The sequence below is a fragment of the Herpailurus yagouaroundi genome, unplaced genomic scaffold (genome assembly GCF_014898765.1).
Source record: "Herpailurus yagouaroundi ecotype Mexico unplaced genomic scaffold, PumYag 202, whole genome shotgun sequence".
NCBI lineage: Eukaryota > Metazoa > Chordata > Mammalia > Carnivora > Felidae > Herpailurus > Herpailurus yagouaroundi.
In genome coordinates, this window is record NW_024412433.1 from 13,507,248 (window position 1) to 13,575,365 (window position 68,118).

The 68,118-nt window shown below is 40.9% G+C and overlaps 1 long non-coding RNA gene across 1 annotated transcript; it reads right to left on the minus strand.

Moving 5' to 3' along the window:
• Positions 1-56,982: 56,982 nt before the first annotated feature.
• LOC121014292 (uncharacterized) lies at positions 56,983-60,173 on the minus strand. Its single transcript, XR_005783147.1, has 2 exons — positions 60,088-60,173; positions 56,983-57,269 (listed from the first exon to the last, which is right to left on the minus strand). It is a non-coding gene; the product is annotated as an uncharacterized LOC121014292 (long non-coding RNA).
• Between the last annotated feature and the right edge of the window lie 7,945 nt (positions 60,174-68,118).

Here is a 68,118-nt window from a genome sequence, read left to right on the forward strand (position 1 = left end):
ATAGGTCCAGGTCTCAAACAAGTCTGTATACTTATCAACGAACACTGATCTGAAATATCCTTCTTCAGTGTGAAGAAACACAGCAAGAGCCAAAAAACACTTAGCGACCATGTTTTTAACTCATGAAGAGTGGGTTCCATCCCAATCCTTCCCCAATACTAAGGACTATATAAGAGATGTATCTGGAAATCTTTTTCAGTAGCTAAATTGGGTCACCTGACATAGAAAATGTTCTTCTCTGGGTCTTTCTATTCAACCTGAAACTAGCAGACTTCGAGGAGAAGGAGAATGAAAGAATGGTATTTTACTAAATGCAATCGTTACTACGGTCGCTGAGGCTGCAATAAATTGCTCTCTGACCCTTTTTTGTTCTCTTTTGCATGTTACTCTGCGTGGTACGCCAGCCTATGGGAGTAACTCCTCTCACATGGCTGGTACAAACACCTCATAGTTACAGGCTTCCCCTGTAATGGAGAAAGTGAGTGATTGATTCGGGTTGTTTCCTTGACCTTGAGGGAAATATGAAATCACTGGTGTAAGGAAAAAACACAAAACCTCCACCCCCAGGAGGTCTGCTGATTCCACCAATTGTGATTAGCTACAAATTGACAGAAAGGCAACAGATATGCAGAAAAGGCCAAGAAAGCGTCAAACCCCATTCTGCAGCTTGTTCAATCATGAAGGGGGAAATAACCATTTGTCCCAGCCTCCTATATCATGTTCTTTTGCTACAAGGCAGAATCACAAGCTAACGCCAACACAGATATCTCTGTCCCTTTCCTATCACGGTCAGTGTGAATTATAGCAACATTGTGTAAGGAATTGGCTTGTATCGAGGCAGTCCTGGAACCTCATAAAGGACTTCCTGAGTACAGAATAGATTTTACAATGTCTGAGAAGCAAATTATGCACCACGGTACCCTGATAGGTCCTATTCATCTTCAGCCCTTGACGATAAGATGTTGGCTGGGAATGCTAAGGTCTGAGGTCTTCTCCTACTGGCACCTGTGCCTTCTGCATAATCTCAGACAAGACCGGGACAGGAGCTTCTCTGGAATGTGTATATCCATACACAGCATGCGTATATTTTCCAGCCCTATGTGGTCTGAGTTGAATTGTGTCCCCCCCAAAAGACACACTGAAGCGCCTGTGAATGAGACCTTGAAGTCTTTGTAGACGTAATCAAGTTAAGATAAGCTCGTACTGGATTAAGGTGGACCCTAAATCCAATTGTCGTCATTCTTGTAAGGCCACACAGAGACACGCAAAGCGAGAAGAAGGCGTGCTAAGGCAAAGGCAAGGAGCATCAAGTGTGGCCGGCAAGCTAGAAAAGCCAAGGAAGGCTCCATCTCCAGAGCCTTCAGGGAGGTTGGCCCTGCAACCCCTTGATCTCAGACCTTTGGCTTCCGGGGATTTGAGAGAATACATTTCTGTTGTTTAAAGCCACCCAGTCCGGGTGATTGCCTACAGCAGCCCCAGGGAGTGAATGCACTATGCACACGCACGTATAAAATGTATGAGGAAGATACGATTGGGGGATGATGGGGGGTGGGGGGAAGTCATAAGAAAAAATCTGTCTCTTGTCTTCTAGACCTAGAATCTAATTGAGAGAATCGGTCAAAATAGCAAAGTTTCCAGCAAGCAACTGCAAGGCCAAGCCCCGTCACGTGTCAGATTTTAGAGGACGAATTAGAACCATAAAGGACAAAATAAATTTTCAAAAGGAATGATTAGGTCAACGTATTGCGAGACCTGAAACTTCAAGAGCTTCTTTGACAGCGTGAACGTTACAGGGCCCCAAAGACCTAACCAAGAACTCCCTGGCTCTTACCAGATGTGCCCATCACCCAACAGGAAGACTCCCCACCCAGCTGGTACCCCTATCTCGTCCTCAACCTGAGGGGTCTGACTTCCTCACCAGCCCACACAGTTACTCAAACAAGCCAACCACGTCCTCCCACAGAGACCAGGTACCCCATCCACGTGGCACAATAAAGCCTGCCTCTCATGGCCTGCGCACTTTCGCTCTGCCCCCAGTGCAATCCCCAGGTGGCCCCGTATGGTGCACGGTGTCCTTCTCCCTGGGACTGTCAGTACATGTGATTGATAAACTGCTGTCCATCCCACCATCCAGGATCACGTGTCCTGCCCCCCTGCAATCTCCAGAACCCTAAGGCAGGAAGGAATACATCTCTCACCAACAAGATGAAGAAGAGGCAAATAAAACAGCGAGGGAAGATCATTCATTAGGGAAATCAAACTTCTGGGAGAGAGACTTTTGAACTGGATCTTGAAAAAGAGTAACAAGACCACGACCAGTAAACGGCAATTCGTGAAGAAAATATGGAAAATAACAACACAAACATGTTAACAAAGGAAGAAATTAACAAACTGAAAATGGAGGCACTCGCTCCATCATTGGAGTGGCAAGGACCACCTTGCCAGCCAGGAGTGGTTGGACTAGAACCACGGCACAGAGCCCGGTCTCACCAACCCGAGAGAGGATATGGCAGAGACCCAGGTCCGGTGGAATTACTTTCAAATAAAATTTCCAGACCATATCCAGGGATTAAATATGTCTGGAACTAAGAAGTGTAGGAGAAAATTAATCTAGCTTTTCAGTTGGGACACATGAGTTTCCTGTGATTTTTTTTCTATACTTCCCAGAATTCTACAAACATTTGTGTGGGATAAAATCAAGCCAGTTGTGAAACTCTATAGATGGCAGGCACCTAAGCCCTTGAAAAATTTGTCAGCAGGCTGTATAATTTTTGTCCAGTACATATTCTTACCAGACAAACAAACACATAACAAGAACAACAACACAACCCTAACCTTAAACTTCCTGGTTTCTCTGTAAGAGAAATTGGACAGCATTCTACTAATATTTTCCTCTCCCATGTAACACAGAAAGTTTCTAATGTTTTAATGAATTCGATTTACTGGTACTTTATCCAAACGATTGGGTTCAGTGCTTATGTATTACCTTTGTTTTTTTCTGTATTCAAGGACAACAAAGACCGTGTACTATAGTCTCCTGATGTCAACTTTTGAGAACCACAGGCAAGATTTCTTAAAACATCCTTTTAGGCCAATGAATGATCATCTCTCCTAAAAAGTAGAAAAATGGACTTATTTGAGTATTCTTTGCATTTTTGTCTGCCTTTTTCAAATGTGTTTTATGGGAATTAGTGACATAGCTACCATATGAGCAGCTGTAAGAGAAGGGAGAGAGTTCATGGAGCTGAATTACTCTCTATAATTAGTTCCTGGCTATGTTCTTGAAAGCCAATCTTATTGAGGTATAATTTACCTAAAATAAAATGGACCTATTTCAAGCTTAAAAAATAAATAAAATAAGGGGTGCTGGATGGCTCAGTCAGTTGAGCGTCCGACTTCAGCTCAGGTCATGATCTCATGGTTTGTGCGTTTGAACCCCACGTCTGGCTCTGTGCTGACAGCTCAGAGCCTGGAGCCTGCTTCGGATTCTGTGTCTCCCTCTCTCTCTGCCCCTCCCCTGTTCACACTCTGTCTCTCTCTCTCTCTCTCAAAAATAAACACTAAAAAATTTTTTATTTTTATTTTTGTTTTTTTTTTTAATTTTTTTTTCAACGTTTATTTATTTTTGGGACAGAGAGAGACAGAGCATGAATGGGGAAGGGGCAGAGAGAGAGGGAGACACAGAATCGGAAACAGGCTCCAGGCTCTGAGCCATCAGCCCAGAGTCTGACGCGGGGCTCGAACTCCCGGACCGCGAGATCGTGACCTGGCTGAAGTCGGACGCTTAACCGACTGCGCCACCCAGGCGCCCCTAAAAAATTTTTTAAAGAATAAATAAATACAACTTCCCACATCTGCCACCCAGAATGTGTATTATATATATTTAAGTAATATACTACAGTATTATGTGACATGTGTATGCTACATGTGCTGTGTATATATTAACATAATAGACTGTATGTGTATATATCATATATGTATTTACAACCTCATGGGTCTCGCTTCCTTGCCAGTGCACATAATTACTCAAATAAGCATATACATACCAAATGTATATATTATACTACATGTGTGTATATATATATATATACATATATATATAATTTATAATGATACAATATATAATATATTATACATCTTCTTTGTTTTCAAAAATTTGGCAAACATACTTTATTTTTAAATTACTAATGTACAGTTAAATAGAATATAAGATATAACATTATCAGTTATGTACACAATACAATATTTTAAAATACAACACATAATGAGATGTTTACGTATGCATATACGCATGGGTGTATGACAGAGGAAGAGGTAAAGACGTGTGTATATAATGCAACCCTGAGTACACTTTTGGGGATTTTGATGATCAATGACCAATGAGACAAACAAAGGCTGTGAAGAGGACGATGCTCTAAAATATCTAACATCACACAGGTTATTCCATTCATTTTCACATTATAAAGACTTTAACAAATCCTTTGGAGAAGTTACATCTCTAGAATTTTAAGGAAAGAGGGTCCGTCCACAGATAAAATGATATTTACTTTTATCTATTTATCTATTCAGCAAAGCAGGGTTGTTTTTATTTTTTATGTATTTTTAAAAATTTTTTTAATGTTTTATTTATTTTTGAGAGACAGAGAGAGACAGAGTGTGAGCAGGGAAGGGGCAGAGAGAGAGAGACACACACACAGAATCCGAAGCAGGCTCCAGGCTCCAAGCTGTCAGCACAGAGCCCGATGCGGGGCTCGAACCCACAAACTGGGAGATCATGACCTGAGTCAAAGTCTGACGCTCAACCGACTGAGCCACCCAGGTGCCCCAAGCAGGGTTGTTTTTAAAGCACAATGGACATTTTACGACTAGTTTCTGCTCTCAACCTGATCAGCTGTAGCCATGTTGTCATAGAGAATATGGCCTAAATCTCATATGGTCTAACCTTTTTTTATGCCCAATTACATATCATATTTTTTCCAATTGTTCTTACCTTTCAGAGGTTATAATATTAATGGCATACGAGGAGAAGCTTGATATTAATTATAAATTGGTTTGGAAACTCCAGATTTGCTGACATTTGCATAATGGCTTTCTTTTGTTCCTTTTATTCCCAGATAATTGAGTTAGAGTATCTCTCTTGAACAAATAACCTTTCGGGAAGACAATTGGACCTCATTATAACCCAGGATAAAATAAGAGTAGGTGAGACAAAGTAAAGGAATGTTTCTTTTCTCCAATCTGGAACAGAGATTCTAGAATTTAGAGTTTCCAAGCTTGGCCCTCGAACTAAAACAAAAGCAGAAACAAAAACACTGTATTGCAATCTATTTGGAAATTAAACAGACAAGGGACACTAGTGACAGTTGTCAACCTGTGTCTGCTAATCAGGTTTCTGCAGTTCCCCTGCCCCAAAGTGGATGTGGGTAAGAGAGTCTTGGGGTGGGATGTGGTCAGATTTCATTGGTCAACCTTGTCTTACCTTTCTACCATTCGAATGAATCATGCACAGACCCCGAAGTGTTAGAAAGCTCAACTCCCCCAAAACACTCTCACCCCTGACCCGTCCATGACACTCCAATTATTTTTATTATTTAATCAAATAATAAGAACTTCTTTCTTAAAATTCCAAAAGAGTGTTTATGTATCTTGGAATAATTCTGCACCATCAGTTCATGGCTCACAGGTATCACTTCACTTCCCCCCTTCCGTTTTGATCACATTTGTTTTTGTATTTCTGTTATGCTGATTTTCTCAAAGGACAATACTTTTTACCTTCAGCCTTTGTATTCTTTCTGCACCTTTGATTATTTTGTGTTCGAGGGTCATTCCCGTGTCGTGTTGATTCATTTGTTTTGTTCATGCTTAGATGGCCCTGTTATTCTCATCCTGTTTCTAGACTTCTCAACGTATCCTCCACAAAAGGTTATGAAGTGTCTTCTCCTCTACTTTGGTGTACCCGGATTGCTCTTTTAATCAGATTTTCATCTCTTTTTCTGCCTTCAGCATTTCTGTTTGGGACTATGAGTCTGGTTGATTTTAAAATCCATCAGACTCCTTCAGCAGAGTGACCCGTACTTTCATATTCTGTTGAACTATCTCATGTATTTTTACATTCATTTTATGTGCACGCTACCCTAATCCACTAATCTCTGGTAATGTTAGGCTATCCCTTTTCTCTTTTTTCTATTGACAGCTACATTTAAACCACATATTGCTACGCAGCCTAGTAATTATCATTTCTTCATGGGTTTTCAGTGAGCATCGATGCAGCTTGGTGTATTAATCCACTCTACCTCTGAAGGAAGAGCATGTACATACACTTCCCATTGAAAAATAGCACCGCAAAACCTAAAACCGATATCAAATATGGGTTTTAAAACACTGGGGAAAAAAGAAGACTCTAAGGGTTGGGAAAAGGATACAAAATAAATGGATTCTATTGAAATCTGCCATTTGATACCAAAACATGATTTTGCTGTATGCCTTTCAAATCCACATGTTTCAACAAGATTTAAAAAGACAAAACCTCCAGATAAATCGCCATTTAGTTTAAGATATTCGGCTCCTATTTTTTGCAAGTTGTAATGGCCACACTTGCATGAGTTTGCCATGCAAAAGCTAAACCTTTTTTTCATAGAATTCGAGATGTTACCATACAAATAAAGACGTTCTACCCAGTATTAACACCTACCCCAATGATTGTTCCATACAATAAATTAATGTGCTGTATTACTTAAGCTTTTGTTCCATGCTTAATTATAGGTTCCCACACTTAATTACAAATCAAAGACAATAATCAAGCCTCACTCGAAACCACTGAGACTAATGAATTTCCTATCTGTCACAGCAGGAAGCTTCCTTAATATATTTTCTCACCTCCAGACCAGGTTTGGTGCCTTACTTATATGTTCTCATAACACAATGTTTTTTCTCTTTCATAGCACTGAACACAATCATAATTATCTTAAAGATCGATGCAATTGTCAGCCGAAGTCTGTCTTCCCTCCTGCCCCCTTCTGAGACCCACGTGGGCACAGACCCAGACCTGCCTTGCTTAATGCGTGCCACTAATAACAGCTCAATAAATATCTGTAGACTGAATGTGGAATGAAAGCCAGTGTTACATATGAAAATTAACGGCTACAAAACTCCTACTACAGAACACTTTTGACCAGCTGAAGACCAGCACTTTTGTGAATGAAACCGTAAGTCCAAAATGCTCCCACTTCATAGCAAATACTCAGCTGCAACTACCATAGCAAAAAGTCATCTCCTAGAATATTTTACGCATAAGCAGTGTTATTTAGGAGCCTTTGGGTAAATGCCTTTAAGTAGATGGGGTAAATGAACGAACCGAAAAGAAAGTAAGTCCTGACCTGGAGTTTAGTTCATCACGTTGGCCAACAGTATACAATTAAACATATTAAGGCCTCTCAGGGAGAGTCGTGTTATACCTTGAAATGAACAAGTTTTGAATGGTGATCCCATTATGAGAAACAAGTCAAGTCTTACAGCTGGTCATTCTACAAAAAATGTTCTGAGAGAGAGTCATTAGTTCTTTTGTACAGTTTTGCAGTGGGCCAAGCACTATTTGCAATGCTTTTCTCTTCCTTTTATGTTATGTGTGTACGAAATCTCAATATAGATGCTTATATAGTTCACTCTATAAAGCACAGCTGTGAGATTATTGCTTACTATTACATTAAAGAAAGAAACACAATCGAGAGGCCTGGATACAGTGAATAACTGATGAGAGCTATGATTGAAATGTCTTTTTCCACATTTCCAAATGTAGCAGCAAAAAGGAGGTCATTTGCATATGCTATGGGAGTGGAATACAATCTTAATAATTTGTGCATTTTAAACCAAATCTGGTTTTTGCTGCTATTATCTGCGTTAATCAAACTATAACTTCATAATTTCCTGTTATTATTACTCCAGTCGCCATCCTATCACTTAAAAAAATTAGAGTGTGGGTATTGTGGACATTATTTACAATCAAATGTTGACATACACATTTCATTACTGAGCCAGTTCCTCTACTTAACAAAATAGAACCGGTTTTAAGAAGAAAAAGAAAGGAGAAGGGAGGGAGGACAAAGACAAAGAATTGGGGGAAGAAGGAAATTGAGGGATGGGGGAGAGAGAGAAGTAGAGTAAAGGAAGAAAGGAAGGAGGAGGGAAAAGGAGGAGGGGAGAAAAAGAATGGCTCTTAACATCCTGAAATTGCTGCTTGAAAGCTCTAGCTAGCCCTCTGCTGCAACCTGCTGGCTGACTGGAGAACTACAGGTAAGAAAACTACTAGCGGTAACAAATTTATTATACGTTGTTCATTTTAAATCCAGCAGTCTCAGTCATTTATTACACATAATTCAATGAAAGATGCAAGAAACAAAGCATCCATGTTGTCTCTCAATTAGGAAATAGATTAACTCTTTGCAAACCGTAATATATTTCCTTAGGTAGGATATGTAGGACTGATATTCCAAATTAGAAAGTGATAACCTGGCTCCCAGCCAATCTCCATTAGTTGAAGGCTTACTTCAGAGAAGCTCATTTTTACACAGATAAAATGAGCTCATGATGGGGACAGAGCACACATGAAAATCACTGTATAAGGGGAGACTGTGCTCAACATCATGTTGAGGATATGTATTTGCCCACCAGCTCTGAGACTACATCTGAATATTTTAAGTACCTGAAAGTTTTGCAAAAAAAAAAAAAAAAAAAAAAAAAAAAAAAAGACAAAGCTTCTATTATAAAATGTCCAGAAAGTTGTTTGGTGGAATTCTAGGTGGAAGTAGACATGATGTTTAGGGGTAAACTTTTTCTCTGGGCAGGCAAGGTTCACTGGTGAATTCTTGTAGTCAAAACTCAAGAATTCACTCACTCATCAGAAGGAAGGAAGCCATGGGAGGCTAAAAATGTGTTTAATAATATAAAGGATTTTTAACTGGAGGAGGAGGGTTTTCTGTCAGGAATACACATACACACAGGATTATGTTATGAGAATTTATGTTTTTCCTAGTAGGCTACAGGATGGGACTTGCGAGCCTCTGGAGCAAAGGGAAAACATTGAAATCGAGAGGCTAATGTTGGCCGGAAAGGCCCCCGCACAGATTATGGTGTCCAGGACCCCAGAGAAGAAAGGCACCATGGGATCAGTGACTTGACTCTCAGGTAAGCTTTCTTCCCATATTGCAAACATCTTATAATCTCTTCAAATGTTCAGTCCAGCTTGTTGAGGTCTTGGTTTCCAAAATTAAAAATTAAATCCCTTCAAATACAAATTTCGAAGAAAATCTTTAATGTAATGGGTTTTCACAGCTTCTGAATTTTTACATACATTGTAAGTATTTTTACATACATTGTAAAGTATGCAGGCAATTTTGAAATGAAGGAGGGTGTCATAGATTAGCAGCTGGGTCCAGAATGACTTCATTGCAAGAGAATAAACTTTGGGGTGTGGATAGAGAAAAAGCTCTCCTTAGTGACACAGGAGGCTTTCTTGGTGACTGTGGAGAATGAAAATTTGAAAGAGATTGAAAAATGTTCTTGTTCCAAAGAACTATGACAAACTAACACCAATAATAATAACATCATTTAATAACTAAGTAGTATGTCCATTCTAGAACTAAATTCCTAACAACCCTCATGAAAATTTTATCACGTGCCTTTGTTATATTTATACAGGCAAGAAAATTGAACCTTGGAAGAGCACCACTCATGTCTTACCCTTAGTATTTCCTCAGCAATATTTTCTGCAGCAATGCATGAGCCATACTGGTTGGTTCTCAAAAGAACATAGAGTCACTCTGGATTTTCCATAAGACACTATCATCTCAAGCCTCTTTTTAAAAAGGAGGGAGAGGGGCGCCTGGGTGGCTCAGTCGGTTAAGTGTCTGACTTCAGCTCAGGTCATGATCTCGTGGTCCGTGAGTTCGAGCCCTGCGTCGGGCTCTGTGCTGACCGCTCAGAGCCTGGAGTCTGTTTCGGATTCTGTGTCTCCCTCTCTCTCTGACCCTCTCCCGTTCATGCTCTGTCTCAAAAATAAATAAACGTTAAAAAAAATTTTTTTTTTTTAAAAAAGGAGGGAGAGGAGGGGACCTGGGTGGCTCAGTCAGTTAAGCATCAGACTCTGGGTTTCAGCTCAGGTCATGGTTTCATGATTTTGTGGGTTCAAGCCCCGAACTGGGCTCTGCGCTGACAGCATGGAGCCTTCTTGGGATTCTCTCTCTCTCTCTCTCTCTCTCTCTGCCCTTCCCCCACTCGTACTGTCTCTGTCTCTCTCAAAATAAATATATAAACATAAAAAAAATTTTTAAAGGAAGGAGAGGAATACATGTATCTGTTATATATTATATACTTTATATTATATAATATATCATGATATATTGTACACTATATATTATATACATTATATTACATATTTATACTTTATACTATATATAATGTATCATATGATATACTATATACATTATATTATATATTATAGACATATAATACACACATTATATATGTAATATATAGTCTATTCATTTCTTCCAGCGCTGTTTGGAATAAGGAGGTGATATGTAAATGACCATAAATCTATAAATGGTTTATGACATACCTATTGAAACATTATAACATGCCTACAATTAAAAAGAACTATATAACCAGTAGCAACATAAATCAGAATAAAATGGTAAGAAACAATTCAAAACTATTTTTAAACAACAATTCATCAATGGTGAAATATTGTCATTATACAAACATGAGAAACCTGTGTAAAGGAATGGGCTGATAGTCTTCTAGTTCCTCTTTCTCAAAATGCTGCTTTATGCTATCATGTTTGTGTAATAAATAAGTACATGCACAGGGCATCAGTTCGGCTCCTCTGGGAAGCAAATGCCAAGGTGAGATTCCGCACACGAGATTTGCTGGAAGAAGGCCCAAGAAGGCTGAGGACGAGGACCCGGGAGGGCAGGTGGAGTCCCCAGACAGCGGTGCAATCCTGACACCCGGGAAGGGGAGGGACAGGAAGGAGGAGAGGTCGTGTGTCTCAGGCTGCCGTGTCACCGCAAGAAAGTTTGGACATGCTAATGGGGAGCTCTTGAGCTGACGTCATCCCTTAGAGGAGGCCCATGTTTGGCAGGAAGAGGCCTGCACTTCCACCAGTGGCCCTCGGCCGGGGAACAGCCCAGGGGACGACGGGCTTCAGCATGAACACAGTGGTGGTTCCCAGAGGGCACCTGGGGCTCTCACTATGCCCTGGAGCAGGTCCGGGCTGAGCCCCCACAGCGGCTACACGGCGCGTATACATCATCGAGTGTGTGCTCCTACTTCCAGTGGCAAGTTTTTTCTTTACATCTTGGATCCATTTCCACCCTGATTACTCTCTGCCCCAGTGTCCTGGGTTTAGGCTTATTTCGCTCACAATTTAATTATACGTGTGGTTCATACAACATACCATGTCCCGGGGGTTTTTTATTCTCTTCAGTTTTTGTCCTGTGACCTGGTATATCAGTTGAAATGGCATGTCACTCAATAACAATGACAAGTTTCTAACTCTATCCAAAAGGCCTTTGGGGGGGGGGGGAACCACAGACAAACATGCTAAGTCAACTTGAAAAGAAAAAACAAGTAAAAATAAAAATCAAGAAACAAAATGGAAATAACCCACATCGAGGGCTTAGAAACCCCACAATGTACAGAAAAAAAAACGTCAGTTCTTATAGTCTATCTCTGATATTTTCAGTTTACAGAAAGTTTTTCTTTTACTTTTTATAAGTGAGGGAGACCTTCTGCGCTCTTTGGATTCTGTAATACTCTCCTGCTAACGTTGCCAGCTTCTAGAACATGACCTAGAAAGTATAACATTTCACAAATTAGCGTTTCCTTAAATCAGCTAAGGCAGCTCATTCTGATGCATACGATTTCTCTTCTCTCTGAATAAGGAATCATCCATGGTGGGTGCAAGCTTTTCAATAGAATACTCACCTTCAATACCTGCCATGTACTTTACGTACTAAGTGGAAAAAACAAAATTAACAATTTTGTCCTCCTTTAATTATTAGTCACTTGAGAGAATGCTTCCTACTTAAAATAATCTTACCAGGAGGCCGGATTATGAGCCTTCTTCATTAGTTGAATCGTAGCAAAGAGAGAACAAATAGGACTCTAGAGGAGCTCTTGATAGAGGAACTGGAACGACCCAGAGACTCCTCTGTAAGAAGAACCTGCTGAAGAGTAATTGTGAATCTTGGGTACCTCGTGCATGAAGGAAAAAACGATGGCTCCGAACAGGGACTTTAACTTATTTCCTAACAGATGTGCCAGTTAGACGACATTTGGCCACTTGAATAAAATGGATTGAACGACAGGAGCAGGTTAATAATTCCCACATAAGGACAAAGTCGGGGTCCGTTGAAAAATTAGTGGTGGGGGCGCCTGGGTGGCTCAGTCGGTTGAGCGTCCGACTTCAGCCAGGTCACGATCTCGTGGTCCGTGAGTTCGAGCCCCGCGTCGGGCTCTGGGCTGATGGCTCAGAGCCTGGAGCCTGCTTCTGGTTCTGTGCCTCCCTCTCTCTCTGCCCCTCCCCCATTCATTCTCTGTCTCTCTCTGTCTCAAAAATAAAAATAATAAAATAAATAAATAAATAAATAAATAAGAAAAGTTAGTGGTGTCATAGCTCTGAGTTCCTTCTTACTCACCTTCACCGCATGTTAGCTGAGACACATCATCTTCATGTGATATACCCAACGCTGGGAGGTGGGGACAAAGCCCTCTCTCCTAACAATTCTCTCTTTGCACTGGGGCAGAAAATCTCTCACAGAAGAATCCCAGAAGGCATCTGTCCCTTTTGTATCTCCTTGACAATACCTGGGTCACTTGGCTACACCAGCCCCAATTACTTGCAAAGTAGGATGGAAGTACCCCAATTCATTTGGTCCAATAATGATTCATCTCTTTTGTCTGTGGACACTGCCCAGCGATGCCAGTGCTAGCCTGAAGTTCTGGAAGCAAAGAGTAATGGAGTTTGGCAAACAGCTTTCAATGTGGGCAGTGAACTGTGTCTCCCACGGCAGAGAGCAAGTTTCCAAATATTTTGTAGATGCCCCCAATACAAAAATGCAATATTTGAGACAGATAAAAGCAGAGTAGCATCGGTTGAAGGGTGTGGGTAGAGTGAGTAGAGTTTTGCTCCTCTGTGCGCTTCTTTTCCCCCTGCCGAAACTCCTGGGGCACCTCTGCCCAATGTTCAGTACAGTTTGGAAACCACTGTCTTAGAATTGAAATAAGTATGCAGAGAATTAAATGGAAACTACACCATGACCAAATGGGGTTCATCCCCAGAATGAAAAGATGGTTAACTCAGAAAGTGAATTGGTGTGTCTTGCCACATGTATAAGTAAACAAAAGAAGGATAAGAACCAATTCCTAATTAGCATTCCTTATCAGAATAGGTTAGAACTGGATCTTTGTGATGATTTTTGTCCCTTTCTATGTCATATATAGATGTGGCAAATGGCAGTTTCGGACCTAAAGAGTAGGTCTTTGAAAGAGTAGAAGCATCTTTGTCACATTCAGGAACAAGAGAAGAATATTTGAAATTAATTAATTTGGAAGACTGATCTCTACATTTAAAAAAAATGTATAAGTACTCTCTCTTGAGAGGCTTGATTAGTGTCTTTAATTTGTAATTAAATGAGGGAACCTATAATGAAGCATGAAATAAAACCTGAAGTAATATATCACATTAATTCATCGTATGGCGTAATCATTGGGGTAAGTGATAATACTAGATAGAACAACAATATATAAACTGGTGAGGAAGACGCAAATTCCATTATCTGTAGATGATATGATTGACTAGCTAGAATATTCAGATTAATACTCTAAGAATAAATTTGACCCAAGCCATGCATGACCCACATGGAAGAATCCCCTTCCTTACTCCGCAAGCTCTCTGTTTTCATCATTTTGTGAGGTACTCATAGGTAGGCACTTCTTTTTTTTTTACAAATTATGAATTAATTGAATGTGTGGATACCTTTATCGCAAGACCTACTCAACCAGCTGTTACTAGGACGACTTTCAGATAAGCAATGGCATTTGAGCTGATATTCATTTGGAGGTTCTGGCTACCATCAGGGCAGTGCTAGAGTGACAGCAAAAGAGGTGAACGGGCAACATGAATTTGGGATCTATTTTGAATGTAGTGTTCATAGTTTGTCCCCCAAACTACAGTCTAAGACAAAGATTCAAGTAGAAGTATCTTACTTAGGAGGTTCAGGGCACACAAGTCAGTGTGGGTAAGTAAAACAGGAAAGGAAGGCCATGGGTAGTGGGATGTTATTAAGTCAGACCAGAGCTTACCCTCATGAGGAAATTTTGGAAAGCAGTTCAAGAGTCATTCCACGTGAGGCATCAGGGTTCAGGAGTATTGACGCACCAATCCCCGAGAGTCATTGAGTGAGGACTGCTGCGTGGGTGGTAGAGAAGAGGGATAGAGGGCAGTGACGATCCCCCAGGACCTCCAACTACGTCACGTGTGGCCAGAGTGGCTTTCTGGGCTCAGGGAAAGCCCCCAGATTTACAGAGGCGGGCCCTCTGGCTGCTGGGATTTACCTGAAGCATACAGAAATGGCTGAGATGTCCCAGTTCCGGTAGGGGTGTGCAAGAGGAAATAGGGATCTGTGACAGATTGGACTGGAGAGTGAGGGACCAAGACAATTCAAGGGTCACTCATTGGTTGCTGTGTGACCACTGGGTGGGTGATGCTGAGATGGGGAAGAACTGGTAGATGATCAACATGGATCAAGGAAATGTGACAAAGGGACAGTCATGTGGGGCTGCAGACACATGAGGCAGACCCCAGGAAACTCGCAGGAATCCTCGTTCACACCGGAGAAGGCCTACGGCTTATTGAGGTCCTGTGCGGCCTCCATTCTCGTGATCGGAAAATTATTGGAAATATGACCTTGTTTGTACCCACTGGGACACAATACCTCGACTATGATTTACATAATGAAGATATTGCCGCAGTTTATACTCTGCAGAATTCAAAACCTGTGGAGAGAAAGGAACACGGAAATTAAATACGAGCATCTATAAAATCAACAGTTCTCGCTGAACTGTTGTCAAACTGCATGACAATGACCCTCAGATCCTCTTGGATTCTCAGCGATCAAGTACTAGACTTGGCTTACCTAATGGTCATGATATAAAATTAGATTAAATCATTAAATTTAACAATTCCAGTTGACATTTTGCCGGGTTCACCATTGTAAAAGACGGTAATCTTAAGGGTTGTGAGACTGCTGTTTTACAACTTTTCAAATGAGGCAATAAAGCCCATTGGGTTGTCAACCACATCTAAAACATAAACCATACAGAGGCGGGAGAAATGAAAACAAAGCTTCTTCCATCTTATAAAAAGAAAAATCTTTTCCCTGGCTCCCCGGTCATAAAACAATCCAATTTACATGGAAAATAAACTTAAACGGAAATATGATAGAATCTTCTAGCAATATCTCCATCATAACCTTGAAACCCCGTCTCCAGTTATTTTCTCCTTTCCCCCTTTTCAATGTATCAGCTGACAGCTAAAATTGCCCTACAACCCCCTCTCACTTGACTCCTCTCTGACCCAATTCAGGCTTCCAAGTGGGGGAAACACAAAAGCTAAGCCAGCACTGGGCATTTGTTTACTTCTTTGTGTCTCAGCACAAATGATGATCCGACTGGAAAGAGTCTGGGGAATAATGTTTCTTTGTTATGGTGCAGCCTGCGCACCTGTGGGGTCAGTGCATGCATTGTTTTGTGGGTTTCTCATATGCCAGACCAGATGAGAAAGCAATTCTTGTTATTGCTTTGTGATTCAATACACCAACCTATTTTTATTTCCACAAAATGGGGGGAGAAATGTGTGTGCAACTGAGTGCATACTTCAGAAATCTAGGCAGTTATTAATTTTGTTGTCTGTTTTACATTTTCTAGCAGCTGTTGATTAGGAAGGTTCTGGACTGAAACGTTAATCAAGATTCTGTGAGATCCCATCAGTAAGTGCTGGTTTCACCATGGCACTATGAAAAATCGCTTCTATGAGAAAATTATTCAGAGAACGTTAATGAATTCTCCACCATTCTACAAAACAATTTTTCCCCAGTATCCTCTCTTTGTGGTTGACCAAATAGAAAAATGTTTAAGCGGTAACAGAATTATCTGGAAAACAACTATTAAATAATTAGATTGAAAAAGTTGTTAGTCTATTCTTCTAATGACGCATTATATATTTTAGACAGCGCACTGAAATATGTGAGTACAAAATTTATTACCCAAAATAATGCAATTTCTATTGAGACTCACTGGACATGAACCAATTATAGTTAATATGCTAAAGACATTAGTGGTAAATAACAATCCAGAATTACTCTAGTTCTGTGGATGACGGCATAGTGTTCCATGACACCGTCATGATGGTGACAGGGTGGAGAGTAGGGTTCCAGGGGAAACACACAACCAGAATCCTCCTGATACCACCTGCAGTCAAAAATTAAATTTGGCTCACCTACCAGGCTTGAGATACAGTCTTAACCACACCCAGATTCTGCACATTCCCTTTATGGGTTTGATTTCTGTGCCATAAATTGCTTGCCTCTCAGGGGCGCTGAGAATGAACCGCTGTCATATTTTTGGCAGTTTGGGAGAGGCAAGAGGAAATACATTCTCCCCATCCTCCTATCATCTGGCATTGACTGCCAACATTTACACTGAGCAATTTCATAAACAATGAAACATCTATTTCATTTGCACCACTGTTAGATAATCTTCGGCCTTGGGGATTTCTGGATTGCAGATGTGACAGAAATCAGATTTAAACAGCTTTTGAAACTGAAATGTTCCTTTGCATGGATACGAAATCCCAACCTTGTATTTCCACGATTCCTTCCGAACATTTTAAGAGAGGAGCAGCAATTATTTGAAGGCAGGTATTTGATTTTGTTAAGGATATTTGCTACCTATGACAACCTGCTTTATGGGGAACTGCTCTGTCTTTAGGCCATTGTGACAAAACAAATCCATGAGACACAGAGAGGGAAGGGGCTTGGCATCAGACAGAGCAAAGTTTAATTCTAGGGTCTCCTATTTAGGAGTGTTTATCCCTGAGCAAGATCCTTAAACTTTCAAAATGTTAAAAAAAAAAAAACCTTTCAGTTTTTTAATCTGTTTTTTAATACATAACAGATTTAAAAAGTTGGTTAAGTAACAATACGTGGAAGTACCTAGTGTACTGAAGGCACGTTGTCCAACGTGAAGAGTGACAGACTCCGAATGCAGTGTGCCTGTGCGAGAGTGTGCGGGTCCTGACAGCTAGCGATTCTGTGTCTGGGGATGACCACAGGAACAGGTGTTGTAGGTAGGGAAGTTGGGCCCTGCTGCTTAATCTAGAATGCAGAAGTGAGAACAGAGTGGTCTAAACTGCACCACACAATTAAGTTTAAGCAAAGGGGAAAGAGTGTCTTTTTGAACTCAAGATGTTAATTTCGTGTAGAAAAAAAGATTTGGGGAAGGGGGGCGGGGCTGGAGAGACAGGAGTTGCCCTTGGGGAACTGATGAGACAAAAAAGGAAGGGGGCTCTGCATGAACCCCTTAGTAACGGCAGTAGATGGAGGCAGCTGAAATTTATGATCTCTCTCTATTGCACTTCAATTTCCGCACTTTAGAAACAATATGTTACAGCTAATGATTTTTCTGTTGTATAATGTAATGCCTTGCCAATTTCCACCCTCTGGTATTCAGTAAAGGCTTATCAACAGCTAACTTCATGCTGATCCTACATTAACATAATCCTTAAGGATTAAAGAAAGGGGGTTAGGACCCGTGGGGCCAGGGAGAGGGGTCCAGAGAAAACTGAATCACCAGGAAGGTACAGTGATGAGATGGCCAGGTCCTGCCAAGGAGACCAGGGACACCTGGAATCAAAAGTTCACTGTCACAGACCACAAACGTGATGTGAAAGCAACCTCGGAAAATTTCTAGCAATAGAAAATTGCTCTTTTTTTAAAAAAAAAATTTTTTTCAACGTTTATTTATTTTTGGGACAGAGAGAGACAGAGCATGAACGGGGGGAGGGGCAGAGAGAGAGGGAGACACAGAATCGGAAACAGGCTCCAGGTTCTGAGCCATCAGCCCAGAGCCTGACCCGGGGCTCGAACTCACGGACCGCGAGATCGTGACCTGGCTGAAGTCGGACGCTTAACCGACTGCGCCACCCAGGCGCCCCAGAAAATTGCTCTTAAAAGAGTGAATTGTTTACATTTATATCAGGGTGAGACTCACCATTTTGTACATTAAAAGTAAAACCTGGGCACCCGGGGTGGCTCAATTGGTTAAGCATCCAACTCTTGATCTCAGCTCAGGTTTTGATCTCAGGGTCGTGAGTTCAAGCCCTGTGCTGGACTCCATGCTGGGCGTGAAGCCTACTTCAATTAAATGCATAAATAAGATAAATAAAAATAAAACCCCCAGCTTCGGAAGTTGAGGCCATTTCAGTAATCTAAAGCATTAGTAAGATGAAACGTATACAAAGAGCTTGAGTTAGTTCTGAAGTAAGAAACTTTTAAAATTCTACAATTAAATTGATTTAATAGGCTTCATTTGGTGGTATCCAGATATTATTTTTCAAGCGTTAATGATCCACCTATAAGGCAGCTACACCGAGGGAGGAAAGAAGAAGGAAACCAAATGAGATAGAGCCCCCGCTCTGTGCCAGGCACCTTAGCTATCTCACTTCGTTCTTGAATCATTTCTACAAGCAGAATATTGTTCAGAAATGAGACAACTGATACAGTGAGTGGCTGGGTAACTTGCCCCAATGATTCATTCAGTGGTGGCAGAGCAGGGATGAAGACCTGGGTCCTTTGACTCACACTGCCCCTGCTTGTTCCCGATCTCTCCAGCAGACTAGCAACTTCCCATACCCGCAAAGCAAGGCTGTTGCCTCGTCATTGCAAGCGCACACAAATACTTTTAATCTATTATAATTGCTCCCAGAGAAGAATGTGCATCTGACTTCATTTATGCAGCTTTAATTCTCTTGGAGCTACTTAATATCACTGCTATATGAAATGTAATAAGTTTTCCAGCTTAGACACGGTGCTTCATCATTACCAAATGCGTTAGAAAGCATTTACCAATATCCGAATCATATAATAATGAGAATATTTATTGAATACTTACAAAATGCCAGACACCGTACTAAGTGCTTTACCTAGATTACATCACTTAATGCTCACAAAATCCACAAGGTCAGTATTACTATTCCCCACATTTTACATTCAGGGATATTGAGACTTAAAGGGGTTAATTTTCCAAAGACCATGCAACATGCTAAAACTCCTCCCACACAAAACTTTACCGGGGGGCTGGCAACTGGGTGGCTCAGTCCTTTGAGCTTCCGACTTCCGCCCAGGTCACGATCTCACGGTTTGCGGGCTCTTTGCTGTCGGCGTGGAACCCACTTCAGATCCTCTGTCTCCCTCTCTCTCTGCCCCTCCCCCCTGGCGCTGTCTCTCTCAAAAATAAATAAACATTAAAAAAAACTTTACTGGGTGCCGAGCACAAAGTCAGGCTACGTCCCGCAAAAATCCAAATAGTAGGCTATGTTTTCAGAGTTGTCTTCTTTTGAGAGTAAGTTTGTTTCCAAGAAAGTTCCAGCAACCTCTTTTTAGAAAGACTTCTCAATGAAATTGTTGATGGGGTCATGGTTTTCCTACATACCTTAATATGGTCCTTCACATCTTAGGTCTTGCTTATGAAAATGAATAAGCTGTTTCTGTCCCCAAGAGGTGTCATTTTATGAATCCAGACTCTATTATCAACCCAAGGTTCTAAATGGTATTATTGGCTTGAAAAAGAGAAAATTTCATGGAGTCACATGTTTATTTCTAACTGGGGTGACACTTTGATACAAGGTTTGATTAAAATCTCCCTGTGGTGTATAATAGTCGGGGCTGAGCCTTTGCTACATATTTTAACACTCGTGTCCCAGAACGCTTCATCTGGGATATGTGAATCATGGAGTCTCTTTCCATTACTGGCTTGTCAGAGAGTTCAAGCCGATCCTGATGGCAGAGTTTCTGCACATGCAATGATAACTCTTGGATATCATGATCACTAACTAACCTTCCAAATTTGCTAATGCTTATGTTTTATTTCTTTGCATCTCCTGCATTTCTTAGCAATTACTATCCAATCCACAGGGTAGCTGAAATATTCAGAAAGTGAAAAAATGAAAGATCTACCTCAATTTACTGAAGGTATTTGGTGACTCTTTGGAGAGAAATCAAGATGCGGGGTGGGGGGGGGAGTAGACCAAGTACCCTGTAATGTCAACATGTTAAAGACTGCTAATTGTCCTCTCAAATTCATTCTCTCCTTCATCCAGAGTAATCAAGTTTCAGGCTGCCAGTTTAGAGATAACACTTCTCAACCTTCCTCCAAGATAGATGTGGTTACATGATTGTGTTAAAGCCAGTGGGACTCAATATAAGTAATGTTTGCAATGTCTGGGTGTTCTCCAATTTAAAACACAAGCCACTTAGGTCACCTGGGTGGCTCAGTTGGTTGAGTTCTTGGGTCATGATCTCACGGTTTGTGAGTTCCAGCCCCGCATTGGGCTCTGTACTGACAGTGTGGAGCCTGCTAGGGATTCTCCTACTCCCTCTCCCTTTGCCCCTCCCCTGCTCCCTCACTCTTTCTCTCTCTCTCAAAATAAATAAATAAACTTAAAATATATTTTTTATAAAGCACAAGCCACTTGCCTTAGAGTTCTTCTCTTCCTCCTTTGTTCAGTGAAATAAGACACAATTTTGACCCAGCCTCACCTATGCAGATGAAGAGAATGCCTTAGGGGATAACTAAACAACAAAATGGCAGACGTTGGTCTTGGTCTTAGGGCAGAACCACCTTCTGAATGCAGACCGTTCAAGGGGCGCCTGGGTGGCGCAGTCGGTTAAGCGTCCTACTTCAGCCAGGTCACGATCTCGCGGTCCGTGAGTTCGAGCCCTGCGTCGGGCTCTGGGCTGATGGCTCGGAGCCTGGAGCCTGTTTCCGATTCTGTGCCTCCCTCTCTCTCTGCCCCTCCCCCGTTCATGCTCTGTCTCTCTCTGTCCCCAAAATAAATAAACGTTGAAAAAAAAAAAAAAAAAAGAATGAATGCAGACCGTTCACCTCAAGACTCTTAGATGAGAGAAACATACTTACTCTGGGTTTGAGGTCCATTTGTTAATGTGAACCTAGCTTCCCCTTAACTTTAATGACTGCCCCCATCAATAAAGGGCTAACTCCCGACTTCCTGTGCCCAAGGAGACATGTGCAAGACTCACCCTTTTTATTATTAAAAACTAATTATAATCATCTTGTGTAAAGTTTTATTTTCATTGGCATTGTTAAGTAACTGCATTCCCTACCATATGTGAGGGATTAAAATGAGAGCAGAATGAACTATATAAAGTTTATGCTGTCGTAAATTCACTTTTTCAAACCACACCAAGGCTTTCACTGTCAACTGATGTTTTTACTCTATGTTAGCAAAATAGGATGTTTTTTTCTTTTTTTAAAGAAAAGAACAATGGTATTCAGTAAATGAATTTAATGTTTCATATTGCAGTCAAGTTATTATTTGGACCAAAAAAAAAAAAAAAAAAAAGAGGAAAAGGAGAATTGCGATTGTTTCTAAGTATGAATGCTTGTTTTTTGTTTTAATTTTTTTTAACGTTTTTATTTATTTTTGAGACAGAGAGAGACAGAGCATGAACAGGAGAGGGGCAGAGAGACAGGGAGACACAGAATCTGAAATGGGCTCCAGGCTCTGAGCTGTCAGCACAGAGCCTGACACGGGGCTCAAACTCACGGACGGTGAGATCATGACCTGAGCTGAAGTCGGACACTTAACCGACCGAGCCACCCAGGCGCCCCTGAATGCTTGTTTTTAAAAAGTAAGTTCAAAATGACAGATTTTGTTGGAGTAAAATCACTTGAAAATCATCAGTCAGGTAGAATCATGTGAAGCTTTGAAAACTACACATGTGAATCCATAAATACACCTAATGGGGTAAGGAAACTGAAGCAGGACAAAAAAAATGTGCTACCATTCTACAGTGCTAATTTTGTTAGGGGCAAAATTAACCACTTTCCTACCTACTAGCCTAAGACATTACTGTTGTGATTTTATACAATTTAAGAAAGCAGATGGGTGTTAACAATCCCCAATATTGACATCATTCAGAGGTAAACATTCTCCAATAAAGCAAAAAGGTCTTGATAGCATGATACCACAGAGGTCGTATCAAGGTGAAAGGCGGCTTCTTGCATGTGTGAATTTCAAAGGAAAACTAAGCTGTGCTCCACTCACAAAGCATATAGGCAACAAAGTACTAATATTTCCTCCAGGGAGTTGTTTGATTTTTTTTTTTTTTTTTTTTTTTTTTTACCTCAACACAGGAATCAGTTTACACGACTTTAAAATAATTGCTTGGGGCACCTGGGTGGCTCAGTTGGTTAAGCGTCCCTTGATTTCAACGTTTATTTATTTTTGGGACAGAGAGAGACAGAGCATGAACGGGGGAGGGGCAGAGAGAGAGGGAGACACAGAATCGGAAACAGGCTCCAGGCTCTGAGCCATCAGCCCAGAGCCCGACGCGGGGCTCGAACTCACGGACCGCGAGATCGTGACCTGGCTGAAGTCGGACGCTTAACCGACTGCGCCACCCAGGCGCCCCAAGCGTCCCTTGATTTCAGCTCAGGTCATGATCTCATGGCTCATGAGTTCGAGCCCCATGTCAGGTTCTGTGCTGACAGTGTGGAGTCTGCTTGGGATTCCCTCTCCCTCTGCCCCCCTCAAAAAGAAATAAGTAAGGATGCCTGGGTGGCTCAGTCGGTTAAGCTCAGGTTAACTGAGCTTGGGATTCCCCCTGTTTCCCTCTCTCTGTGCCCCTCTCCCACTCACACTTTCTCTCTCTCCAATATAAATAAACTTAAAAAATGAATGAATGAATGAATGAATGCACATTTAAAAATACGTACATAAAATAAAATAATGGCTTGGCAGACAAACCAAAAACAATTTTGATTCATAAACTCTCCGAAAGTGTCTCAGGAACCGCTCAAGTTCTTATACTTTGAGAATCACTGCTTTAGGCTAAATGATATTTCTGAAATAAATAACAAAATGATGGAGGCAGGGTGAGTGCAGGTTGAATTAATTTGTTGGCTCCTTGACATAATCAAGAACTCAGATTCTTTCCATTTTTACCACTGAGGGTGTGCCTCTCCCCTTTGGCTGGCTTCCTCGTGGTCCTAAAGCCAACACAGTTCCAGACATCAACAATAAAGACCAGAGAAAGAAGGAAAGTTTTACTTCATGAACAGTTTTAATAGTTAAGAAACAACTTTAAGACTTCTATTATGTTCATTGATCCAAAATGAATAACATGCCATTCTTCGACCAATTAACTGGATGGAATCACCATGCTTAGGCTACACACACACACACACACACACACACACACAGATATGGATATCTTTCAATATGTATATTCCCTTCAAACTTACAATTTTACTTCCAGATATTTTTCCTAATGCAATTATCAAATGCTTAAAAAGATGAATGCATTTTGATATTTTACACAGAATTTTTATATTAACGTAAATTTCTTTAAATTCAATGGTCCAATCATAAGAAATGAATTGAATAAATTTGTTGTGCTTCTTTAATGAAATACTTTGACATCATTAAGTGATGGTGCAGAATTAACTTATTAGCATAGAATCTGCTCACAGCATATCATTAAAATAAAAAAGGGAAATTTACAGAATACGGTACCTAGTATGATTCCACTTTTATGAAATATTTCCAATGATGTGTGTAAAACACGGCAGAAAGACCATATATGAATGTAGTTATACTGAACATCTCTGGGTCATCATATTACAGATCATTTTCATTTCCGTTTTCATACTTTTCTGAATTACCTGATTTGTTTATGAATGCATGTTATTTTTATTATGAACACATTATTTTATAATAGTAATTTAGCAAACATTTTTATCTTGAAATAAGTGGATATAATGCAAAAAATCTTCTAATTCACTAACAACATTTAAATAAATTTCAGAGGCATTTTAAGAACTAATTATTTTCACTAACTTCTCCTTTTCAACACAGAAAAGATGTTACAAGTTTTAAAAACTTATTATGCATGCACAATTGTTAAGTAATTTAATGTGACCAATTTTTATTCTGCGTGATTTAACAGTAACATCAACGTAAATAGAAGTCATCAATCACATTTGAAAGTCTCTCTGGCCCACATTTCCCGAAATCGAAGTAGAGGTTCATCTTAGTCCTATAAAAACTAAAAACTATGCCTTCAATCTCACTGCAACTGGTTCGAAAGCATAAAAATCAGATATTCGCTAGAGGTCAGGATACGTGTGAACAGACAGCTGTTTGTGGAATGATGACCTCAATGTCAAGTATAATCTTTAAATTTTTTTTTGAGTGTCGTTGACATATAATGTTTCATTAGTTTCAGGTGTTACAACAAAACGATTAGACAAGTTTCTACATCATGCTGTGCTCACCGCAAGTGTCACTACCATCTGTCACCATACAATGTCATTGACTCCTTCCTTATGCTGTGCCTTGTATTCCCCTAATCTTTTCGCTTGATTTAAGGACTTGCAGCACCCTTTCCGAGAGCTGCTGCTTTAATTTACCTGTTTAGAGGTCAAGAATGATTTCTATCTGCAATTTTACTATTGATTTTTCATGTCTAGTGGTTTCTAACACTGTCTAGTATTATTTACTTCATTCCCGGGGCACCTGGGTGGCTCAGTCGGTTGAGCCAAGTGACTTTCGGTCCAGATCATGATGACATAGTTCTCGAGTTCAGGGTTTATGAGTTTGAGCCCCACGTCGGGCTTGCTGCTGTCAACGTGGAGCCTGCTTGGGATTCTCTCTCTCCCTCTCTCTCTGCCCATCCCCACCCTCCTTGCACTCTTGCTCTCTCTCTCTCTCTCTCTCTCTCTCTCAAAAATAAAATAAACATTTAAATAAAACGAAACAAAACAAAAAGCTTCTTTATTCCCTGAAATGACAGACCACCTACCACATTCTGAGGACAGTGATAGTCCCCAGGTTACAAAAATAAATGCTAGAAGTCCTCCTCAGATGAATGTAAGAGATGGAGTTGGTGATGTGGGTTTTTGTTGTTTTTGTTGTTGTTTATCTGGAATCAGAAAGGAGCAATGATGCGATAGGAGCCAGCTTGTGGAAGGAGAGGCTGATACTCAAGGAAACACATGTCTGGGAGGGTCTACCCTCTCTGTGGAGTGAGAGGCAATGCCCCCAGCTGAGTCTCAGCAAGTTCGGATGAGAGACGAGGCAGGCCAGAGCCTGGACATGTGAAGAGAGGGATGAAAGCGTGGGATATTCTCATGGAGAAAAGTCAAGGAAATGAACCAGAAACACTAAAATGGATAAGTGAACTTAAATTCACCGTAATTTCAAAACAACTATGGGGATAGTGGGATTACGCCAGAAGAGGAAGCATGGGAGTCTAGATAAAGGAATACTTCTCTATAACAGAATTGGAGAAACTTGCTTCTCACAGAGAGAGGCTAAGGAACTTTCCTGTGGTTAAAGAAAGATGAGCACATTGCGTAACAGGGGTTCACCAACAAGTATACATTTAAGTAGTAAATGGAAGGAAGGGAGGGAAGGAAGGAAAAAGGAAGGAAGGGCAAGAGAGGAAAGAGGACAGGAAGGAATGGAGAAAGGAAAGAAGGTAGGAAAGGAGGAAGGGAGAGAGGGAGGGAAGACCTTTATGCATAGAGTTAGTGGGCCAGTTACCAATGGCCCTGTACTAAACCGCTCTGCTAAGATAGGAGGCTGATCCTATGTTTTGAGAAGAAAGTGGAGGTGCATTTTAACCCAGATTTGAGAATCACACTACCTTCTCAAGGAAAATAGGAAGAAAAGGACAGACTAGGAAGGACAGGAGTTTTCAGAGACTTGTGATGCTAATACCATTTCTGAGACCTCAGCACAAAAGGAGCGTTAACAATCATTAACAGGTCATTGTACGACTTTCTGTCTCTTTTCTCCTCGGTTTTTGTCCTTCATCTTCACAGATGTGTCAATAATTTATGTTCACGTGTAAGAGGAAAGCTTAATTTAAGAACAAACCATGATTATGTGATGTGTCATTAAGTAAATTAGAAAGTGGTAGTTAGACTAAAATAAGCAGTGAAGACAGTAGCAAAAACACCTGTAACATTAGTCATATAATAGAATGATGTTTTGCCTTTAATGTATTCTGGCAATTATGGGTAAGAATTAAAAATAGTACCATGTTCCTACAGAAAAACAACAACAACAACTAGATGTTAGTATTAAAGTTTTAGAAAGTCATTAAAGGGGCGCCTGGGTGGCTCAGTCGGTTAAGCGTCCGGCTTCAGCTCAGGTCACGATCTCACGGTCCGTGAGTTCGAGCCCCGGGTTGGGCTCTGTGCTGACAGCTCAGAGCCTGGAGCCTATTTCAGATTCTGTGTCTCCCTCTCTCTCTGCCCCTCCCCCGTTCATGCTCTGTCTCTGTCTGTCTCAAAAATAAATAAAACGTCAAAAAAAATTAAAAAAAAAAGAAAGTCATTAAAGATAAGACTTTTGAATCAAAATGCAAAATTTCTGTCTTCTAAAGCAGTTGTTTATTGGAATGCAACAAATTTATGAAAGGAGAATGGGGATGAAGTTTTATTTTGGAAAATAAAAGTAGGAAACTAAGAGGAGCTTCACTCATATCAATGGATAAATGACAGATAAATAGCCTGAAAGTGAATGTTTGTGCATCAACAGGGAACGGACCATTATGTAATAAAGTAAGAATCCACAATCTTTGGCCAGCAGATAGGAAAGGTCATGTTTTGGGGAAAGATCCATTCATTCACAAAGCGTTTGAGTACATTCATAAGGTGACTCTTCATAAAGCACAACCTTAACAAAATGTGTTCTAATTTTGCTAGATGTGCTACGGTCCGTGTAAAAATGAGCACAGGTCACTTCACACTTGACCCATTTTGCCAAGGACAGGACTTCCATGACTCATGACTTGCAGTTTTAAAACCAAGACAAGGGGCGCCTGGCTGGCTCAGTCAGTTAAGCGCCGACTTCAGCTCAGGTCATGATCTCACGGCTTGTGGGTTCGAACCCCGCATGGGGCTCTGTGCTGACAGCTCAGAGCCTGGAGCCTGCTTCAGATTCTGTGTCTCCTTCCTCTCTCTGCCCCTCCCCCGTTCATGCTCTGTCTGTCTCTCAAAAATAAACATTAAAAAAAATTAAACAAACCGGAACAAGTCAGCCCCCCTCCACGTAAAATGATCAGCTTTCCATACCCCCTCAAATGACAAAGTATTGACATCCTTTAGCTGGATTACCGAACAAAGCACCAGCCAATGAGAGATTAGAAAAAAATTATAAGAAATTATTTGGGGGTTAAAAAAAAAAGCCCTGAGGTAGTATGGAAAATCTTAGAACTTTGAACGTTGTTGGACTTCCTTATACTACTGACAATGTGACTTGATTTCGCTTCGACTTAACAGATGGCTGAATAGGACCACCCCTCTGGTTGTGCTCTTTGGACTCAGTCAAGACATAGTATGTGGAGGGACAGCGAGAACATTTCCAATTATACATGATGTTATAATTTTCCTTCGGAATAATGGGGGGTGATTGCAATGGAATGAAACGTAGCGATATGTGTAATAAAATGCCAGAGAGCATTTCTTTCCCAAAATGCTACTCTTTCCTCAATTTGTTAATAAACATAATAAGCAACAAATGGGTAAGTTTGCATTTTCTCCCATGCTGAAGCCACAAACATCAATTTCTAATACTGCTAAGCCTTTCAAATCAAAAGTGAAATGTCGGTTGTATTACTGACTATAAATATATTATGACAAGATGCTTAAGAATAAGAAAAAGAACAAAAGGGGGCGCCTGGGTGGCTCAGTCGGTTAGGCGTCCGACTTCAGCTCAGGTCATGATCTCACGGTCTGTGGGTTCAAGCCCCACGTCGGGCTCTGTGCTGGCAGCTCAGAGCCTGGAGCCTGCTTCGGATTCTGTGTCTCCCTCTCTCTCTGCCCCTCCCCTGCTCATGCTCTGTCTCTCTTTGTCTCAAAAATAAATAAAAACATTTTAAAAAGAAAGAAAGAAAAAGAAAAAAAGAAAAAAGTCATTTCCAATTATCTTCTTTTGGAAAATACACATGAGCTTCTATTAGTTGTGACTTAGATGATTAGAATCTTTCATGGTCAGAACACATAAACAGGTCATTTATAAGCTTCTGAAATGATATTTAAACATTTATTGTACCTTTAAAATGTTTTCTTCCCAGCTAATATTACTAATTGGAAAAAGTTGTAGATACTCTCATTTATCAAAGTCACCGCTAAAAATATTGAATAAATATGGATCTCAATCTAGCTTACTTGTGATCATTATTAGCTCAATTATTTTAAAAATCTAGTTATTCATAAACTCTGAACTCACAACAGTCTGACCTTTAAAGACCCATCATTCCTGATCCTCGTCTGCATTGATCATATTTTTCTCTTATTTGAAATTTTCAAATATTGTTAAGTTTAATTACATGACAAAGCCAGATATGGTTCAAGACAATTTATCACTAGAGGTAACAATCTAATGAAAATCCATTATAACAGCTTGCAAGAACCCAATAATAATTGTTTAAAATTCATACAGTAAACAACCTAATAAGGTGGTAAAAACACAGAATTGACAGTCAGAAAATATGAGTTCTAGTCCTAATTCTGTCATAAATGAGCTTTGTGTTTTTTTGTTGTTGTTTTTTTTTTTTAATTTTTTTTTTCAACGTTTATTTATTTTTGGGACAGAGAGAGACAGAGCATGAACGGGGGAGGGGCAGAGAGAGAGGGAGACACAGAATCGGAAACAGGCTCCAGGCTCTGAGCCATCAGCCCAGAGCCCGATGCGGGGCTCGAACTCACAGACCGCGAGATCGTGACCTGGCTGAAGTCGGACGCTTAACCGACTGCGCCACCCAGGCGCCCCGAGCTTTGTGTTTTTGAGGAAAACCCTAACTCCTATGGGTTGCATTTTTTAATTTCTATCTAATTATGAGGTAAACTCTGGGTTGTATAAACACGAAACACGTTAGTATAGTCATTATTTTTAAATATGTATTTTAAAAAATATATATTATTTTTTAAAAGAGGGAAAACTATGCATAATATTGTTTTAAATAAAAGTAAAACTGTCATCACATAATACATATACACATACCTAATTTTTCAGTGTATTTAGTTGCCTAATTTTAATTGTGTGGATGGATTGCAGGTAGGGTTATTATCAGATGTTGACCACATTTGTTCCTGGGAAAAATTTTTTCTTTTCTTTTCTTTTTTCTGTTTTTGGATGTTTCTGAATCACTTGAATGTTTTGTATTGACCATACTTTTTCCATTAAAACAAATCAAACTTCTTACCTAAAAAAAAAAAAAAAAAAAAAAAAAGATAAAATTTCATCAGCTGTAAAATAATAATTATACTTAAAAAAATAATTCTGAGCAAAGCAACACCTGCAAAGAATTTAAAAGCCAAATAATGACAGAAAGCTTACAATGAAACAGGGAAGTTTCTTGCTTCTCCTCATTATTCTCCTCCCCTGCCAGTGGTTCACGGCCTCCACCTTCCTCCCAGGGCAACTACTTTCCAGCATTTTGACATCCTTCTAGTTTTTACTTCCATGTCTGTCTGCTGAGTCAGCTGTATTATTCATAGCCATTTATTTAACATTTTATTTAAGTTTATGTTGGGAGAGACAGAGACAATGCCAGTGGGGAAGGGCAGAGTGAGAGGGAGAGACAGAGAGAGACAGAGACAGAGAGAGACAGAGACAGAGACAGAGAATCCCAAGCAGGCTCCAAGCTGCCAGTGCAGAGCCCTACACGGGGTTCAAACTCACAAAACCACGAAGTCATGACCTGAGCCGAAAACCAAGAATCTGATGCTCAACCGACTGAACCACCCAGGTGTCCCTATTTAGCATTTTCCTTGACTCCTTTTCCCTACACCTTCATCCTCCCCTCAAACAGGTATTAATTGTCATTTAAAATCCTATTTGGATCCACTTACAATGTAGGAAATTCCAAGAGGGTGTCATTCCTACCCTAACCACAGGAAAAAGCCAGGTAATCCACAGAACCTAAACACTTGTGTAACCCCTCTGAGAGCTGACATCTCAAGGCCACCAGATGACCTGAACAGCAGAGGATAGCAGGTCCTCCAGGAAGAAATATGACACAGGAAATATTTCACCTGAGACAGAGCAGAATAGCGAGGGGTGGCAGACATAAAAGCAGGTAAGGAGAAAAGAATTGAAAATCTTAAAAACTGCAGGCTAGTGGAGAAGTTAGGGTCCCTGCTAGTCTGAGTCATGTTCTCTCTCCGGCTCTCTCCCTCCAGGGGGCAGAAAAGGAGACACATATCATATAGATGACATTGTCCAAAAACTATGACACACACACACATGCACACACACACACACACACACACACACACCACTCTTAAGCAATAAGGCAGTCAAGATAACCTGAGTCACTGTGGGCCTCCTTTTTGGAGATATCACATAGGAATTTAAAAATAAAAAATGCTAAAACATGTAGTGAAAAGGGATGGAAAGAATGCATGAACAACTGGGGAATTTCAGACGGAAGCTCGGAGAACAAGTTTCATGGAAATGCTAAAAATGAAAAACCTGACATCAGAGATGAAGAATTCTTTAAAGGGGCTCACCCAGCCGACTGGACACAATGAAGGAACAAATCAGTAAACCTGAGGGTAGAGAGAATTATCCAAACTGAAATATGAAAAGAAACAATGTGGGGGGGAAAAAAGTGTATCAAAAAGCTATGAACCAATACTGCTCTAACACGGATGTAATTAGACTTCTGAAAGGGGAAAAGATGGAGAAGGGAGCAGAAGAAATATTTGAAGACATGATGATGAAAATGTCATTTTCCCAAAATTAATGGAAGAAGAAGCCACCATTTTAAGACTCTTAAAAAAGTTTGAGCAGGATAAATACAAAAATAAACACACCTACACCATCACAGTCACCTAAGTAAGAATTAATACTTATTTTATACAGAATCTTCCCCATTAAAGAGAAAGAAGGAACATTTCCTACCTCAGGTTACCTTGATTCCTAAACCTCCTTAAGACATCACAAGAATGGGTATAAAGTTACAGTTATTCAACATGAGTAATTTCCAGCGATATGCTACTCTACATAGTGCCTAGAGTTAACAAGAAGGTATTGTGTACTTAAAACTTTGTTAATTGGAAGAGAAGCAAAATTAAGATTAAAACAGAGATGGAGACAAACTAAGAGACTCTTATATAAAGAGAACGAAGTGAGGGTTGATGGAGGGGATTTGGGGGGGGAGGGCGTGGCCTGAATGGGTGAAGGGCATTAAGGCGGGCACTCATTGGAATGAGCACTGTGTGTCATATGTAAATGATGAATCACTAAATTCTACTCCCGAAACCATTATTACACTGTATGTTAACTAACTTGGATTTAAATTTAAAAAATAATTTAAAAAGAAAAACACAAAGGCGTCTGTATGGCGCAGTCGGTTGAGCGGCTGACTTCAGCTCAGGTCGTGGTCTTGGCAGTTCGTGGGTTCGAGCCCCGCGTCGGGCTCTGTGCTGACAGCTCAGAGCCTGGAGCCTGCTTCTGATTCTGTGTCTCCCTCTCTCGCTGCCCCTCCCCCCCTCTCTAAAATAAATAAACATTAAAAAATTGTAAACAGACACATATTTTGTATGCTATACATGTTATATACTGTATTTTTATAATAAAGTAAGCTAGAAAAAAGAAAATGTTCAGAAAACCATTTTTAAAAAGGGAGGGACACAGGGAAACTTCTGGAGGTGAGAGATATGTTCATTACCTCCATTGTAGTGATGGTCACACGGGTATATACATTGGTGCTAACGAGAAAGAAAAATTCTCTACCTGTCAAGCTCTTCCAACAGGACTAAGAACTACATTTGCCTAAAACAGATGAACAGGAGGAAAGAATAAAGTTTTATTACATGGGCACGGAGGCCCAAGAATGAAACTGAGACAAAAAGAAGTGGCCAAGACAGGCAGCTTTTATACTTTTTAGACAAAGAGACGGTACATCTGTAAGGAGCTGACAGGAGGAAGAAATCCTTGCTTTGGGAACTACAATTAGTAAGGAATTGTAAACAAGATTTAGGCGGTGGTAGTAAATTGGGAAGGAGTAACAAGCATTGTTTCTCCTGCCTTCTTGGCCCTGAACTTCCTATCTCTAGTGATAAGGATATCTCTTTCCCCCCTGGGGCAGTGAGGTTACTTCTCACAGGGGAGACTTATTTCCTGCTTGCAGGGGACAGAGGAGGGTCTGAGGGTCCTTCTTGAACAGGCAATCTCTTGAGTAACTTTTACTTAAAATAATCAATATGCCAAAGCGGCGGACTTTGGGGCAGCCTGCCCTTGGCCCCTGCAGCGCAACCTCTCCAAATTATGTGCAGTTTGCGGGAGGGGGAGACATTATATGAAAAGAAAACCTCAGGGGTGCCCGGGTGGCTCAGTCAATTAAGCGTCCGACTTCAGCTCAGGTCATGATCTCACGGTTTGGGAGTTCGAGACCCTGCGTCGGGCTCCGTGCTGACAGCTCAGAGACTGGAGCCTGCTTCGGATTCTGTGCCTCCTCTCTCTGCCCTTCCCCAACTTTTGCTCTGTCTCTCTATGTCTCTCAAAAAATAAATAATGTAAAAATAAATTTTTTCAAAAAAAAAAAGAAAAGAGAACCTTAGACCAACATTAATTGAAGTTAAAAACTATGAGTCTAGGGGGCACTTGTGAGGCTCAGTTGATTAAGCCTCTGATGCTTGGTTTCAGCTCAAGTTCATGAGATCGATCCCCAGTCGGGCTCTTCACTGCAGGGCCTGCTTGGAATCCCCACTCTACTCTCTTCTGCCCACCCCCCCGTCTTTCTCAAAATAAACAAAACACATTTAAAAAAAATTTTTTAATATGAGTCCTTAGAATAGTATGTGGCATGTTCCTAATATTGTCAGTTTTTTGATTTAGAAACTGCCTTTTCTTAAATTTCTTGAAATACACAACTAAATCTTTGCACATGTCCCATCTATTTTGTGAAACTTTTTCTTACTTTACTCTGACCTTCTGTAATACTCAGTGACCACAATTCCAGAAATTTTGGGGTTCCAGGAGGCAAATAAAATGGCTTCTTCACAGTTCTTTCTCCATTATTTGGTTTTACTCTGGTTGATACTTGGCTGGCTTTTTATTAGGCTTCTATTTTATTTCTTTCTTCATATATGTGGGCGTGTGAAGTGTGTACTTGTATTTCTTATTATCCTTTTAGTTTTTGGTGACTTTCAAGAAGACAGCAGACACTTTAATTGACTCTAAAAGTGCTTTAGTTCAACCACTGCGTTCACGGAAAAGGGAGAGCACTAAAAATCATTCGCAATCCCATCATTCCTACCGGGAATGCATAAGACATCAATGCAGAGCAATGATGGCATTGGGATAATTTTACTGAGGTTCCTCTTGTTGTGACTTAACCACTGCATCAGAAATACACCACTGATTTTGAAGAGCCAAGGTCCTCATTTGTACTTCTCTGACATGAATATCCCCCTGCCCACATCACTCTAATGATAAGATAGAGTTTCAGACTATGGTTCTGAGCTCTTTATTATAATTATTTTTATGATGCGAAAAATAAGAATATACATTTTAAGTCCCGTTCGATCATTATTTTCAGTTCCGGTCCCTTTTTTCTTTCTTCAGACATCATCCTGTTATGATTTTATATGTCTAATGTGTGCCTCTAGGGTCTTTCTCATAGATGATAGATAGATGATAGATAGATAGATAGACAGATAAATAATGATAGATGGATAGATAATAGATAGATAATAGATGATAGATAGATAGATAGATAGATAGATAATAGATATAAATAGCTTGATAATAAATAGATGATAGATAATAGATAGATAATAGATAGGTAGATGATAGATAATAGATAGATAGATGATAGATAATGATAGATGGATAGATAATAGATAGATAATAGATGATAGATAGATAGATAGATAATAGATGATAAGTAGATAGATAGATAGATAGATAGATAATAGATGATAGATAGATAGATAGATAGATAGATAGATAATAGATAGATGATAAGTAGATAGATAGATAGATAGATAGATAGATAGATAGATAATAGATGATAGATAGATAGATAGATAGATAGATAATAGATAGATGAATGATAGATAATAGGTATATAGATAGATAATAGATACATAGATAATAGATACATAGATAGATAAATAGATAGGTAGATAGATAGATAATAAATAATAGATAATAGATAGATATAGATAGATACATAGATAGATAGATATAGATAATATAGATAATAGATAAAGAGATAGGTAGATAGATAATAGATAGATAGATAGATAGATAATAGATAATAGGTAGGTAGGTAGGTAGATAGATAGATAGATAGATAGATAATGGATAAAACATGGATGGAAGATAGATAGATAGATAATGGATAGATAATAGATAGATGATAGATGATAGATACATAGATAGATACATAGATAGAGATAATAGATAGATACATAGATAATAGATAAAGAGATAGGTAGATAGATAATAGATAGATAATGGATAGTTAGATGATAGATAGATAGATAGATAGATAGATAGATAATAGATAATAGGTAGGTAGATAGATAGATAATGGATAGATACATGGATGGACAGATAGATAATGGATAGATAGATAGATAGATAGACATCTGTATATGATACCCATATGATGCATAGTACTGCACTGAGGATCATAATTCCTCCTCCCAGTATATGCTTCTACAACCTGCTTCTTCATTCAAAACATATATTTTCAATGTGTCTGTTTATCTGCATATTTGTCATCAGTCAACTATAGCATGAGACTGAGTGGATGGTAAAATATTCAGGCATATTTTGATCTATATTTGATCTATCTATATTTTACCTCCACCATTACATTTTGCCAACAAACTGATATATTTTAAAATCTTAGCTTATGTTCATGGAAACCCCATTTCCAGTAGCAAAGGGCTGAAAAGATAGGAAGGAATAAACTGGTCCAAAATAAACAAAAGTCACCTTGAAAGGGGGGAAAGAAAGAGAAGGGAGAGGAAAGGGATGGAAACTTGACTTCTATAAATACCTTTGTTTTATAGTTAGATTGGTCATAATAAAAACCTGTTTCATAATTTTTAAATTAAAATGTGAAACAAGCAAATGAGTCTAACTGAATATCAAATTGGTGCACAAGCACATAGAGAATTTTTTCAAGTAACTATAAAGCACATATTTTGATTTTTCATCCCTTGGGGGACATGTCCTGGGGCAGAAAGAACTACAAAAAGATCTTTCAATAGTTTTTTTTTTTAGAGAAATTTGGGTATTATTATTTTGGAATTATTGTACATACCTTGCAAGATTAGGCACCTGGGAGATTGCTTTAGACTGAGTTCCTAGAAAGCTTAAGGCCAAAGGTTTTGTGTAAACATTTAATCTCAGAGCACAATCCTAGGAAAACAAGAATGCGTGGATGAGGGAGCGAAGTTAGGAAGGAGAGTCAATGTGAGAGAATGTATTCTAAGAGCAGCCAAAGCTTTAGGACATGCTACTTTCTTGGTCCTGCAGAGCATGTTTAAGAAGTTATTGTGACGCAAAAATACGTGGGACTACATCAAACTAAACATCTCTGCAAAAGGAACAGCCTACAAAATTAAAAGGGAACCTACGGAATGGTAGAAAACATTGGCAAACCATCTATCTGATGATAGGGGTTAATATCTAAAATACACAAGGAACTCATACAACTCCTCAGCAAAAAAACAATGCGATTAAAAACGGGCAAAGTACTTGGATGCATATTATTTCCAAGACATACAGATAGCCAAGAAGTACATGAAAATGTGCTCAACGTCACTAATCATCGGGGAAAGGAAAATCAAAACCACAATGAGGATATCACCTCACACCTTTCGAATGCCTATTATCAAAAAGACAAAAGATAACATGTGCTGGTGAGGATGTGAAGAAAAAGGAATCTTTGTACCCTGTCAGTCACAATGTAAATTGGTGCAGCCACTATGGAAAACAGTATGGAGGTTCCTCAGACAATTAAAACTAAAACTACTAAATAATCCAGCAGTCTCACTTCTGGGTATATTTCCAAAGGAAATGAAATCACTTTCTCGAAGATCTCTATGCCCCTATGTTCACTGTAGTATTATTCACCCTAACCAAGACATGAAAGCAGCCAAAATGACCACCAATGGAAAAATGGATTAAAAAGCATGTAAAAGGGGGCCCCCGGGTAGCTCAGTCTGTTAGGCGTCTGACTCTTGAATTCAGCTCAGGTCATGATCTCACGGTTCGTGGGTTTGAGCCCCGCATCGGGCTCCATGCTGACAGTGCAGAACCTGCTTGGGATTCTCTCTCTCTCCCTCTCTCTCTGCCTCCCCGCCCACACACACACACTCTGTCTCTCCCAAAAAATTAAACTTGAGTTTTTTAATAAATAAAAATTAAATGATAACATTTTAAATGTAAGCATATATATTGAAATTATTTTTGTAACACACGGTCTTGAATACCTTTCTAACCCCTATGATCATGATCTTGACATACGAGGACAATGTGCAGTTAATTCTCATCCTTCCACAAGAATCTTGCATAAGTGGCTTGTACGACCCAGTCCTTTTTCTGGGTTAACTTAGGCAAGACATCTTCATTCTGTCCCCAACAGAAATGGAGGCTGGTGCGGGCATCACAAAAATCTGTAACCCACACTAGCACAACTTATGTTTCACTTTGTCGGCGGCCTCATACACGGAGTCATCAGATCATAGTTGGAAAAGAAAACACAGCTACTGAGGCTGTTTCATCTGACTGCAACTGTAGTGTTCAATTTCAGGACCCGAGGGAATTCCAACTTGAGAAACGCCACTGAGAGTAGCAATACTGAATGAATGTTTTTCTAATTATTCACTGATTCTATGAAAGCATATGCGAGTGTAAAGTGATACTTGTATGACTACGCACAGAGGTAGGCAAAAAGAAACATACTTAAAAAAAATTTTTTTGAGTTTTTTAACATTTATTTATTGTTGAGACAGAGACAGCGCAGGAGCAGGGGAGGGGCAGAGAGGGAGACACAGATCTGAAGCAGGCTCCAGGCTCTGAGCTGTCAGCACAGAGCCCGACGTGGAAAAAATATGTTTATTAAGAGAGTTGTACCAGATTTCTAGTTTTGAGCCAAGCATGATCTTACCAATCTTCCAGTTCAAGGACAATGACGGTTCAGCCGTGCAAAGTTTTACCATGTAACGCTACACATTTGTAGCCATTTGGTAATTACCTACAATTTGGAAATCGGTTGTAAGTCGTCTCAGAAGAGAGGGAGAGGAAGGTGGGAGATTTGCTCCCACTGATTCAATTTAAAACAAAATTCGAATAATTGATCATTTCAGTTCTCTTCACAGATTACACAAGCTCACCATTGGAGCAGTAATGAAAATGGTACATATTCACTACAATCGAATAGAAGGAGTAAATATTTTAAAACCTAGAAAGAGTTTTCTAAATTTGTCAGAAATTTGATCCCTGTGTCTTTTATTTTTTTCTTTCTCTTCAGCAGAAAGGGATAGAACGAAATCTTCACCAATTATTCTAGCAGTGCCTAACTCACTGTTCTCAAATTTTAACGCACATTAAAAAAGAACTTTACACAGACACCTACTTTTAACAAATAATTGAAAAAAATCAAACGTCAAATATTCAAGGGTTACACATATGTACAAATTTTACTCCTCTCTTAACAGTCAGAGACAAAGAAAAAAGAAAAGAAAAAATGATTCATGGTTTTGAGGTGACCTAGTCCTTATTGAGCAATGGAAGTCTCATCATTTCTGTTTCCAAGCCCTGTAGGTGAGAAGCCAACACTGGAGTCACGGCATTTGGAAATGGAAGGAATCTTAGAGGAAGGAGTCAGTTTCTATCAGAAAAATAGGGCACTCGCCCTCATCATTCGATAGAAAAAAATCGATATGTAAAACTAATTCTCTAGGTGTGTAAAGAGCTCTACAAACCAACAGGGGAAGGTAAGAAACCCCTGAGTGTCACAGCTCCAGATGGTTTCTTTACCAGTTTCTTCATCAAGCCTGAAGGGACAGAAAAAAGGAGATGGTGTTGAGTCTAGAAGTGGCCAGCAGAAGCCAGCTCCCCAGAGGGGGGTGGGGGTGGGCGGGTGGGTTAGAAGAATTGAGACTACCAGCTATTGCTAAGAGCCACACGCACAAGGGAGATCTATGGCGATCTCTCTCTCTCTCTCTCTCTCTCTCTCTCTCTCTTCCTGGTCTCCAGGTTTTCACTGACATCCCTTCTCCCTAAAACCTAACCAGAAGTTAGCTGGCAACTGGGGGTGTGTGCTGTTTACAGACCAGTCCTCTGAGATACAGGACAGAGCAAGGGAGGCCCAGGAGGTGAATCTGAGGATCAAGAAACCAATAACCCGTAGATTTGCCAAAGAGCTTGGATTCACGCCCTGGCTGTGGCGCTGGCTGTGTGATAGAGGGTGAATTATTGAACTTTACCAACTCTCATTTTTTGGAACGGTAAGATGAAAACAACGATATGTGTGTGTATCTCTCAGAGTTACAGCGGCAGTTAAGTGATACAGGTATGTAAAATCCTAGATGCCATATAAAATCAGTGACTGTGGGCACGGGCCATGTCTCGCCAGTTCACTGCGCTGCAACTCTTCCTGACACAAGAGGTGGGTGAATGAAGGACTGAACAAAATCAGACAGTCCACTAGGGAATCGGTAGTTATTTTAGATAACCCAATCTCAACAATATCCTGGCCATCGACTTCCAGAGGGACTGAAATTCTGGTTTAAAGCAATCTGAAGAATCTACAGTTCTCACTGCTAACAGAGAGTTGTAGGGCAGGCATTCGGCCGAGGAATCTACGCCATTAAAAAGAGGATACAGGGGGTGCCTGGGTGGCTCTGTCGGTTAAGTATCTGACTTCAGCTCAGATCATGATATCACAGCTCGTGGGTTCCAGCCCCGCGTCGGGCTCTGCGCTGACAGCTCAGAGCCTGGAGCCTGCATGGGATTCTGTGTCTCCCCCTCTCTCTGCCCCTAACCCGCTCGCATTCTGTCTCTGTCTCTCTCAAAAATAAATAAAGCATTTAAAAAAAATTTTTTTTAAAGAGGATACGTCAATGGAAGCGCAAGTTTTCAAAGGCATGAAAATTTCAGTGTTGTTTTTTTCTCCCCAGATCTGAAAGAGAAAACTCAGTTTGCACTTTTTTAGCAAAATTGGCATGCATTTGAACGTTGTTAATGATCGTCAAGGATTTTTTTTTTTTTCAGAGAAAGGAAATTATCAGGGAAGTGTCCTGATACATAACTACCTGCTTCCTGATTAGAAGGCCCTTATGCATGAGAAAACACTTACAATGGAATTTCTATTTTATTTAAAAGAAAAGTCCCATTTGTAGGTGGCACCTTTTAAAAGATAAATGTTTGTGTTCCCTCTTACCACTCAAACAGGAGCATTCCTGTTCTAAAATGGAAGAGGTGAGAAACCAGTTGCCTAGGCCTATCCCACCCCAACCAGCAGAGAGACAAAGATGGAGAGAGAGAGATTGAAGAGAGAGAGAGAGAGAGAGAGAGAGAGAGAGGGGTCAGGGGAGGAAGAAGGGAAATCAAAAATGCACATTCCGTTTAAAAGGACACTGGCTCGGTAACTCCAAATGACAATACACAGGGAATCAGTGACAAATTCAGTACCGGAGAAACAAGGATGTGGGAAGATGTCAAAAAAAAAAAAAAGACGGGACAACTGTTCTACAGATCTCAGGCAAAGCTGACAGCAAAATTACCCAGAGCGTTATCGGCAATCCCGGAGCAGCAAATACCGTATAGGCTGGCTCACTTAGCAACCACGCCAGCCCCCTTTGCCAACCCCCAATGTAGACAGCAAGCAAGGGCCTCGGTCCCTCACCTCTCAGAAGAAACACAGAACAATGGAAAGAAGGAGGGAGGAGTATCAATGAACAAGGGCTGTCATCAGGTTTGGAGGTCCGAAGTATACTCAAGTGGTTGGTGGCTGGAAGAGGGAGACCTGGAGGTGGTCACCGCTCTGGGCTGGGCAAAGAGATAGAATTTCCCAGAAGGGGGTGGGAACAAAGATTGGCCTGAACCCCTGGTGGTTAGCCCCCGGAGCCTGTTTACTGAATGGCTTCCTTCCAGTGACCCCTTCCAGTCCCTTCACAGGCAGGAAATTAATGCTGCCTCTGTGGCTTTGGGTCCCCTGGGGTGGGGGGCGGTCCTCAGCCTCGTGGCCCAGCTCTCTCTCTCTCTCTCTTTCTCTCTTGCTCACACAGCAAATTCTGGTGGCCAAGAAGCCCCACCCATTTTGCAGAGTTCCACAGCAGCCTGCAGAGCCCAGATCTACCGACGCCAAAGCGAAGGTGACCCAGACAGGCCACTGAGACATCGGACATTAGATACAGAAGGACAAACCATGACCAACAACAGACACATGAAGAAAGCCAGAAACCAGAAAGCAAAAGGCCCAGGTAAATAAATAAATGACTGAGGCCTCAGAGAAATAGATGCATCAGGGAACAGAATAAATTCATTAGAAAATTACAAAAACAAACTCCAATTCCTGGAATAGGAAGTTACAACTAGAAGTTACAACATCTATGCATTTTACCACGTGTAGGTGTAGTTGACACATTTAAGAGATGTCACTGTATTTCATGTAATACAAAGCAAAAATATAGACACATTTTTTTTTTCTCATGAAAGGGTGAGGACATGGCCCTGGTTTTGCTCTACCACTTACAAGATGCATTTAAAACAATTATAGTGCTTTATAATGTTAACCTCACGTCGTTGTTGCTCGGATTAGTGAGCCCCTCTGTGTGCACATTTATGCCTCCGCGACTCCAACTCTGTATAAGTGTGGTCTGTTACCGTAACATTCGCGGCAGCTTCCGGGACAAAAACCTAATGGCCAAGAACATGAGCGAAAAAGGGGAGAACAGGTCAATGACATAAAGGATTGTAGTTGAAGGTCCAGCCTCAGACTGAGAGGATGATCCCACCCTTTGTGCCATATGTTTAATGTCACCCCCTCTCCCAAGCATAGTGATAGAACTTAGGAGACAGAAGTGAGAGCAAAGTTGGAAGAAAGGATAGGAGTATTCACGCCTTCAGCATCCTTGGTGAGGTGTCAGATGTCGGTAGAATAAGATATCCAGGTTAAATACTCTATTTTGTTATATTTTTTAAGGTTATTTATTTTTTCTTTGAGAGAGAGAGCATGAGAAAAGGGGGAGGGGGGCAGAGAGAGAGAGAGAGAGATTGAGAGAGAGCACAATCGGGGAAGGGGGAGAGAGAGGGGGAGACACAGAATCCAAAGCAGGTGCCAGGCTCTGTCTGAGCCGTCAGGGCAGAGCCCAAGGCAGGACTTGAACTCACCAACCTTGAAATCACGACCTAAGCCCAAGTTGGATGTTCAACTGACTGAGCCACACAGGTGCCCCATATATGTATTTTTAAGTTTATTTTTCCAGAGGGGCGGAGGGGCAGAGAGAGAGAAGGAGAGACCCAAGCAGGTTCTGTGCTGCCGGCGCAGAGCCCAACACGGGCTCGAACCCACAAACCGTGGGATCGTGACCTGAGCTGAAATCAAGAGTCAGGCACTTAACTGACTGAGCCACCCAGGCGCCCCTAAATATTCTATTTTAAAATAAACAGGTGACCTGTTTCCATTATCTAGAAATAATAGATTTATCAGAAATTGGCAGAGCGGAAAAAAGGGAGAGCAATCAGTGGTGAAAACCCATCTTTCATTTGGATTTGCTAAAAGACCAAGAAGTTATAGTGTAAACACAATCAGTATATAGTAAGTAACCTTCCAAAAGAATGAAAATTGGAGTTGAAATGGTGGCCTCTGGTGAATGGAGTGAGGTGGGAAAAGTTGAGATGGAAAACTGGCTTTTTGTTACCAGCTCGTCTGTATTCTTCGGTTATTTTTTTCCTTGCGTGTCTATTACTTGATATGAAGTGTTATAAAGGAGCCACGTTCTCTTTGCTATAAACTTTTGATGACAGAGCGTGGGTCTCATTCGTTTTCTTTTTCATCGTAATTTTCTTTCTAATCTTGAAAATGCATCTTTAAATGATTGTTTTCCACTTTTTTCCCCCAATGCTATCATTAAAATAATAAGCAATTCTGTGCGTAAGGAATAAATCATTCAAGGGTTGAGACACTGGAATGGCATGATTCAATCACCAGGGAAAAATTAAGGCTGTAATTTAGCTGCTATATATGCAAGAATATCCAAACTTTAAAACCATATGAGTTTTTAAAAATTATTTACGGATTTCACTGCATTAATTAGGAAGTATTGCTCTTGATGAGAGAAGTGATTCTATGTTATTTTTATCTTATTTTTTCAGCTCATCTTTTTCTCTAATTTTTGTAATGTTTATTTGTTTATTTATTTATTTTGAGAGAGAGAGAGAGACAGAGAGACAGAGAGACAGAGTCAAGTGGGGGAGGGGCAGAGAGAGAGAGGGAGGCACAGAATTTGAAGCAGGCTCCTGGCTCCGAGCAGTTAGCACAGAGCCCGACGCGGGGCTCGAACCCATTTTTTTTTTATCTCATCTTAAATGTAAATGATGAAGGATTAATATGAGCAGATACAAGTAAGAATATTCAAACTCCACAAAGTAACATGTTTGTGTTAAAATAACACGTAGATGCCCCTTCCTAAAAACTGATCTCGCTACCCTGCGTCCATTTCTCCTCCAGATGCACCTTCCTCAACATTCCTTAATGTTCACGGTTTCCAGTGAGCTATTCTTTGGTTCCTTGTCCTCCTGTGTCTCTCAGTCAGCAGGGGACATAACTGGCCAGTGCCCACTTCTCCATCCTTCTCTGCATGCATAAAGCCTGAGTTAGCTGTTTAGACAGAATGAGTCACAGGGTACGTCCACCATGATTCACCCGTTTTCTCAACTTCCAGATTACTGCTCGACCACACCACGATTCCACAGTTCCAGATCTTTCCAGATTTTAAGTTCCTCAAATATTCGACTTTGCTTCCTTCCCACGTGGTGACTAGTACAGTCCCGGGGAAATAATAGATCCATTAGCTATTACTTTTTTGTGTGTTAAGCTTTTTTAAACAGAATCCTGCCATCTGTATTCTCCATCAATATCACAGTCCCAGCCAGCCTACCAGGCCAAAAAAACAAAAAAACAAACACACAAAAAAAACCAAAAAGCAAAAACAACAACAACAATAACAACAAAACAAAAACCAAAAAACTACTCTCTATTTTTGTGTCATTGTTTTCTCCTCTTTTGATTGATTTTATTTTACTTGTAACCTTTCTCAGTCACCTAAGTGTTTTCAAAAACGTGATATTTTTCTGGTGGTGGTGCATACAACGTATATTGATTTTCTTTTTCGAAACCTCACCTAAAGCAATATGCAAATGCAAGCCCAAAACACCAGAATACACATTAATTTATGACATTCAAAACTTTGAAAATGTATAATGTACGTCCTCATCATATTTTCAAGGCCCTGAGGTCACTTGCAATAAAAGACTCGTATCTAGTAATGTCATTTAAAATGCAATAGGTTTCAGAAAGCCTTACATTTTAGACCAAATACCTAATTTGTATTCTTTTGGCAAAGGCAAGCTTTGGCTTTTCTCTTTTAGCTTGGAAGAATATGACAAAATTCTCATTTAGGAAAACTAGCCTTTTGGGGTTAAAATATCTGTCTATGGATCTCTAATGTCTCAAGGACTTTCAACTTGTGGTCTACACATGAAAAGATTACATTTTTTCTTTCAGTAAGTGTTCTCAAATTGTGCTAATCATCATCCCACCTTTCCCACTGTGTGCCTTAATGACATTTTGGCAAGATTCAGTCATTTTCCACTCAACTTCACCTATTTGAAAAGTCTCGTTTCCATCTTTAAAAAGTCAAGACTCCAGCAGCTTGTGGGTAGGGCTGGTGGGGGACCAGCTGGGAGGAGAAGCCTAGGTGCAAGGAAGGACTGCTTTGGACCTATCTGCCCTGTTCCAGGCACAAGCTAGACTCACGTACTGGGGGAATAGGGAGGCAATGGTTAAAGAAAAAAAAAGTAAACTTCTCTCACCTGGGTAAGCAGAGGGCAGCCCTCCCCTTTGGTCGACTGATACTCTCCTCTGCCAAGGTCCTTCATGTCACTGGTTCCCAAATGTTGCCACTCTTACTTGCAGGAGCCTCTGTAGAGGCCTCTACACTAAAATAGGTAGTTTGAGGGGCACCTGGGTGGCTCAGTTGGTTAAGTGTCCAACTCTTGATACTGGCTCGGGTCGTGCTCTCATGGTTGTGAGACTGAGCCTTTGGGCTCTGCACTCACAGCACAGAACCTGCTTGGGATTCTGTCTGTCTCTCCCAATCTCTCTCTCTCTGACCCTCTCCCGCTCGCTCTCTCTCTCTCTCCCTCAAAATAAATAAATAAACATTTAGAAAAATAACAAAATAAAATAGGTAGTTCTAACTCTGGATAGCCCTCTTTCATCAACATCTCTTGCCACCACCAAAAGAAATCTATCCACTGCCTCTGGATGGTGGGCTTTCCTTATCCTGCAAGTGGCCTCTTGCATGGGGTACCCTAGTGAAGGCTTAAGCTTAGCTATCGGTAGTGTCCACTTGATTTACAGTGAACTTGTATATTCTTGGCATGCCTCTCCCAAACTTCTTCTCTGTAACCTCACTAACTCGTTTCCTACTTTCTGAGGACACACAAAAAAGTCACGTCTCCTTGCTAAGCAACAAGAACCACACCTAGACCCAAATAACTGACAACTAGCTCATGGATGGGAGGGAAGAGGACAGGGTTTTGACCTTACTGGACTGTGTTTTCAAATTTTCACTCTAGTTAGAGTCTGGAGAAAAATTAATGAATGGGAGTAGACAAAGAGAGAGCGAGTTCCATCACGGTACCAAGAAGTAGCCATCCTACAGGGATATGATTAAAAACAGTTATCCTAACAGAATATAACGAGCAAATAATTGGGTAGATACGACAATAATAAGTCATGATGAAGAAAGACCAGCTTATGGCCAAACGTGAAAGGACAGGTTGCAGATACGATCCCAAACCAGAAAGGTGAGTGATTTCAAGCTCAGGACATAAGGGATTTCTCCAGAAAAAGATCTGAGAGGTGAATCCAAGCTGGTGGAAAATCCAAAGCCTGAGAGTAACAGGAAAAAAAAAAATGCCTTTAGGAAATTAGAATATGTATGTAATACGGAGGCTATGATATGAGGCAATAGAACCTAGGTCAGGTGGCAGCCTCCTACATGATTCTAGCTGGAAAGAGAGCCACATCCAGGATGTGGCTCACCCAGGAAGCACACAGAGACAGCCTGCTATGCCTGCGAGGTCCTGACAGCAGGCATAACACCGTCAAAGTTTCCAAGGTCATTAACAGAAACAAGGTGAAAACAGAACTCTGCAGAGGGGCATTGTTATCACTCATAATTACACATTTTAGATGTTTCAAACTACCAATGCATTCCAACAAGGAAATTATGAAGCTAAATTAAGGGTTTCTCCTGAGGAGAATGAAGATAATGAAGTCTATGTTGAATATAAACCAAAACCAATTAGCTCCCCAACGCTGCAGTGCAGATTATAAATTCCACTGATGCAGTCTGAACCAGCAAAATCAAAAACTCTATAAACTTATTTATTAACACTAAAACAAGCCAGTCGTGGGACAAACAAGCTATCTTAACATTTAATGGCCCGTCAAACAATAAATCTTTTATTTGCATTTTTGCTCTGCTGATGAAAGAAGCAAATCGCTAATAATCAGATCTCCAGTGACCACTCCAGAGCTCCATAACGATCTCCTTCCCCCGATACAAGTCTATCACAAAAGGGAAGCAGGAGTCTCTAAATTTTTATAAGAGCTAATTGTTGCTCCACTGACAAACTTAGGAGATGCCTCCTGCGTTATTTAAACTATTTCCCCCAGCCCTTAGTTTGCAAGGTGTTTGTGGGAGCCCTACTGCAGGATGCAAGGGCAAAGCGTGTGACCTTGGGCTAGACCAGTCCGTTACTTTCTTTACAGTGGTTGGCTCAAGGATGGAAATGTGACCCGGTATAGCCAGAGAAGGAGTGAATACTCGGGCTTTCACGGGAACTACCCAAAAAGACTGCTCCATGGGAACGAGCCAAAAAGACTTCCAGTTGTAGGGGTAAAGTTAAGGCAGCTGCAGCCTCTGGTGACCCCAGGCTCAGAAGCCTATTGCTAATGGAATCAATATGGAAAAAGGGCTAAGAGAGGGAGAGAAACATGGTCTGAAGCCAAACATACTCCTGGACTTTTCAGCTACATGAGTCTGAGGAAAGTATCTTCATTGATACGGTATTCAATACAAGTGAAGATGCCCAGTAGACATGACCTCACTTGTCCCATTTACATACTACCTATTACCCATGAACTTGGTTCTCAATCGTGGGATCTCACAGCCCACCTGGGATCAGGGCCCATGCCACTTGGACTAAACAACAACACAAGCCAAAGTGGGGTAAATGCCAGGTGAACCACACCAGCAATGTGGTGAGTGCCAAGGTTAGAAGAGAGTACAAACATGATGCCTGTGATACAGCAGCGCCCTTCACCATCAGAGCCGCTAAAATTAGCAAGCCTGACTGTAATGTTTATCTTTACATTCCATGGAATTTTGTGTTTGCTCTATTTGAGGTATAAATAGATCAACTATTAACTCCCACACTGTATATGCATAAAAATCCCAAAATATCACAAGGTATGGTCTAAATCCTCTCGACTCAATGCATCTAAAACTTCTAAAAATAACCTAAAGCGAAAAAGAGAGCAAAGGCAAAACGACATATAGTGGGGACTTGGGGTTCACTTCCTTAAATTCCCCTGAAATTTTCACTACCGCACACGGGAAAATGATGTCTTGGAACTTTTTATTCTGAAATAATCACAGATTCAGAGAAAGTTGCAAAAAAAAAAAAAAAAAAAAGCATATCCTGAGATCTCGTGGATCTCAGCTTCCCACAATGACGATATCCTGTACAACTGGGGTTCAATGTCAAAACCAGGAAATCGACACCACCGCAATCCACAGAGCTCGTTCAGATTTCATCAACATTGCATGCACGTGCTTGTGGGGGGTGCGCCTGTGTGGGAGAGAGTCACTCTATGCGATTTCATCATCTGTGTAGATATAAGACACAGAACCTCTCCACCACCATCCTCGACAGCCACAACCACGCCTACGTCTATCTTCACTCCCTGGCCACCACTGAGCTAGTCTCCATTTCCCCCAATTGTGTAAGAATTCCACACAAATGGGATCATACTGCATATGACTCTCTGAAACTGACTTTGTTCATTCAGCATAACCCCCAGAGATTCACCCACGGTGCCACAAACACCACTGGTTTATTCCTCTCGATTGAGCCATGTTTCGGGGTACAGTCTATTTAGTCATTCACCCATAGAAAGACACGTGGCTTCCTTTCAGTCTGGGACCATCGTGAATAAAGCTGCCATGAACTTTCATACGTAGTTTGCACGTATGAGAAAATGTATCTTCATTTCTCTGAGATAAATGCCCCAGGGTGCAGGCGGGGAAAGACTTTTGACAGATTAAATCTTTTAATCATCCCAAAGACCCCCCTGTTCCTGCCAGTAACATTCTTGGGCTTCAAAAGGCAATGCCACTGCCCATGTCTTTAAGTTCTGCCAGAGGCAGCATCATCTTGGCTGAGCTGAGTGGGACAGCCTGTTTTTCTGATTTTGAACTCAGTATATCGAACATTTGCTGAACCTCCAGCCTAGTAACAAGCAGCTGAGAATGGAACGATCAGATCTCTTGCTCACCCAGAAAAGCTTTAGGTGCCAGCTAGGCTCGTTTTAGAGGCTGGAAACAGCCACCAAGCCGGGATTCTTGCTTCACAGGCTGGTAAATAGTTCATAACATCACAGGCGGGTATGATATTTTTGCGATCCTTTATCCAAACCACCGTCTAATATTTGAATTCCCAACACAGTGTATGGCAGTTACCTGGGAAGCTCAGTTCTTTATTTTGTGTTACATCTCCCCAAACTCATATTTATCAGAAAAGGGGCGAGTCACTGAGATGTGACTCCAGTTGTTAAACCGCCAAAAAACGTCCATTCTATGTTGTGTTGATTTGTTGTTGTTTGTTGTTCCCCTAAGAGACAACAAATTTCACGCGCATTCTAGGGGAAACACATTCAATAGTCAAAGGAGGAAGAAAATGCATTTCTTGAAGGGCACGCGGAGTTTCCACTTACTTTATTAACAAGGCAAAGATGGTCTCTCTCAATCCTAGTTTTCTATGCTTGTCTCTGAACATAAACACACACACAGCAGAACCCTGGGGTAGGACCCATGTAGGGAACTTTCCGCATTCAGCGACATCTGTCCAAAGTCCCAAATCATGCAATATCCCCAATGAAAAAGGAGAAAACATGGATCCAGTCACTTCTCCCACAAGTGATGATTGAACACGTATGACATACAGGCTCTGTGATACAGGAGGGTGATTCACAGTGGTGAAGGCAACAGACAAAACCTGTCCTTCCGCAGATGAGACAAGGATCCATGTAGGGTGTTCTGATATCCAGGAACAGAAGGACACAGTGCTTTGGCTGCATGGAGGAGGGGCACAAACTTAAGTTAGGCAGGTGAAGTCTTCCTGAAGGCCCTGACGGTAAGCTGACTCCTGGGAGAGGAGTAGGGAACAGCCAGGTAAAGGGAGAAAAATGGGGTGAGGAGGAAACACATTTGGGTCAGAGGGTGTAGAAGGCCCAAGGGAGGGGCTTTTTCAGCAATAGAGCAGGGGCTTCAGGATGGGGAGCGGGACGGCCTGGGAGGTGGCTGAGAAGAAGCTTTTAATCTGTTCCCCAAGGATGGGTTTTTTGGTACGGTTGTCTTTTTATTTTTAAATCAGTCTCCTTAAATGTATCTTCAGTGTTTTATATAAATACAATGTATTTACTGGAAAACTCCAACCAAGATGAAATATTGATACATTTTCAGTTTAGGGGCGCCTGGATGGCTCAGTCAGTGAAGCAACCTACTTCGGCTCAGGTCATGATCTCACCGTTCGCGGGTTCGAGCCCCGCGTCGGGCTCTGTGCTGACAGCTCGGAGCCTGGAGCCTGCTTCAGATGGATTCTGTGCCTCCTTCTGTCTCTCTGCCCCTTCCCCCGCTTCGGTGCTCGCTTGCTCTCTCTCTCTCTCTCTCTCTCCCCCTCTCAAAATTAAATCAATAAACATCTAAATAAACAAATGAATAGATTGTCAGCCTAGATGAAAAAACCAAAGACTTAATGGGCAGAAAAGAAATCCACAGGTCAAATTCTTTCAAGGGGCTCCATGAGCTCCCACATCCCCGTGTGCACTTCCCCGCCCACTTCCACTTGCCTCTTTCAGTCTCAGTCCCCCCATCCCTCAGGATGAGTCGCCCCTTTCTGTGCACCTCTGAAGCATCTTACACATTGGTATTAGTTACCCTAAATACAATAGTAATAACAATACGTGTGATACTGGGGTACTTGGGTGGCTCAGTCAGCTGTCAGCACAGAGCCCGTCTCAGACGCTCCTTCTCTCCCTTTGCCCCTCCCCTGCTCACATGCATGTTCTCTCTCTCTCTGTCTCAAAAATAAACGTTAAAATAATAATAATAATAATAATTGAGATCTTAACAATTATTTTATGATTCAATTATTAATAATGATGATGGTTACGATAATATGGTAATTAATTCATTTAGTTAATGAATTAATGACATTCAGATTACTGTTGCACGCACTTGCAGAAAGTCTTCTGACTTCTACCGACCTTCATCTTGGCATCTCTGCCTTCCCTGAGAGCTGAGCTCCTTAAAGAAGGACTAGATGTGTATAAGTTCTAGATCTCGATTCAATCATTCAGTCATTTACTCATTTAGTATTTATTGAGAACCTGCTATGTGCCCAGTTATGGTCTCAGTTCAGGGCATGTATCAGTGAACGTGTAGTCAACATTTCCTGCCCGCTTGGAGTCGTAGAGTCTATATTACAAGAAGCACACAGTTCATTGCTGGAAGTTTCAAAAGGCATTTGATTTCCAGGAAAGGAGTCAAGAGAGACTTCCAGTTGTCCACCACTGCTGGGCAGAGTTTCTTTGAGGAAGTTTGAGGCTATATGCCAGTATTCTGTTCAGTCTACACAGAGGCATTTTAAAAGCTACGCTCCCTCAAAACGGAGCAGCTCTCTAATCCCTGTTAAAACCCCTCCCCTGTCTTCTTTTCCCTTCCTGCTCTTCCCTTGTGAGAACTGAGGGTCACCATCTCTTAAGGCACATGTGGAGTTGGCTGGGTCTGGAGCCAAACTGGGCAGCGGAAGATACTAGCACACATTTCTCCTCCCCTGCAAACTGCTCTCTCCCCTCATGAATAATGAGTCTAGGCCCCCGCATATGTCTTTAAAAGCCGCATACCAACTTGGTCAAAGTTCTTTGGATCCTTTTGAACAGCCATTTTGTTGGTGAGCCAGTCTGCCCCTAGGGAAGCCTGGAACAAAAGGAGATTCAGCGTCTGTGAATTTGGAGCCTTGACATTCTAGTCTGCGGATCAGTGCGTGGACCAGCACACTGATCTCTCTTTCTACCTGTACGATAGTTTAGTTTTAGATGCCTCATTGCCATTCTTGGCCACTAGCCCTCTAAAGGACCCATGAGTTTACCTCAATAAGTTCACCTCAAATTTAAATCTCCCGTTGGAGAGTTTGGGAGCTCACTCCTTCTCTCTGGGTTCCTGGACTCTTATGCGATTTCACCCGACCCCTCCCCCAGAGCTCCACATTGTACTGGGAGGGGCAACCTTTGCTCAGACCTAAAGCAATGGGTGCCAGATTTCCTTATCCTTATGTAACAAGAGAGATCATCCAGAATATTCCTATTCCAGATTAATCCTCCCCAAACTGGCCTGCATTCTGGATCTCCAGACATCAAGAAGACAAAATAGTTGTTTTCTTCTTTAAAGCCCACCTCATAATACACCCTGATAACAATTGCCAACCAGTGTTTTCTAAACATGTCTAATGACAATAATCACCCAAAGCACTTTAAAACAGGTTCCCAGGGGCGCCTGGGTGGCGCAGTCGGTTGAGCGTCCGGCTTCAGCCAGGTCACGATCTCGCGGTCCGGGAGTTCGAGCCCCGCGTCAGGCTCTGGGCTGATGGCTCGGAGCCTGGAGCGTGTTTCCGATTCTGTGTCTCCCTCTCTCTCTGCCCCTCGCCCGTTCATGCTCTGTCTCTCTCTGTCCCCAAAATAAATAAAAAACGTTGAAAAAAATAAAATAAAATAAAATAAAATAAAATAAAATAAAATAAAATAAAATAAAATAAAATAAAACAGGTTCCCAAACCCTTCCCTATGTAGAATGTGGCTTACTACGTTTGCATGGAACCAAAGAGCCCATACTTTGTAACAGGCTCCCAAGTAATTATTACCATGATGTCAGTTTGCGAAACACGGTCTTAACTAATCATGTCTTGGGTATTGATTTAAAGCTTCCAATGAGGATGGAAATGAAGAATGTTTATATAGATGCATTTGAGTTTAAAACATTAAGAGGTCAGATTTCTCTTCAAGAGACTGATGGTGGGGCGCCTGGGTGGCGCAGTCGGTTAAGTGTCCGACTTCAGCCAGGTCACGATCTTGTGGTCCGTGGGTTCGAGCCCCGCGTCAGGCCCTGGGCTGATGGCTCAGAGCCTGGAGCCTGTTTCCAATTCTGTGTCTCCCTCTCTCTCTGCCCCTCCCCCGTTCATGCTCTGTCTCTCTCTGTCCCAAAAATAAATAAACGTTGAAAAAAAAAATTTAAAAAAAAAAAGAGACTGATGGCATTTCCTTTGTGTATATACCCAGAGGTGGGATTCCTGGATCAGATGATAGTTCTATTTTTAATTTTTTCAGGAATCTCTATACTGTTTTCCATTGTAGCCTTACTATGCACATTCCCTCCAACAGCATACAAAGGTTCTCTTTTCTCTACATCCATCAATTTTTATCTTTTGACTTTTGATAACAGCCATTCTTGCGGGGGTGAGGTATATCTCATTGTGGTTTCGATTTTCATTTCCTTGATGATAAGTCATGTTGAGTATTTTTCACATATCTTTTGGCTATGCGTGTGCATTATTTTGAGAAATATCTATACAGGTCCTATGCTTATTTTTAAATCTGGTTATTCGTGTTCTTGCTATCCAGTTGTTTCGGTCTCTTATATATTTTGACTATTAACCCCTTATCAGATGTATGGTTTGCAAATTCTTTTTCTGTAGGTTGTCTCATCACTCTGTTGAGTGTCTCCTTAGCTCTGCAGAAGCTTTTTAGTTCAACGCAATCCCATTTGCCTATCGAAGAGGAATTTTAAAAAAGGCTTCCCAAGTCTTCAACTTCTGAAGTGGACGTGCAGTAGAAAGTGCAAGGGATTTATATGTAGGAAAACCTCGATCGCTGTTGTACGACTTTCATGCCGAACACCAGCCTCCGAGGGTTCATGGTCCAGTGGGAGACAGGAAGTAGCAAGGATCACTATAAAATGTTGTAGGGGCAGGAATGAAAGCATGCAGTGGACTTAGGGGGCTCACAGAGCGGTTCACTGGGTTGTGGAGATCAAGGAAGGCTTCTGGGAAGAAGTGATGTTTCAGCTGGCTTTCTGGATCTCCTGGCCCTCATTTTTCTCATTCTGTAAAACGGGAAGACAAGCTTTATTGCCCAGGCCTGTTATGTGGATTGAAGAAGTTAACCTAGCACATTACTGGAGCTCAACAAGTATTAAACAACCTACCCTCTTTTCTTTTGGTTAAGAAAACCTAAAAACTGTCCATGAAAAGGAATATAGAGAACATAACCTAGAGAGAAGTTTCTCCAAGTATAATGGGGTATAAAGCAATAATGACTAATGTACCTTAACCTTCCATTCTGCATATAAAACAACATCTCCCCAGGTGCTGCTTCCTCCATTTGGTCCTTCCTGCAATTATATGCATTTCAGAGCAAGAATTGTCTCCTCTGTGTTCTGTGCGGTGCCTGGCCCTGTTTCCAATATGCAGTTGGATGGGACTAAGTACATTTTATTTAAATTAAATTGACACCCTCACATGCACATTCTCTATTTTGCGAGTCATGTATAATCATTAATCCAATCAAGAACCTTGTGAGGAGGTTATATTCCTTCCATTTAATTATCCTGGGTTTATAATCCATGGTCGAGGAAATCCGGAGATTGAAGCTCTCTTGTTGGCCTAATCAGTAGATAATGAAGATTTAAACGAAGGCTTCCTGATTTCTTTTCCTTTAATAGAGATGGCAGACCATTTTTCCAGTTGATGGCTAATTTACTAAGAAAAATCATTTAAAAGACTTAACAATTCCTATCTTCCTGTGATAGACACATATTACATTTCAAAAGTAGACCTTAGATTGCTTCTTATAAGAACAATAGATTATTTTTAAATCTGCATCCTGAAAAACAAGCCTAGATTTTAAAGTTGCAAAAAAAAAAAAAATCCCTTTACTAAGATAAAGTCTGTTTCTATTGTTTATATTTAAGTGATTTATTTGTTATTTTTTAAGCTTCGGAAGTAGCTTCATGAAGATTTTAGGTAGCTGGGGATTTTTGGTCTTGTCTGGGTTTCTGTTTGTTGCTTTTAGCTTGTATTCTGTGACCATGTTTGTAAGATATTCCATCAGGGATAAAAGAAGCATGTTTTGTGACATTTTTAAGGCAAAATTTGCCAAGTTTCTTATAAAGGAAACACGACCTTGGATGAGCTGGAGCACACTGCAGACTGGCAATGCATCGAGTACAATGATTACTGGGGATTAGAGCTGATAGGGACCTACAGACCAATCCAGAGATTACCAGGGTTATTTTGGGATAGATACATGCCACCAATACAGGGTTCTACAAATGCTTAAACAGTTCTGAAACTTAAGTTTTGGAGATTCCACATGAAAGAAATCCAGATTTCCAACTTCGCATGAAAAATAGCTGAATCCGACAATACAATGCCTCCATTCGTGCACGATCACTTCCTGCTGGAGCTGAGGGACGGTTACCTTCTCTAGAAGGGGTATGGGATATGGCATCAAAACACCATCCCCCTTCCCTCGTTTGCTTTTCCTTGCTGCCCTGATGGCGATCGGAATTTGGAACACCAGCCCTCTCCTAACACCCTCGTGTTGCAGAAGAGGAAGTTTATCCAGGGTAAACAGAGCAAATTAGTTCTATGGCCCTCATAATGCTGCATAGTAAACAACCCAAAAGCTCAGCAGCATACAACAATAAGCATTTGTTTTGCTCACGTATCTGGGGATCAGCTGGGTGCAAGGAATCTAGGCTGGGTTCAGCAGGGGTGGTTTGGCTCTGCTCCAGATGTCACTCGTGCCCTTCTGCCACCGGCGGAGAAGCTGGGCAGCTTCTTTTCAGGAAGATGACAGCGATGGAAAAGGGCAAGGGGATCACACAAACCCTTTTAGTGTCCAGAGTCTTAACTAGCAAGGCTTCACATCTGTCCCTCAAGTGGGCGAAGCAAGCCACCGTCTGAACTAAAGTCAAGGAGAGGGGAAATGCAGACTGCCCCTTTAATGGGGAAGACTTCAAAATCGGGGCATGGACAGGAGCAGGGGCAAGGTTAAATAATGCAAGCCAGCAACCTGATCGGCCCCCAAAGAGGTCTTCAGTCACCCATTGCACAGTTTCCATGAAGCCCCACGTCACGGCTTTGCCTTTCGTTTCTGCCCCAGAACCATCTGATTTGGAGAGAGCTGATCTAACCTTACTCTATGGACAGGAACACTTGTCCAGAGCCCCAAGGAAACCCTGCCTCCTAATCCAGTGTGCCCTGCCTTTCAGTCTGATGGGGAAGCACTCTTATCTGACTTGAGTGAGACAAAATGATCACTCGGTTTTGCTGATAGAATTTCAGATTTTGAAGGTTTTAACAAAGCTTGGAAGCCAATAGAGAACGGAACTACAAATCACTCATTAGGATGAGTTCTAAGTTTTCAAAGCAATCTCTTCCTTAGTAATTCTCAGAGTCGCATTTCACCTTATATAATGTATAGAAATATGGCACTCGAGACCTCCATCAGGGAAGCCCAATCATCCTACAAATTAGGCAGCCTTATTTACTTTAACTTGAAAATCTCAACAGGCTTCTCTTTCCTTTCAGAACTGCCTTTTGTCTTGTTCTCTGCTTCTAAGACTTCATGCTATACTCAGGAAGCCAATAAACCAATTGGCTCTCTAATGAATGGAAAAAGGAGAAACAAAGCTTAGTAAATGAATTTTAAAATGCTTACTTGTAATGTCATTTAAAAAAATTGCCATTGGGATCCCAATATTCCTTCAGGGAAGCTCCAGTCAGACAGGTGCTCATTTTTTTCTGTACCAAGCAGTCCCCCAAAAGCCTGCAGAGCTAGGTGAGCAACACCAAAGGCGGCAAGGGAGGGATTACCATGGGGCTCTGTTAGCTGAGCCTAGAACTAGCCCCAAATGCCCAGCTCCTGGTGTCTTCCTAGGACCCTCGCCCTGTAGCATAGCTTTCTGGAGGCACTCTTGTCATCCAGGCAACATCTACCTTCCATCTTGCAAAATGAAGAAGTACAAATGTGGAAATCAAAGCGCTCAAAGGTGCCAACAGTTCAAAAGCTCCAAAAGTCCCCAGGCCATCTCCAATCTTAAAGTGTACAATGTAGGGGTGCCTGGGTGGCTCAGTTGGTGGACTGTCTTACTTTAGCTCATGAGTTCATGAGTTCAAGCCCCGCATTGGGCTTTTGCCTGTCGTCATGAGCCTGCTTTGGATCCTGTGTCTCCCCTCTCTCTACACCACCTCCACTCACGTGCACACACACACTCTCTCTCTCTCAAAAATAAACATTAAAAAAAAAATAGTAAAAGTGCAAAATATCAACCTCCCTCCCCATGACACGCACATCACAGTGGTCAAACTCTTACAATGTTTTTTAAAAATGTTTTTTAACTTTCTTTTAAATTATCATTTATTTTTGAGAGAGAAAGAGACAGAGTGTCCGTGCGGGACGGGCAGAGAGGGAGACACAGAATCTGAAGCAGGCTCCAGGCTCTGTGCTGACAGCTCAAACCCATGAACCGTGAGATGATGACCTGAGTCGAGGTCGGACACTTAATGGACTGAGCCACCCAGATGCCCCTAAACTCTTTCAGTCTTTTGACCTATGAGTCCCCCCTAGGCTTATGTTATTTCCATGGAGGAAGGGAGACCATGGAGGAGAGTTTTTATGTCTCTCTCTCCTCCTTCCAAGTCCAGAGTAAACTATTTTTTTTCCTCTAAAGTCTTTCCTATCCACAATATGCATATTTTGTTGACTGCTTTGCTGATTCAAGTCTTTCCCATTTAGCCAACGAGTGGGTGATGCTAGATGTTTCCGTGGTCCTTGGTTACCTCTTTATCTACTGTGAGTGCTTTGTGTTTATCGTGACTGTTCCCCAAGGAGAATGAAGTGAATAGAGATACAAAGTTTATGTAACAGCTGGGTATTAAAGAATTCCATAAAGAGTGTCTACCTCCATGGATTTCAACATATCCTGTAGGGATGAGAAAAAGAATTTACAGATAAACCACTTTATTATGTGCTCTCAGGGATTTAAAATCCTTTAAGTCCGCACAATCACAGCCATGCGGAAAGTTTGCATTTTCATTTTGTGGATGGGGTGGGGGTGCTCGGAGTTGAGAGAGATGACATCACTTTCTCAAGGTCACACTTGGGAGCTAACAGAGCTAGCGTCGCGGGGGTAGAGTCGTGGGGCATGTGAAGACCTTGGACACTGCGAGGCCTCTTTGTCCTTGATTGAATTCGACAGTCTCAACTCCTTCTCAGTTCTCCTTCCAGCGCCTGTAAATCATACATAAGAAATAAAATCAAAGTTATCTCCCTCACAAAATGGTTGATGGCGCCATTACAAGCTTCTGCTTGTTTGTTTCTCCGTGATAGTTTCTGAACATACTTTAAAGATATTTGAGAAAGCATTAACACTGCCAGGCTTCACTTTTCTTCAAGAATTCTTTAGGACAAATCGACTGGTGCCAAGAAGCATAGGCTCCAAGACCAGGATACGTTTCCAATGTCTTGGTTTTGGATAATTCCAGAAGTTATGCCAATGAGTATAAAACCTGCCTTCCTCATCCAACTGTGAGAGAGATAGACAGAGAGGGAGGTTGAGAATGCTTGTGTGCAATAGGCAGGCTTCAGAAAGGCTTGTCACACATGCTTTAGATTTCCATTTGTGCCTCAGCTGCCAGGGTGACCAGGGAAACCGATGACCAAGCTCTCCTGGGCATAGTTGCAGTAAAACTTTCACCATTGCCTCTCCTACTTTTTTTTCTTCCATTAAGGATTAAAAAATGCTTTTGCAGGGAAAGTAATAAAATATAAAATTCTGTGATTCAACAGACTTTGTCCTAGTTTTTGGGTTTAATGGGAAGTCTATTCTAAAACCTAGTATCAGCCTCTCTCGTTCTTACAGTTATTTGGCATGCTTTATGAACTTCTTTGCACTCTCTGAATGCAATAAACAGGTTGATTAATAAGAATGGAAACACATCATCATTTGTATGATCCCCTCCCCTTGCCTGTGGGCCGGCCAAGTGCCTTGCTCTTAACCAACAGGATACAGAGAAGATGATGGGATGTCACTTCCATGATTACCTAACCTAAGATAGTGACTGCTATCTTGCCTGAAGATTCTCTCCCTTTTTGGCTTCGATGAAGCCAGAAGTCATATTGGAGAGGCCCCCGTAGCAAGGAACCAATAACTATGAAGGAACTGAGGCTCCCAGTCCAACATTCTGTCAGAAACGGAGTGCTGCCAGTAACCATGTGAGCTGAGAAGTAGTTATTTCCACAGTACAGCTTTGCAGATGAGATCCCGGCCCTCCTGACATCTGGATTGCAGCTTTATGAGAGATCCGGAGTCCGAAGCCCCTGGCTAAGCTACAAGTGGATCCCTGACTCACAGAAACTTTGAGACAATAAATGTGTGCTGTTTTAATCCTGTAAATTTGGGGGCAATCTGTGAACACAGTAATAAACAACCAACGCTTAGCCTTTAATACTACAAAGGACATAGCAACTACCTTTTGAACCACTAGGTCGTTAGTATAGCTTCTCTACACTGTATTTTCTCTAATACTCCCGAGAGGTAAAACAAAATTAGTGGAATTAAGTAACAGATGGAAAGATGGAGACACCTGGGTACGGCGGAAATGTTGTAAAGCACTAAAATGGATACGGACAACAGCAACAAGTGACTGCAAAACTTTGGTGTGAATTCACTGTTTGGACACTGAGATGTATTTGGGCAATGCACTGTGAATTTTAAGACCAACTGTCCACTACCTTGAAGTGATATTAGTGGGGCTCTGATGTAAATTTTTTCTGTCAATAACGCAGTTGAAAAATAAACCTGATCCTGACACTCCTTGAAAAAAAAAAAGAAAGAAAGAAAAAAGAAATGTCCCTCAGTCCCCCAGAAATTCTACTCTTCCTTAAAGTTAAAATAAACGCATAGATAAAAATATCTTAATGGTTAATGACCCACATACATCAGGATGAATAAACCCAAAGATGTTTGAATTCTTACCTCTGGATTCAACAGACGGTTTGCTAGAAATGATGCTAGACCAACTTGCGAGGGAAAAGTTTACACACCTATTCTCAACTCTGTGGTTAGTGTCCTCACGGTGGCTTGAATTTGGCCATAAAAGGATTCTCTGCAGAAAGAGACTGGATCCCAGGTAATACCTTTGAGCCACTAAGTTACATGAAGCCTGGAACCTGCTTTCTATCTGGACCTACATCCAATCGTTGAAACAACCAAAAAAAAAAAAAAAAAAAAAAAAAAAAAAAAAAAAAGCTCCTTATTCTTTTTGTACATTTGAGTTGGATTTTCAGTGTCTCAAACTGAATATGTCTCAACTGGTGCCCATTTTGGAGGGAAAAAAATTGAAGATTTCTTCTGCTTTTTGGGTAAGTTCCAAACCACTGTGTGCTCTATGCAACCTGCCTTATTCATCGCCTGTTCCAAGAAAATAATTTCATGCTAGCTCACAGTTTTGATGAAAAAATATTAAAGATAGTTAAAGAATAATGGAATCAGCCTTGTTTCCAAAAAAATAAATATAACTTTTAGTACTGGGAAGTTGTAGAGCGTTGGTTTGGCATGGATTTATTTTCACAATTTTTTTTCTCCATTCGTGGTACAATTACTTCAATACTCTCAAAGAAATGGGTAAACAAAATTCAGGAGCAGACAAAAGGGTCAAATCTTCCCGTGGAAGAAGAGGGACTATAGATCTTGGCCTTGCCACGTTTCGTCGTAGGAGTTTGTGAAAATGATAGCTGTCCATCTCATGTTCTACATGACAGCATGATTAACAACTTTCACTGTTATGCAGCTGGCAAAGCAAAGCAAACGGGCTGTTAATTCTCCTCCAAGTGGAGACAAAGGGAAGAACGCTCTCATCAGGGAGTTAAGTGAGAGAAAACGTTGAAAAAAGAATTCAGAATATATTGTGACATGACAAAATAAAACCAAATTGTTTGGGCTGCTCACAGAGCTGTAAGCCTGCAGAGGAGGAAAGAGGTATGTTGAGGTAGGCTGAGAAATGCCCCCTCCAACCCCACCCCCAACCCCACCCCTCTCCAATGTTACCTTGTTACAGCAAAAGTGTGCTTGCAGATGTGATTAAATAAGGGATTTGGGAGATGGGAGAGTTGTGCTGGGTTATCTGGATGGGCCCTAAATGCCGTCACGTGTGCTCGTAAGAGAGAAGCAGAAGATTTCAGACGGGGGAGAGAAGACAGTGAAATGCAAACAGAGCAGAGAGAACTTTGAGACACTCCACTGCTGGCCCTGAAGATGGATGAAGGAGACAGGGACAAAGGAAAACAAGAAATGCAGCTCTAGAAACTGGAAGAAAGTGGAAGCCCTGCCAAACCATGAGTTCAGCCCGGAGAAACTGACTTTGGACATCTGACCTCCAAAACCGAAAGAAGATAAATGCGTGTTGTTTTAGCTAGAACTAGAAACCACATTAAGTTTGTGGTACAACAGCCACAGGAAACTAAGAAGTTTCTAAATGAGTTTTTTTCTGAATGCATACTCTCACTACGCCTTAAGATTTACAGCACATTACTCTTCAGGATCCCATCAAATGACTTGACTTTACCAGAAGAGATCATTAATCCCCTGATTGGGCAGAGGAGAAGTAATAACCATGTTTGGTATATGCCATTCTAAAATCCTTGAAAATATTTCTTCATGTGATAGCAATATTTGCCTCAATTGGATTTTAAGTAATGGGTCAGAAAAGGTGATTTCTTCAAAAACATCTTTCCACGTGTTCACCCTTGGTTTTTGGTCCTTGACAATGAGACACGTGAATTACCAATTTTAGAGTGTTGTTGATGTTGACTGTTAAAGCACACTGGTGAATATCTAAATCACGCCCTTAACTGTTCATTTAACTTTCAAAGGCTGTGGTACAGCTATAACTTTTAAATGATTGAATTCTGAAAGGCGAGAGTATCTTCTCCCATGACTCTACTTTTGCAGGTGAATGGTAGCTTTGCTTACTTACTCCAAAGGGGGTGCCAAACTCTTATTTCTGACTCCCAAGAAACAAAACAAAAGATAGGAGCTACCCCTAACTGCACAGGAGACAAGTTCAGATTCCACTACTTAGCAATTCTCCTTGATAATGCTTCCCACAACTATAACTAATAATCAGTTATGTAATTCCTTATATGATGTCTTTCTCCTTCAACTAGGATCCATCCCAGGAGAGGAGGTTTTATATACATATACATATAGATATGTATATATATCCTCACCTTCTAGTTCCTGTACCTAACATTGCCTGGCTCATAATAAGTATCCATCGAATGAATGAATACAATAAATGTAGGATAATATTGTTTTTATTGCTCTCGCTAAGTTATATGACTATTACTTTCATATAATTATATTAATATATTTATATTAACTATTAAATAAATAAGAAACCTGCATCATATGGCGTATTCCCCACTGAAAAATAAGTCAATCTTAGTAATACACTTTAAAATAGTTTATTTATAGTGCTTGAATATTACAAGGAGGATAAAGTCACACATATTGCGAGCAGATACTAAATGCTCTATCACCAAAACATGACATAACATAGAGAATACAACATCGGTATCCAGCAGTCTGAATATTAAAATAAAAATTAAATTTATAATTTAATATTGTTAATATTAAATCAGTATAATTACCATATGAGTTTTTCTCTCAAATACCTTACATATTTACATATCAAAATAAATGAGAATGATATCACATTTCTTTATATATCATAAGAGAAGAAATTATTTTATCTGCCTTTGAGATAAGTAAAGAAAGCTCCCAGAGTAAACACCTTTCAGGTTGTTGTCAAATTCTGACCAATATAGTATATATTTCATTAGTAACTACTCCATAAATATAATTGGTTGAAAATGATACAAAACGGTGCTGCAGAAGATACAAAGAGAAATAATATCATTCCTGCCACAAAGAAACTCAAATTCCTCTAGTTGGAAGGGGTTCCGAAAAGCAGCCTTAGGGGTCTATCCTTTTCCCCCCAACTTCCTCCCTATCTCCCTCGGCGCCCCCCATCCCTACCCTGCACACCTCCCCAAACCTACCACGGCTAGATACTAAGCAGGGTCTGTTGGTCTGGTCTGGGAAGGAACCAAAGGAAAAGATGGGCTTGTGCTGTGATATGAATGATGGTTGGAAGTAAGATAGGCAGAGAGGAGATTTCAAGCCAAGGAAATGATTCTGAAACACGCTACAGAAAGAAGAAAAAGTCATCAAGCATACTGAATAATGAAGAGGCTTATGGGACCGTACGTCTCAGTAAGGCTGTGCAGCATAAGCTGTTGAGATAACTTCTATCCTGTAACAGCTGTTTCAAGACCTGTTTCCCCTTCCTGCCCAAGGAGAGCATCACGTTCTTTGAGCCTTTCAGGGCTGGCCTCGCTATTGAGGGATGGGGCTGGAATTGTTCCAGGCTGAAAAGCTGGTACCTGGATTCGAAACAGCATTCTGCACTGCAAAAATGACACGAGCTTTGCTGTCCTGTGAGGTAAGGAGTTCAATAGCCTGTTCCCGTGCCTCCTCATGCCTCCTCAAATCTGACCAAGTTCGCCTCCTTTTCAACCCTGCCGTGGGCCTCCCTCCTTTGTACCGTGGCTGCCCTTCCCTCCCTGCCCCGTTCTCACCTTGACCAAACCCTTTTAGGAAGATCTTGTATAATTTTGTAATTATTTCTTCTGTGAATGTGAGAACTGCCTAGTGAAGTCAATTAGACCTGGAATATTTTTTCAGTGATGGATTCAAATAACTTACCTTAATGACCGATCATAGGACTATTGTGATTTCCTATTGCTTATTGAGTAAGCTTCAATAAGCTGTATTTTTCCAGAAATTTTTCCATTGTACCTAAATTTTCCAGTTTTTGCCACAAGTTTGCTTACTAATGTTTTTTTTTAATTTTTTTCATGTTTATTTATTTTTGAGACAGAGAGAAACAGGGTGAGAGCGGGAAAGGGACAGAGAGAAGGGAGACACAGAATCCGAAGCAGGCTCCATGCTCTGAGCTGTCAGCACAGAGCCTGACGCCGGGTTCGAGCTCACAAACCGTGAGATCATGACCTGAGCCGAAGTCAGACGTTTAACCAACTGAGCCAACCAGGGGCCCCATTGCTTAAGTTTTTAAATTTCTGGCGGGTCATTAGTAATTTTCTATTTCCTATATCTTCTAGTAACCTACCATGGTCTTATTACAGTGCTGTTTACACACGTGTGTTCTCTTCTATTTGCTTGATCAATCTCCTCAGAGATTTATCAAATGTATTTATTTTTTCTCTTTAAAGAACTATTTTTGGCTTTGTTGAGCTTTTCCATCCTACGTCTGTATTCTATTTCTTTAATTTGTGCTGTCATTTTTATTATTGGTTGCCTTTTACTTTCTTTGCATTTATTTTGCTATTTTTCTAATTTCTTATAAAGGTGCTTGACTTGTTAATTTTTAATTTTTTGAATGAATATAAGGATACAAATTTCCTGCAAAGTGCTGGTCTAACCACATGTCATAAGATTTTATATATAGCACAGAGGTTATAAGTCAGTTTAACCTATTTTCTAATTCCCATTATAATATTTTGATATCTAGACTATTCATAAATGTATTTCTTAATTCTGAAACATATGGGGACTTTAAAGTTATATCTTTACCATCAACCTGTATCATTTTTACACCATGAAGGGAAATAAATGTTGTAGGATTCCAAGTCTTTGATTTAACTCATGTATTCCCTTTTGTCCAAGTATCTGTTAGTTTTTATACATGTTCGATGTGTGTTTTTAAAACTGCACAAAATACAATTTACCAAAATTCATGGGACGCAGCAAAAACAGTCTTTTAAAGGAAACTTATAGCATCAGATTCATATATTAGAAAACAAGGAAGATCTAAAATCCGTGATCTCAGCTTCCACCTTAGGAGAGTAGAAAATGAAGAGCAAATTAAATCCAAAGTAAGCATAAGAAAAGCAATCATAGAGAAACAGAAATTATGAAATTGAAAATAGAAAATCAATAGTGAAAATGGGTAAAACCAAAAGCAGTTTTTTTTAATTAATTTACTTTTTTTATTTTTTTTATTTTTTATTTATTTTTTTTTTAATTTTTCAATGTTTATTTATTTTTGGGACAGAGAGAGACAGAGCATGAACGGGGGAGGGGCAGAGAGAGAGGGAGACACAGAATCGGAAACAGGCTCCAGGCTCTGAGCCGTCAGCCCAGAGCCCGACGCGGGGCTCGAACTCACGGACCGCGAGATCGTGACCTGGCTGAAGTCGGACGCTTAACCGACTGCGCCACCCAGGCGCTCCTACTTTTTTTATTTTAAATAGGCTTTGTGCCCAACATGGGACTCAAACTCATGACCCTGAGATCAAGAGTTGCATGCTCTACTGAGCCAGCCAGACACCCCCAAAAGCAGTTTCTTCAAAATGATCAATAAAATTGTGAAGCTTCCAACCAGGCTAACCAAGAAAAAAAAAATAACAAGATATGAATTACTAATGTCAGAAATGGAAGAAGAGATGTCACTATAGAGCACACAGAGTTTCAAAGAATAGTACAGGAATGTTATGATTAATCCTATGCTGACAACTTTGGTAACCTAAATGAAGTGGACTGAATTCTTGAAAGGCCAGTCTTCTAAAACTCACACACAAGAAATAGACCATCTAAACAGGCCTATATATAAATAAATTTAATCAATAATCAATAACCTTCCAGAATAGAAAGCTCAGATGACTTAACTGGTGAATTCTACAGGACATTTAAGAAAGAAATTTCACCAACTCTCTACAACTTTTTTTTTTTTTTTTCAGAAGATAGAAGCAGAGGGATATATCCGAATTCATTCTATGAGGGCAGCATGAGCCTAATACCAAAATTAGGCAAAGACATTACAAGAAAAGCAAACTACAGACCACTATCCCTCATGAACAGAGAGGTAAAAATCTTCAACAGAATATTGGCAACCAGTCAGGAAAAGGGAAAAACCATGGATACAGTAAAAAGATCACTGGTTACCAGGCATTAATGGAGAAGGGGTAAATAGAGCACGGAGGATGTTTAGGGCAGTAAGACTATTCTATGTGATAGCATACTGGGACATACATGCCATTACGCTTTTGTCAAAACCCATACAACATTCAGTGTGAACCCTAGTGGAAACTCTGGGTTTGGGGTGATAATGATGTAGTAGAGACTCATCAATTGTCACAGACGTATCATTGTGGGGCAGGATGTTGAAAGTGGGAGAAGTTGTGAATTGGTGGGGACAGAAGGTCTACAGTAACTCTCCACACTTCTCACTTAACTTTGTTGTGAACCCAAAATGGTTTCAAAATTAAGTCTATGGATCAGCACAGGAGCTTCGATCAGTTGGCTTTTGACCTGGGCTGGCTTAGGCAACCTCATGGTCCCCCCTCCTGGGAGGTTACCATATTGAAACCGAAGTTAGTGTGGACACCCGATTGGCATAGCGCACTACAGCCCAGAACTCCTGGGCTCAAGCAATCCTCCTCCTTCAGCCTCCTGGGTAGCTGGGACCACAGGCGTGGGCCTAGATGGGTGATGGGTATTAAAGAGGGTACTTGGGATGAGCATCGGGTGTTAGATGTAAGGGAGGAATCACTGAATTCTACTCCTGAAACCAATATTACACTGTATGCGAACTAACTTAAACATTTTTTTAAAGGAGGAGTGCCTGGGTGGCTCAGTCGGTTAAGCGTCCGACTTCAGCTCAGGTCATGATCTCTTGGTTCATGAGTTCAAGCCCCGTGTCAGGCTCTGTGCTGACAGCTCAGAGCCTGGAGCCTGCTTCAGATCTGTGTCTCCCTCTCTCTCTCTGCCCCTCCCCTGCTCACTCTCTGTCTCTCTCTCCTAAAAATAAACATTAAAAATTAAAAAAAAATTAAGGAGAAAAATATAAAAAATGAATGTAAAAAAAGAAAGAAAGAAAAATTAAGTCTACAGGAAAAAAAGAATTTATTTTGCAGATGGGTGCAATGCTCTCTTCAGATGTGTAGGTCTTTTGTTAATTACGTTGTTCAGATCTATATCCTCATTCATTTTTTTTTTGTCTGTATATTACAAAATAACACACACACACACACACACACACACACACACACAAGCACGTATTTCACCTTTATTTTTCGGGTATCTTCGCCCTCAGTGATGTATCCCACCATTATTGGAAGCAGAAGTTTGTGCTGTGACACTTTCCTCATAAATCTATGCTATTCCCTTTCCCCTTCAAACAAACCTAGTCATCCTATCAAATTCCTACTAAGCCTTCAAGACCTTCCTTTAGACTGACGTTTCCTAGACCGCTTTCCTGACTGCCTAGCACAGACAGTGACTTCCTCTATTGTACTAATCTATACTCTAGTATTGTATTATTTATCTCCTCAAGGGCAGAACTTTACTGTAGCAAGCACCTCGAAAGTTTACTTTATAATACTATACCCTAAACAATTGCTTGCAGCATAAATGCACGATAAAATTCATTTTGCAGGATTATAATGGAAAAAGGAGAGAATTGGCTTATCTCACACCTGAATCCTTTCTCCTCTTGATGTGGAGCTCAGATTTCTATGGTTTCTGCCGCTTGTATTTCTCCTACTCAAATACAGAATTGTATCATTTCTAAGCTGGGCGACCAATAGCAATTCTGCCTCCTGCTCAGGTCCGGAAGAAAAGCCCACCTGGAGAGAGGGTCCCCAAGGAAATGTATCAGGGCACCTCAGCAGACATGGGAGGCTGTCTCAGATGTCCCAGCTCCAACAGAGCTCCTGGCTGAACACAGCCACTTGAGTGTTCCTAGCCAGCCATATGAAGGCAGAAGATTCCAATTAACTTCAGAATCATGATAAATAATAAATCATTGTTTTTTCAGTCCACAGCCATAGCAATAGCTATGGGGAATACCCCTGTGTCACTCTGAATGTTTGAAGCCAAAAGAAATGTAATAAAAGCCTTACTTTTACCAAAGCATTGGGAAAGCAAGGTAAAGCCCCAACTCAGGGACCCCTCTTGGACTATCAAGTCCAAGGGTATGGGTATACCTCAGAATTGTGATCCAGATGCCAGGAAGCTTTGGAGCCTACTACCACAGTTGTTACCACAACTGCCTCTTTATCCTCAAAGCTGGTTTCTGGCCCTGGATCTTTGGCTCCGACCTCCCTGACTGCCTGCACACGCTCACATCGCCACTGTCTTGCTTCCCGGCCGCCACAACAGCTGGAAGATGGCCGGCACGTTACCACTGCCCCCCAAATCTCACACAAATGTTTCTAATTGCATGCATTGCATTATCTCCAGAATCCTGAACTCAAGAGAGTTTTAAACATGTAGGTTTTAGCTTTTCAACCTCAAAGGCTAGCAGAGAAGTACATTGGATAATGAGAGAAGTCTAGTATCTATGACCACAGTCCTCTGACCCTGCATTTAATCAGTATGACACATAGGAATGACGCACTATTGGGAGTCTGACAAATACGATTTCCTGTCCTGGCTCTGCTGCTTATTAGGTGTCTGACCTTAGCGTCCTTGTCTGAACCTCAGTGTCCCTATCCGTAAAAACGGGAGTCGTTTTCAAGAACTTACCATAGTTTTCATAAAGTTCCTGATAAAATGCCTGGCACATAATAGGTACTTAGTGATTGATAACAGTTATTAATGGAGGAAGAATAAGTGAACAAAACATTACAGTATGCAGAGGATTATTATTTGATTATGCAGAAGGGACAGCTAACAGATTATGAGGGAAGAAAAAGCATCTTTTCAGAAGGTGATTTCTTGACTGAATATTGAAATACGAGCACAGCCAGGTAAAAAATGGAGCACAGGGCGCCTGTGTGGCTCAGTGGGTTAAGCATACAACTCTTGATTTTAGTTCAAGTTATGATCTCATGGTCGTGGGATTGAGCCCTATATTGGGCTCCACGAGGAGTGTGGACCCTGCTTGGAAATCTCTCTCTCCCTCTCTCTGTCTCTCCCTAGCTCATGTTCTCTCTCTTTCTCTTTCCCTCTCCTCTCCTCTCCTCTCCTCTCCTCTCCTCTCCTCTCCTCTCC